Source organism: Filicampus tigris, chromosome 10 (genome assembly GCF_054856515.1).
Source record: "Filicampus tigris isolate MCC_2025a chromosome 10, RoL_Ftig_1.0, whole genome shotgun sequence".
Lineage (NCBI taxonomy): Eukaryota > Metazoa > Chordata > Actinopteri > Syngnathiformes > Syngnathidae > Filicampus > Filicampus tigris.
The window spans coordinates 9,655,078-9,726,635 of record NC_141226.1 but is presented as its reverse complement, the minus strand read 5'-3'; the positions used below and the strand labels follow the sequence as shown (position 1 = coordinate 9,726,635).

Genomic DNA, 71,558 nt, shown 5'->3' with positions numbered 1-71,558 from the left:
GTCATTTGCCTACATTGTACTAAGGGACTTACATTCTACACTGAGTGTCAAGGCAGGAGAACAGAATAAGTTTGTTCTCATCTCTCACTTTCTTTTCAACCAGTCAGCATTTGATGGGCCACCAGCCATACCAAAATCTTGAAAAATCATGGCTTTGCTTTACTACCAAGCTGTTTCCCGCCCAACTATATAGTATATATATAAATCAATATTTTAGCTTCACATATCTTTACCTACAGTGATGAATCACTTTTTGATTAACTTTACTATCAATTTCTCACAGGGTTATTTTTAGCCAGTATTAATATCAAACTTATTAACTTGAATTTATTAACATTTATAGACATATTTTATTGTTTAACTCACCCACATATGAAAATGAAGTTCAGCGAGCTGAAGGCCTTGGCTCGGAGCAAGAGGAAGCACCAAGCTTGTCAATTCTTAAACGTATTCTTAAACTTCTTAAAACGTATCCACATAGCTAGCCTGCAATGTTTTCAAACGAGTGTATTACTGTATACCATCTACACCTATCAAATTATGGCATTGTGTATTTTTAGCTTAGCTTACGCATAACCAGTGGTAAATTATGACAAGTTAAAATATCTTAAGGAAAATAACAACTGAAGCAACTGACATGCTTTTATGTTCTCTGCCAAAATAAATTATTTATGGTTTAAAACTATAGTGTATTGTATATTGTACAATATTGTATATCATCACTCATGGAATAACGGTTGTCCAATCAAATTGCTAACTAGCTGGAGTATTATGTCAGCAGGGTTCAAAATCAGCACCTGATAGATTTTTTGGGGGAGTGGCTAAAACGGTGCCACGTGATGAGTCGCCCTTCCCCCACTTTATATTTTCTCGTGTGCCATTGTTTGTGTCAACGGTTATTCGGTGCAATTGTGATGTGCGCTAACTATGCCTACATGCTGAAAATGCATCTTCTCTTTCCAATAGTCTGTTGGCGTGGCTGCTTTAGAACGCCTCTTTGTCATCCTTGAGAGCGTGTATGTCACACAGAGGAATACAGAAGGGAGAAGATGGGAATTTTTGGGGAAAGAAGTCTGACTCGACAGCCAGCGTGTGGTCAGGAGCTTCACATGGCATGGTCGCTTTGGAGTGCCTCATTGTTGCGGCATGGAAAAGCCCCGTGAGTACCTGCTGGGGTACAATTCAGCCACTGGATGTAGATATATTTTCACAGTATAAACATGTTGTTATGTGTTAAGAAAGTGCTAGCTGAAGAAGCACTCATTTTTCCAAATAGTATTAGCCTAAAGGCCAGCTCGTCTATCATTTTCAACTGCCTTCTGTTAGCGTTTAGCGCCTACAAAATGGGCGTCGGATAGACGGACCGGTTCGTCACAATGCCCAGCTCTGGTACAGACTGACGGTTAGCTGTTGAGAAGGCTGTGGTTTCATTCAGCAGACACTTGTGAGCGAAGACAAATTTGTAAGTCTCCTTCTATATACTTCACAATTTTTTAATTAATTCAAATTTTGCAGGGTTATTAGTAGGGCTGGGGCGATACACTTTTGTCCCAATCCGATATGGATCCTGATACTTGGTTTGCGATGTTATGTATTGCGATACTTAAATATATAAAAAAAGAACTGGAGCATGTGTTTCCAAAGTTTTAACTCAAGTGCCATTTGACATTTATTCAAGTGTCACGATTGAAAAGTGCATAAACTGTTCCAGGAACTGTTCCTGGTATACGGGAGTGCAATACTGTAAATAAAATTCCATTCACAAAGCTCAACTTTAAGGACCTCAAAAGTTCCAAAAGTATGTTATAGAGCATGCAAAACATAACATAACATACAAGATATCCAAGTATCGATACTTCATCAACATATCGATACTTGGTATCAGCATAAAAAGTATCACGATACATCGTGATACGATATATTTTCCCAGCCCTAGTTGTTAGCAACACTTCCCTGTGGTGTGTCAATTTCACGCCCAAAAATATTTTTGATTTACAGGGAATTTTGAAAACTTGCTGTATCATAGCTTTCCGTTAAAGGTGATACAAGAAATATATTCAAATTTTTCAGAATTGTGCAGTAGTGTAGTTGTACATACTCTTGCTTTTCATGCCGGTGGTTTATTACCAAACATGTCACAGTGGACCAACGAAACTGTCAGAGTCCGCCCTCATACTGAATATTCATCAGCCCTTTGCAGTTGGAGTACGCACATGTGAGGGAGAGCGAAATAGGGAAGGAGCAAATCTTGAGTCGAGTTTGATGAGCATAGGGAACAAGTGCCATAAGTACAGCCATCTCTGCAGTGCAACCCCCTTCCTTGTTGCCTCTCTGTTGCCTGTTTGGCTATACTGACTCGCACGAGCCCTGGAGGACAGCACATTCACCCATGGAGTGATATCCCCTCACAGACTTATTATATAAGTTCCTGAATCCCCGGCATCTCCCAGAAGACACGTAAGAAATGGGTTTCCAAAGGCTGCACTGCTGCGTGATGAAGCTCATTGGCGAATTTGCCACGTGACAAGAAGCTGAGAAATGTTCTATAGCGTATCTAGCTGCATTCAGCATTGCTTTATCTACTGGTGTTTAAGGTAAATAAAAGTGTTTTTTGTTTTTTAATTCATCTATGTGACCTCTTTCTTTGCCGATATCCCACACTCTAAAAACAGTTGGGTCAAAAATAACTATTTTTGGGTTGAATTTGACCCAATTGTTGTGTTATAAAAAGACCGACCCAGCCTTGGGTCAATTTGAACCCATAAATTGGGTTATTCAGTTTTGACTCAACTTTAAGGGTTAAATGAAAACAACAAATTGGGTCAAAATAATGCAAATAGTTGGGTTATTCCACTATTTATTTATTCATTCATTTTATTTATAATGCTAAGGATACTGCCCCTTCCCTAAAAAACGTATTAAGTGAAAGTTTTAAAAAATGGGTACCGGTATTTATCTTCAGATACATCACTCCTGATATTGACATAATTTCAGCAACAATAACAGTAGTGGATGATGCACATTTGGTCAGAGGTGGGGCACTCCCTCCCGGGGCCAGACTGGTCAGACTCCCATTTTCAGGGATGCCACATTTGAAAAAAAAGGGCTCAATTAAGCAAGGACGGAAGCAGATTCTAGTCCGGTCCACTAATGGGTCCTCATGCGTGTAACATGGTCACGAGGCGGCCAAATTTCATCTCAACCTACTCAGTGATATGCTAATGCTAACATGGCAGGGAGGTCATTGTTTATTGTGCGGTCCTCAGTTATGGTTTCATAAAGTAGAATGCATACATGTCCAGAATTTTGTTCAGCACATTCATGGTGGAAGTGAGAACAAATCCGTATGAAAAAGTAGTGTTTAGAATTACGGCAAAGCAATATATTTTGTGTCATGGTGCTATATAAATTGAATGAATAAGACACCAACGGCAGTCTGCAAAGTGGTGTCAGTGACAATCACTCCAATTGGCTGTCAGCCAGGAAATGCAAATCACTGCATGAGATAGATACATTTGTAAAATGGTATACAATTTATTTCAGTTCTTTAAACCAAGCATTGCTTCCTTGCGGTCATCACCAGAGAACTGTCTCACACTTTCACACGGGCTATGATGAGTTGTGGGTCCATCTTGAAAAGTGTGTTGAGATATATTGACCTCTTGAGGAGAGTTGCGCTCAACAGTTTTCAATCTCCGAGCAAAGTAACCAGAACCACTCTGGTAATCATAGAAATTTTCCTGTGGATTACAGTAAACACATAAAGTTAATATGGAACATTATTTGGAGAACGCACAGTTCTTGTGAAGTCACATCCTACAATGGCAGCAGACTAATGCCTTTTTTTTTTCTTTTTTTACGATTCCAGCACTCGTCCTGTCCAACACACATGCTCAGTTACAAGCAACTTGTTTTCAAAAGATTACAATGTGTGAAGTACTGACCAAAACAGTGTGAAAAATGAAGAAATCCAAATGTCAAAAGTGTCGTTGTCTTGACCACGATGCTGCGTGTGTCGACATGAGCAGTATGTCGGTGGCTGTCATGGCCGGCAGTCATACTTAATTCAAGTGTACATCTGGCACTTGTGTATGGGCCTGTAAGGTTGATTTTTGACCCAACATAAAACATTACTGGCATATAGCCGCATATATAGTTAATTTCAACCAACAATTGGGTTAATTTATAAGAAATAACCCAGAATTTTGACCCAACTCAAACAATCCAAAAATTGGGTTAATGAAATAACCCAACTGTTTTTAGAGTGTATAATGCGGAGACCCACGGCTGTTAATACGAAGCAGCTAATGTATCTGCAAGTTTGTTTTTATGACTACATTTAGCTGTTTCTAGTCAGGAAATGATGGTACTATTCTTTATGTTAATAAGTCTTTATGCGAGACTACTTGCCTATAAATGAATAATCTCCATCTCCATTTAGCTACACTTGTGTCAATCAGCATCACTGGTGTAGTTTTGAAATGCAGATGTGAAAGTGTCCCTTCTGTATGTGTCCTGTGATTCTGTCTCCGGTCCGAAGTCATCTATAATAGGCTGCAGCTCACCGAGTGAGGATAACCATAGGAAATGTATGGGTAAATAGTTTTTAGACTTGGATGATATCGATGTGGAAATGCATAAGTTTAAATTCAGAACGGATTAATTCAATTTCCATGATATCCGATTGGAAGAATTGACTACAGGCAGCTCGGTGAATAAATGGTTTGCACGTCTGCTTCACCGTTTGGAGGTTTGGGTTTTTAATCATAGCTTTGGACTTCTTTTATGAAGTTCTCATGATTTCCCTGTGTTTGCGTGGGCTTTCTCTGGGTACTCTGGCTTCTGGCCACCCACACTCCAAAAACACATATATAAGGTTCAGAGTGCTAAAGACTGGTCATTGCAATTTGAATGAAGTTCAATTTCCCTGAGGTTTTGCTGTTGAAAGTTTTCCTTTAATTTCTAATGAAATCGAAGTGCCTCATTCCAATAAAAGACAAATGAGATGTCCCGCATATCCACATTTCAGTACGTTCTACATAAGATTGACGTTTTTTTTCTCACAAATGTTTTTTCCAGTAGAAATAAAATTCTCTTACCTTTCTGACAGTTTAGGTTTGTGATTCAGCCTTCCTCAGAGCTGTCATCACTTCCTTCCTCAGTACTACATAGCTCTCAATGTTTGCACAGCAATTAATTTCAATCATGTATAATGTATTTAGAAACAAATCTCTGAATTCGCTTTACAGGGTCTTTAATAAATTAAAATTGAAGAATTTCAGTGTCTCTTTGCATCCTTGCATTTTTATGTCTGATAGCCTTGAAGGAAAAACTTTGAACACCTAGTCCTAGACCTTAGAACTGTGTCAGTGTGGCAGGCAGACCACCAGGGCACCGTGCTGCCCTGAATATACTTGTACGTACACATCTATTTTCACACAGACAAAGCCATGTTTATACTGAAACTATAACGGTGTCATTTTCAAGAATTTAACCCCCAAATGTTTGTGTTATCTCTGAAACCGAAATAAATGGCCACTTCTTTGAAGTATTTCTTCCCCCATCCACAGTCCCCTTTGGCCTTTCTCTTGCATCACTGAGTAAACCTGCAGCAAACACGACAGCCGGCTACCTTCCAGCACCTTCCAGAGCCACTGTTTACATTTCAGTGACATTAAACAACAGTCAACCTCACTTTGTGTGGAGTTTCTACAGAGTGTCTGGGAACAGAGGGGCAAACCAAACAGCTTTACACCGTGGCAGTGACTGCAAAGGCCATGGCAAAAATGATAGAGGTGGGTCAATATCACTATGAATTACCTTTGCGATCTACATCACAATTACTCTGTCATCATGAAAATGTCACAGAATAATGAAATGCTCAGGTTTTATTATAAATGACCAAATATTTGCACACATATCAGTGCAATGAGAAGTCTCTTCTAATGTGTTTCCTTCATTTTATTCAATTATTTTTCTTTGGATGTGCCATATTTTTGAATGTTCCGTACGCTCCTCTGCTAACTACGCTGTGTGCAATTAAAAAAAAAAAAAGTGTATTATCATTGTCCTTTGAATCATGCACATTCTATTTTCATGATCATATTGAACATTTTTCATGCGTCCACCCTGTCATTATGGGGTGGCAGTTAGTTACCCCATCACGGCAGGCTGGACACATGTGAAATGCGCTTTAAGGAAACCCACTGATGTTTTCAGTGACATCTAACAACCAGCATTTTGTCTTTCGTCAATGGAAGCAAAATATATAGTTGTAGAATAGATATTTACACTTTAATTTCAGAATATTTCATCAATATGTGTTTCGTAATGCTTAACATGTCCACTCTGTCATAGTGAAATATCAATAGATATTAAAACCTTGCAGACATTTCAAATAGATTTCTAGTGTACTGTCAGTTTTCTAACTGAATCATGTTGCTAAGTGAAGGTCCAACATGTGCTCATAAAATGTTAAAATTAGCCAAAATGTCCACTCTGTCATTTTCCATCCTGACACATATTTTCATGTTTGTGTGTACATTGTCTCGTTGCGGTTAATTTGTAAAAAGAAATACTGAAGCTACTGTTGGAGCTTGACCAATATACATTTCTAACAGCATAACATCTACGTAATTCATTGAATATGATATTAAAGAAACATTTATAATATGTATTGGGTGAAAGGGAAGTCGCAATGGCACTTTATGGTGATATTGACTCAGATGGCAGAAGTTGTCACGTAGTAGCGCTCAAGTAGAAGTACAGATACTTGTGTAAAAAAAAAAAAAAAAAGGACATTACAACGTTTGTACTTGAGTAAAAAATTACACACACTAAAATATACATAGCTACAAAGGTAAACATTAAATTAAATGCAATAGCCATTACGATACCCATTGTGACAATGATGCAACAATGCAGTATGAACACTCATCCGTAAACATCCAACGTATACGTCATCAAAAGAAGAGAGTGATCGGGAGGGAGAATCTGTAGAGTCGTTTGAGTAACGGTGTTGTCTTTATATTTGACTTAAATTTGGACCCATTTGAAACATGAAGCATAAATTGACATATGTGGTGATAGTAGTAATTCAGCCACACACACGGTTCATGTATTACATGCGGCAGTGATGTGACGTCATTTTTAGTCGGCGTCTCCATAAAATAATTGGATCGAGAAGCGTCGCATCATTTCCAGTCCAAAATTTCTACCTCCTCCCAGTTGGCTACTTTGGTGATATGAGATGACAAAAAGATTAGCCCTTACACCGGACCATACTTACTTCAGGTAAACACTGTGCAATGTGACGTTTTTTTAGTGCATGTCACTCGACGTCGTGCTTTGTGCGCATGCGTGTCACATCATGGACGTCTAGTGTTCATATTCGAAGTCACTTTTGTTTTCGGAATGTCAACGAATACATAAAAAGATTGGATTTAACAAAAAAATCCGCATTAGGCATCACGCCCTGCTGTGTGAACGTAGCCTAAATTTACTACGTCTTTTTTACGTCGTGATTGCATGCACGGACGGTGAAAAGAGCAGCCTAATGTTGACAAAGTAACTAGTAGAAAGTACAGATGCCAGTTTTCAAATGTAGGGAGTTCAAGTAAAAAAGTTGTCACAGAAATAAATTGCACATACTTGAACGATCTACTTAGGTCCAGTAATGGAGAATTTGTACTTTCTTTCTTCCCACAAATTGAAAATCCAGGACAATTCAAAAGACGAATTCAGAATTTTTCAATTGTGGATGTCCTCATGTCGTCGAATGAGCTTGTCGAGGCAAAATATGTTGCATCAATTACTTTACCCTCCCTCCAAAAATGTTCCCAGCTTCTCTATTACGGCGCTACACGTCCAAACCTCTGCTACTGGAGAGGTGCCCAGGAAAACATCAATAACATTCCTCTGCCTCTCACATGCATGAACACATACACACATGCACACGCGCACACACATGCGTACACACACCACACACCCCTGTTTATGCACAGGCAGCCCCCCCCAACATCGACCAATCCATGGGCTCTGCTGTAAAACAACAGGGGAATCTGCCATGTCGACATGGTGGTACTTTTCCACAGTGAATGGGGGGGGGGGGGGGGGTGGCTGCTGTTGTAATGTGTTTTGTTTGTTTTGTGCATTTATTGCTTAACATTCCATATAGGCAAGGTACACTATGATCAATTCTTCACAGTGAAAATGTCTTAATTCTTTTATTAAGCATGCACTGGCTGGGGCTCAACATCTGATCTGTTTTACTCTTTGGTAGCCAGACATTCATTCGTTACAAAGAGGCACGTAAAGGACAAACAATTGCGAAAAAGGACAAAGTGTTACTGTTGTCTCTCTACTGTAAAATCTCAGATCATTCACTAATTGTGTGTATCCTCCGACTAAACCTTTCCACTCCAAACTTAATCCATTTAGCCGGCGACGATTGAGCATGCATTCTTTACTTTAGTACAACAAGGCCACCATTCTTGTGAGCACCCTGAGGATGCTAATACACTTAGCACATGGCTGACTTTGAGCAGACAGACAAAAGAGACACAAAATATGTTCAGTTCTACAGTTAAGTGGGGAGAGTATGTTAGAAATGGGATGATTTCTTGACCATTGACTTGTTGTTGAAACAGTTATGAATGGAACTAGTTGTTCTACAGTTGTCCCTTGTAAACACTCACGGTTAACAACTTTGGTTGTCTGGAGCAGTTTAATTCTCAATCAAAATTGTCATTTTAAAGTGATTGTTAATTTATTTGTATTTTATTCTTTCATTTATTTTTATTTTTCTGTATTATTTTGTATATATTTTTTTCATTTTACGTATTTCTTCATGCATGCACGTTTTATCCAAATGTTTATATTCTTCATTTAATTCTATATTGAAATTATTTTCATGTGATTGATTTTATTTGATTATTAAATGCAATGTTTTAATTAATTTGTTTATTCATGTATTTTTGGTATACAGTATATATAATGTATTTTCAGTCATTATTTTATGTTTTTGTTTATGCATTTTCATTTTGATGTAAATTTGCCTGTAATTAATTTCATTTGAAATTAAAATGGTTATTTCTGATGATGTTTTAAAGATAATTTAATGTAATTTATTTTTTAAATTTCATTTTCTTTCATTTTTATGATTTGTATTGATTTTATGTTTCATTTAATTGTTTAAGTCTTCATTCAATGAAATAAAAATAAAAAATAAAATACATATTTTTATTCAATTGTATTCAATTTGTAATTTATGTTTGGTTTAATTTTAAATTCAGTTTGTATGTAATTAGTAATTTCATATCTACTTTCATTTTTAATTCAATTTTTCAATTAAACTTTAATCAATACCATCAATCATGTATTTTCCTAATTCAAATCTCTCGTGAGGAAATTCAACTTACATGGTGGTGCTGTACATTTCGCTTGAGCATTTCCAATCAGTATATCATAGACATGCTATAAATCATGGTGTCAAACTGAAGGCCCGGGGGCCAGGTCCGGCCCGCGGCATCATTTTGTGTGGCCCGCGAAGGAAAATCATGTGTGTTGACCTGACATGTTTCTTTGAAATTGTCTTCACTGTTAACACAACATGAGACATTGCAATTATTTGTTACCAATCCCTCCTTTAGGGAGAGTACATTAAAAAAACAGTTGAAGAAACTATTTATTGCCTTCTGATTTCAAAACTAGTTATCCATCAATTTGTTGTGTATATGTGATTATATAAGGCGATCATACATTCATATGGGCTCACAGTCGTAACCGCCCTCCAAGGGACTTTATAACTATGATGTGGCCCGTAACAGAAATGAGTTTGACACCCCTGCTATAAATGAATAATAAAACACAACAGATGTGAATTTAGAACAAAATACAGGAATCAAAATCTCTTTCATTTTAATTTGGTCTTTAATTGTAAAAACTCTGTAAATGTTAATAGCATTTTGAAAGTCTGTTTGAAGGCAACAGTAGCACTTACTTGATGCATGAGGGTCATGTGAATAATGATGCAAAGGCTGCATACCACCTGCAAGTCAAGGCCCTGTAAGCCTCGGACATACGTAATTAAGCGGCTCATAGTTCAAAACGCACAGCTCGCATGGACTTTCCATACTCACTGGAGTGTTTCAACACTATGAACAACATTCACCTCGGCAACAGCTGCTAAAAAAGACACTGGGTCACTATGCTATAAATAAAAAAGGCAGGTATTTGTAGGATTTGTTTATTCAAATCACAGCGCATTGTTTTTTTTCCCCACTTAATTGCAGTTTTAAGGTATGGTGAACATTTAGAAAATCTTGCAGACAGATAAAGTCATGTTGGAGGATTTTTTTTGTTGATGTCATTGCTGTAATTCTGCTCTCAAGTGCAAGGTTGCTTGAAGAGGAATGAATACCTGGCCCCTTCCCCCTCTGGCTATATGTGTGTGAAGACCAAACTAGTTTCAGAGTCATATTTTACTGACATGACCTTTGATCCCTGTCAGGCAACCATGTGCCTGGGTCATGTTTTGGGACAGGCACGTTGATATGCGTCTGCGTCTAAGCCCTGGGTCAGCTGAGTTCATTCGAGGGGGTCGGGTGCGCTTGTTAACACAGACAAATCACTATATTTTTTTTCTTCCTCCAAAAACACACATACCTTTCATATATATATATAATTGCTGAATGTACATATATTTATCAAATAAAATACAGTATATTGTGTATGTATTTCTATGTATACATAAAACAGCACCAATATAATGTATCAGTGTGCACACATTTGACGCGGGGAAAGGCAGACGAGTGAGGTCTGGGACTCTTTTTTTTTTTTTCTAATAGGTATGCTAAAAATTTGTTGATAGCCATTGCGTGGACCAGGACTTCAAGCTAGATTTTTTTTAATGTCTCACTAAACAGCCAGCTTGTCAACCGGGACTTTGGTCATTGCCGCTTTAGATGACGAATTTGAAGGCTCACTTTTTGTAATGACACTCTTTTCTGTGGTATGTCAAATTTAGAAGACACACGCACTTTAGAGGCACAAAATACAAAAAATGTGCAATGCTGTATTTATTTCTGTGATTCTACTCTGTGAAACCAATAAAAGTGGTTAAATGTGTTGCCTACTGAACAACTTAGGCATATAGGATAAAAGAACATTAGTCCTTTAGTGTAGATTAATGCCTTTTGCAAAATCCCTTAAATTGTCCTTTTTAAATTTCGATCATAGAAAAGATTTTTTTCTTCAACTGAAGAGGGGGGGAAAGCTCTCAGGTTTCTGAAGGTAACTGCAGGGTATACGCATCTAAATTGAAAACATTAACCAGCTGTAGACTTTTAGTTGCCATAGTGATGTGAAGAGCAATAGTTTAAACCTGTCGATCTGTGAGCACTTTGTGAAGGAGACACATTTGATTAGAACAGGTGTGTTTGCTAAATAATTCTTTGTGATACATACAAATTAATGATCAAAGGAAATCTCTAATTTCATATTGAACTTCATATTCATTGTATGAAGTAGATGCTATGCTGTTAGAAATGTGTATTGTTCAAGCTCCCACACCTATTTTTTCCATTTGTTTTATTGAATTAACTGCAAGCAAACCAGCATACACTACTCACAAAATGTTAGGGATATTTGCCTTTCAGGTGAAATTCATGGTAAATGTAAAAAGTTCACACTACAGTGATATATCATGAAAGTAGGACATTTAAGAAGAATGATGCACTGGGTATTTCCTCATCTCAAACAATTCACTGAAACAAAAGTTAACAACAATGGTGGGTACACCCCACCAAAAAATGTCAATGTCTCAGTAACCCGTCATGTGCCCTTGAGCATCAATTACAGCTTGACAATGACATCTCGTGCTGTTCACAAGTCGACTTATTGTCTGCTGAGGCATAGCATGCCACTCTTCTTGAAGGGCAGCCTTCAGGTCATTGAGGTTCTAGGGTGCAGAGTTTTGAGTCTGTACGCGGCGACTCAGCTGATCACACAGGTTTTCAAAAGGATTGAGGTCTGGAGAAAGTGCAGGCCATTCCATTTGAGGTACACCCGTCTCCAACAGCCGCTCCCTGATGATGCCACGTCGATGAGCTGGAGCATTGTCGTCCATGAAGATCAAATTAGGCCTGTGTTGTTCATGTAGTGGCACAATCACTGGATTCATTATGTTATTCAGGTAGTATGAGCTTGTCACAAAAGTGTCGGGCATTTCCGGAGCTGGGCAGTTTAGCAGAGCTGACTGTTTAGCACTTAATATCTTTGGCAAAAGTTCAACGTGTCTGTCAACACAGGATCGGCTTCCATATTCATTCAAAGCGGCCTCGCGACAATATCTTGAACAAGTCGAAAATCAGATCACTTGTATCTCAAAGCACCACTCTACACACATAATATGATGAAAATGACTAAAATTAAATGTAAATATTTAGTCTGTGACTGATTCACTGTTTCATCCTCCTTTGAAACACATTTTAAGAGACATCATATATCATATTATTGTGTGCAGATGTTTGACCACTTCCAATAAGTAAGGAATAGTTTCATTGTGTTGCTACATTTTCATGATGGCTGAGTGATTCTGATGAGGACACCATAGGCACTTTATACAGTAGTGATATTGACCCAGTAGCCTCTGACCGTGCCAATCAAATGTGCCGCACTATAGCGGCTGGGGAGTGCATGTGAAAAGTTGCACGGCATCACGATCAGTCCTTTATGACAAACAGAGGAAGTGGTATTTCCCTTATGCACTTGTTTATGAATGTACAGCTGCCAATTCCAAATCCTATTACTGTGCTATTATCATTTTATTGAACTTATTTGTTGTGATATGAATAGTACAAAGTAGTTGATTCCCCGTTAAAGGTCATTCGGTCCAAGCTTTACTAACAAATGTATTGTGAAATAGTGGGACTTGCACCTTGTAATACTTAGATATGCAGCAGCGCGGTTGTGAGACAGGAAGTGGTGGGAACAGATAAGCGAAGGCAAGCGCAGGTGGAAGGTTGAGCACTTGGTATACGCATGAGAACGCATGTTGAAGAGTCGGAAAGTTTATTGACAAGTGCATGGTACAAAAAAATAGTTTAAATATGTGCAAAATTTAATTCTTACTCCCTTCACAATAAATAATTCCAGACACTGTGCTATAATGTTATACATAGTACAATATGTTACAATATGTACATGTATGTATATGTACAATAAATATTATGCTTATTAAGGTATGTACTATGCACCGCTTATACTACAATTCATATTTATTATTTATCATATTTATCTTAATTTGCACTCATTGTGCAAATATGACTGCAGAATGTGACAGTTTTATACACAGCGTGTTTTGGGTGTATAAAAATTGCAGCATCAGATCTGATCTATCTATCTATCTATCTATCTATCTATCTATCTATCTATCTATCTATCTATCTATCTATCTATCTATCTATCTATCTATCAAGACATTGTGAATTTGAGTTGATGCATAGTGTACTATGCATGAGCTCTTACTGCTAACATTGTCAAGTTTAACACCTAAAAAAAATGTTTCAAGACTTATACATCCCTTACAGAAAGAAATCGGGGTGACCATTTCGCGGTGAGTTGTAATACGTGTATTACATGATGAAAATTCAAAAATGAGACTTGACTTGTGCAATTGTGAACGAGTGCGCGGCCACAAGTTCAACATGTTCTCATTTTCCTCTCAGTATTTATAACTTGGTCAGCTGACCGCTCACTTGGAATCTTCCACGCTCGGGAACGTCGATGAAGCACTAGAAAACGCGACGCTAACTGTAGCGAGTGGGGTAAAAATGAAAAATAGAAGTCGATCCAATTGTAAAATACTACGTTTATGTTACGTTGTGCAGACTTTAGGAATAGGGTATTAGAAAGAGTCCAGTGTTTTTTTTTATTGGGACCACCCCGCTGCCCAGAAAATGGTACGGTCCGATGTTGAAATTCCGAGAATTGAGCTGCTCAGTTTCTTAGAACTGGATTCACAGAAGTGGAGTGGCTCGGATTTTCGAGGAAACTTTTTACAAGGTTAGTTTTTCCCCCCACTCTCCGCCCTTCCTTGCCTTCACTTTTCCCCACACAGAAGCACAGCTTTAGGCTTTTGCCTTGCTCGCTGTTTCATATTTCCACTATTAGACATTAACAACAGTGCCGCTTTTACAGCTACAACCTTATAACAATTTGTCAATTTGTGACTTTTTATATGTAGAACTGTGGAAGGGGATTTTGTTTGTTGACATTTTTAATGGGTTTATGCGTGGCTGAGAAAGTTGGGCTGTTGACTATGAATTGTAGCCACATTGGCTTGCCTTTCTTTTATGTAAGCACTCATGCTTGGTAAACTTTTTACGACCCTGCTGTCACTAAACGTGGCGCAATCTGACCGGTCTGTCTGGTTTGAGCGTCGTTTTTACTGTCAAGTAAACGTAACAGAAGGTACCCGGAGATGTGTTTTGCTCCTGCAAACACAATTTCTAGACAAACGAATCATGGCGGAGTCTGAACTTGAACGCACCGTTGTTGTGTTCAGCGCCTGACTGGCTTGGTGTGGCCCCCAACTTACTGCGCAGCCAAAGCGAGTGTCCTCGAACGCAACATGATTATTTATTTTCCACCACTTTGAGAATTTGGTTGATTTCTGATCAGGTTGGGGAAAGGGAGCGGGTGGGGGGTCGGTATGGTGATTATAAGATTTAGCAAAAAAAAAAAAAAAGAAATGTTAGGATTCATATGTTTATAAATAATTATTATTTATGTATTTATTCTAGCTAAACATTAAATAAATACATATATATTATCTTTTTTGAAGTTCTAATTTAGACAGCTGAGTCACTGTAATATCTTTTATAAGTAGAGCAATAACACTGTCCCTGTAATTAAGAGAGCGTGTTAAATGAGATCAAGGCAGTACTTTTCTTCTCACCAAAATTTCACCGTCTCCCGGTGAGAGACTAAGTGTCAACTGACTAACATCTTTTTTGCCTCAAGTTGCACAGAGAGAAAGAAATTCATCACAGCATATCGTCCCAATCGACAGAAATTATGCAAATGTGCATCCTAATAGTTGTGAGTAGTAATCAAGATGAGTGCCATGAGTTCTGATTACATTTTTCTGACGGAAAAATATGTCAGAACTGTGTTGAGGGGAAGAAGAAACGGCCTAAAACAACAAAACTATTTGATTATTACAAATCCCCAACACTCTTTTTTTTAGTCCACCAATCATGTTTTGATGTCTTCAAGGAGTAAAATATGTTGTTATTTTATGGTTGTATGTAGTTTATTATTTTTTAGATACAAAGTAATAGAATAGATACCCTACGACTAGCTAGCGACCAGTCCAGGGTGTAGCCTTCTTGCCCAAATTCTGCTGGGGTAGGCTCCAGCTCACCCATGACCATAATGAAGACAAGCTATGAAAAAAGGGTTGGATAAAAACATGTTTTTATTGTCATTACTACATAGCTATATATACACACACTGCTGTTCAAACGTTTGAGGTCACTAAGATCCTTGTGTTTGAAAAGAAATAAGATTTTTTTTTAACTGATGAAACCATTACAGTAATCAGAATTACAGTCTAGACATTTTAATATGGTTACAAAAAAAAGTCTAGACTTTAGAGCAATAGTTGCATTCGTGGGGGCTGCAGCTATCCCATTATCGACTAATTGGATAAAAGTAAATTTTACATAAAAAAACAAATGTGTGTGTACCATTTGAGGTGCTGGTATTGTTATTGTCCACTTGGTGTCGCTATCCTTGTTTTTTACCCTATAACATACGGCATGTGAATGGCATTGGTGGGTGACGTAGGTGCCAGCAAATAAAGTAGAGTTGGCTGTCGTGAGCTCAGGTTAGGATGGCTGTTAACCGGTTAATTATTCAAAAATATTTGATTTGTTGTTGCAGTCCCATCAACATTGTGTTTCTATGGAAAACATACAATAGTCTGGGGGACCCCAAACATTAGGAGCCTTAAACCCCTTAAACATCCTTAAAATGTGATGAACATGAAGAAAAACATGCTTTTGACACATTTCTTCCTATTACTTAGTTTTCACAGCACGGCGATGACTGCAAATGGGTGTGTTCAATTTACGCGCCATGCAGGTGACGTCCTGCTCAACTTCAACCGCCTCCGCAGCAGGAATATCCTGACCGACGTTACCATTCAAGTGGACGGACAGCTTTTTTATGCCCACAAGGCCATCTTGGTAGCATGCAGGTAATGCAGAAAAGTGACTGGGCCACAGGGAGCAATAAGGACAATGAATCTGACTCCTGTGCTTTCCTTCCAGTGGCTTCTTTTATTCGGTCTTCATGAACCCTGAGAACACAAACCTCACTGTCATCAGTTTGGACCCCAAAATAGATCCCAAGAGTTTCTCAAACCTCCTGGACTTCATGTACACGTCTTGCCTGAACCTGACAGACAGCATGCTGGTGGGCACCATGAACGCGGCCCTGTACCTCCAGATGGAGCATGTGGCTGACACCTGTCACAGGTTCATCAAGTCCAGGTAACCATAGCAGCACACATGGTATGCAGTAATCCCCTTGCATATTTAACTGAAATGCCTTAAGATGCTGCTAAAGCCCTGTCTAAATAGGAATTAGTGTCAAGGAAGTATGCTGAAGTGATACATCTCGACTGAAAGACCAGCTTCGCATGTTGGCGAGAGGAGCTAACTTTAGCCTGGGTTGTTAGTGGAAGATGTGGAGAGTCTTTGCCGCATTCGCACTGTATTTTTTTCAAAATCAGATTGTAATGTAAACACACAGCACAAACAGCTCTGAAATATCTAAAAATCTAGTTTGAACTGTTAAAGATTCCACTCTGGCGCCATATTGTGGCATTTTAGGGCATGTCACAGAGCACAAAAACAGGAAATAGGTGAGAGTTTATTTTTAGCAAATCATTTAAGGTAGGTTAAAAAAATGTACGAATAGGTGAATTGGCAAGTAGTAAATGACATTTGTGGGGGCCACGGTCTTTAGACATGATACATCTCGACTTAGAGACGGTATTTGCATTTTGGGAGAAAGTTAGGTTTAGCCTGGGTTGTTATGAAGAGTCTTTGCAGCATAAGAATGTACACCTGTAAGCAATTTATTTTGTAAGCGCAGTGTTGTAAAACGAGTTTTAAATTCAACTGTTTGGTTGATCATAGTTTGTGGTATATTTTAGTTATAAATATTTTTTTTTTCCCTATTGACCCGAATAGTGGTAATCACTGTTAAGTGTAATCAGTGACTTATGATGGATTATGTTTCTCCAGGCCATCTTTAAATGTGCACGTTGAAGAGGTGCAGACCAGCATTTTACCCCTGGCTGACCAACTCTCCACACTGAGGCCCATACACGTGACAGAGTTAGATGTTAAAAACAGATACACGGCGGCATCGTCCCCTCTACAGGAGTGCAAGGGTTACAGTGTTTTTCGGGGTATCAACACCTCCGGCTCCTCTCATGTGTATGGTGATTACCACCTCCCGGCTGGCAAGCCCGAAGATTCGCAACCGACGGGCACCCCTCCCAGAGCATCCTCCTTGTCCCAGAAACCGTTTTTGCAAGTTCCCAGCACCAATGTGCCTCACAAGGAGTCCTCAACCATTATCGGTTTCCACCCCACTATTATTCGACCTGCCGCCCACATGGAGGAAGACGGTGTTCATCACCCTCTTACTAACTGCCGCAGATCGTCTCTAAGTTTTGCCAAAGGCGTGATTTGCAGCCCGCAGAGCCCCCTCAGATCCGACTGCCAGCCCAACTCACCCACTGAGTCGAGTAGCAGTAGAAACGCAACCCTGAGCCTCAAACAGCCCCCAGATTGCCCCGAAGAAGCCAAGGTCCGAAACTGGAAGAAATACAAATTCATCGTGATGAACCAACACCCTGTGAACAAGGAAACGGAAGTTCTGAGAGGCAGCTCTGAAAGCGGATCGCCTTCGCGCAGTCCCTGCAGGAGTGGCGGAGACCAAAGGGAATCCCAAATGGAAGAAGCAGCCAGTGAGCACAGAGAAGAAAACCCCATGACTGTTGATAGGTAAGATTACATCCCAAGTTACACTTAAGTACACTTGTTGAAGTGACTCAAAGTTTAACATTACTATAATGTAATGCAGATAACAGATGAATACAAATTGTACCTAAATAAATATTTCAAAACACTAGTTCTTAAGAATCTTTGCACTATAACATTCCCTATACTGTATATCGGTTATTCCCTATATCAGTGGTCCTCAAAGTGGTCAAATTAATGTGAAGGAATAAAAATGGAGAACAGGGAATGAGTAAATGATTTTGAAAACAGCCAGTGCCATGTTTAATTCGTGAACGGCTGTCCTTCCCTTCCAGCCACCACAAATGCTCCTCCTGCGGTTGCGATGGCCCTCAACAGGCGGAGGCCACTCACCTCTTTCCCAACTCTTACTGCAGAGAATCAAAGTTCTCTCTGTCGAGCTGTGGTAATTAGAACCCCGCCCTGTTTATATTCTACAGTATTTACGTGCTAAAACAAGACGTACTGACGACACGTTTGTTACTGGCAGAGGGCTTCCCGGAAGAAGATTGCCTTAAAGACCACACGGCCCAGGTCCACAGAAAGAAGCCGTACAAGTGTGACTGCTGCCAGGCGGCCTTCCGCTACAAAGGCAACCTGGCCAGCCACAAAACTGTTCACACAGGTGAGGTTACTGCTTACAATTGAGGTCACAATCACCCACTTTGCATGTTTGGTGTAGCACGACGAAAAGCACTTACAAAAGTGAAGTGTAAAAACAGCGACTATAAAATGTCTACACACCCCCAAAAACGTTTTCCACCATTAAGACAAGTGTTAAATGAGTCACCACACACCTGCCACCATTTAAAGTGCCTCTGATTAGTCCCAAATGAATTTCAGATGTTCAAGTAGGCTTTTGTAAAGAGTGTCTTTTGCTTTGTAGCAGAAACACAAAGGCTTTCCTGCCAACACTGATTACTGTTTTGAACTTGTCATAATTCATCCCACCAGATTTCTCACGTGTTTGACACCACCAATCATATCTACAGTGAAACATGGTGGTGACAGCATCATGCTTTGGAGCTGTTTTCTTCATCTGAAACTGGTGCCTTAGACAAGCTGGAAGGAATTATGAACAGTATAAAATAGCACTCAGTGCTAGCACAGAATCTTCAGGCAAAAAAAAAAAAAAAAAAATCAAAACATCAAGGAAAGCCTTCTGCGACATATGAAATGTGTTTGTGGTTAATCAGGGGCACTTCAAATGGTGGCAGGTGTGTGCTGACTGTCATTTAACATAAATTTGAAAGTGATGGTTCATTCTGAACACAGTCACGTTACCAGTTGTGCAACCACATTATTGCAGCAGTTTGTTTTAACTTCCCTTCTGTAAAAGTTTTTTTTTAAAAATGCATCCGAGTTGTACAGGTTACAAGGCCTCAAGGTTAAGTTTGTGGTCTTTTGTGAACAAAAATTGGGCATTCAAACAGGGGTGTGCAGACTTTTTATATCCACCGTGTACAGGTGCGATAACTGCTTACATTTATCTATCACATATAGTTTATCCATACACTGAAGTTGTTTTTATTTTTATTGCAGGTGCAAAGCCGTACTGCTGCAACATCTGCGGTGCTCAGTTCAACCGGCCAGCTAATCTGAAGACCCACACCCGCATCCATTCTGGGGAGAAGCCATACAAGTGCGACACATGTGGTTCCAGATTTGTCCAGGTGAGAAGACTCTTCGAGACCTTTTTTGCAAGCCTTTCTTGCATACCATTGAAGTTACAATTGTCTGACGACCAGTCAGCAGAGACAATAAAAACGGTATTTTATTTATTGGTGTTAGTTTTACCCCTCTCACACCTAACAAAATAGGAGAATTCAAATTTGTACTTTATATTTATTCAAACAAAATGTTCAACCAAACTATGTATACTTTGTCTAACAAAAGTTCACCTTTATGCAAATGTATAATGCAAAACGCCACAGACGGACTAATGAAAGTTAGCATCAATGTTGCGGTAATTTTAAACCTTTAAAGAAACTTCCTGTTATTTACAAATTATGATAACTTTGTTTGAAATATGAGCCTCTTAAATATAGTCTTCGGAGAAATTGGATAATTATCTGCAGCCCATTAAGTGTTGTACATTACTGCATTGTTTAAATGTTTTGTTGTTGTTGTTGTTTTTGGCAGGTTGCCCACCTTCGCGCCCACGTGTTAATTCACACAGGAGAGAAGCCATACCCTTGTGAAATCTGCGGAACACACTTTCGCCACCTACAGACGCTCAAGAGTCACATGCGCATTCATACCGGAGAGAAGCCTTACCATGTAAGTGTTTCCATCACATCTGTTCTCCTCATCTACTCTGTCCCACTGGGAACAAGAGTATCTATACGAGTGGTAATCCAAATGGGTAAAGGGAAGGATCTGAGCAGGCATGCAATTTAAATATAAGATGGCTTGCAAAGGGGTGAAAAATATCAGGTAATTTTCTAGAAAGCTTCCAGTAAATTTCCATGGAAAGCACAGCGTGGACGTAGAACAAAAAAAAAAAATCATATGAAATTGAAGCTATTTGCCATAGTGTTTCAAAAAAACTTTAACAAGTTATTTCAAATTTGTTAAAATGCTAACGCACCTTCAACGAAAAAAATTGAAGTGGGGCACCACTGATGAAACACAGACACAGTCTACTCTGACAAATGTATTTTTTATATATATAGTCATGTAGAGTATCTATCTATCCACAGACATATATATATATATATATATATATATATATATATATATATATATATATATATATATATATATATATATATATAAATATATATATATATAAATGTTTCTTTACAAGTAGACAATAATACAATTAATAACCATCACATTTGACAGGCTCGTTTGTGACAAGTACGTTTCAAATATTCTATAAGAGAATAAATTTTTCCTAGCCTCTGCACTTGCATGAAATCTCCCTGTTTTTAGTCCAACCTTCAATTGTGTAAGTTCCAATGTTAAGTTTCCAACTTTGAACATTTTCGGAATTTGGCAACCCTCAGCAACAATTTGAGTTTGAATTGTGTCCTTTGTTCCTCAGTGTGAAAAGTGTGACCTCCACTTCAGACATAAGAGTCAGCTGAGGCTTCACCTCCGACAGAAGCATGGCGCCATTACTAACACCAAGGCGCAGTACCGCCCCACGTCCGGCAGCCTAGCCTGCTGATTGCACCGCCCGCCCAACCTTTTTCTGCCCTTTTTTTTTTCTCCATCGGCCAATGTATTGTAAAAGAAAAAAATAATAATAATGACTTTTGTAATCCAAAGAACCATATTTTGTCAATGTTTGACTATATTAAGAATTTTAGAGTTTATTCTTGACCACCTCAAACAACTGAATGTACATTAGGACTGTGAATTTGAACACATTGTTTTTCTCGTCAACATATTTCTTTCCAACACAAAATTACTGTTAGTTTTCTCCAGTATTGGTACAAGTTTGCCCATCAACGTCACCATTTTTGTTGTAAATAAGATTGCCATCTGCTGGCAGAGCGAGGATATGTTGACTCTTGGTTTTCATGCCCAAAGTGAGCTTTACTGAAGGACAGTGACATGTTTGTTATTGTCACATTTGGTACGTATTTTTCGTGTACAGATTGACATCCATTTGTATTTTGCTTTGTATGTACAGTATAATCTTTTCATAAGCCATTATTGGTATTTTTGCACACATATTTCTGTTATTCAGAAAGTCTTCAGACTTCTCCGATATTTTTTTTTTCCTGTTACTAACTTGTTGAAATATTCTCGAAAGCATGTACCCTGCCCTTGATGCATAATTAAGAATGAATTATTTATATTCAAATTTACCTTGCCATACTGTCCCAATTTTGGTGCTGCAATATTTTCTGAACAAACAGTACACCTTTGACCGTACTATGTGTATTACAGTGCCTTAATATTCTAATGTTTTATTGGCTACTGTGTCGGTTTTTAATGTAAATATTATGTACATTCATGCTTTTTGTTAGTTGTTCACTGTATGCCGCTCGTTAAATGCAGACAAGCTAAAACATGCTCAGGAATATTGCCTATATTTAATCACATCTTTGTAACTGCAGAATACGTAATATATATTTATATTTATGAAATAGAAATAAATATGCATAACGCAACAGTTGTCTTTCACACCTACTCTTATGTACAACCACTGTTTTGGAGATAGTAAAACCATTTACTATTATTGACGCAATATTTACAGTTACACAAGTGCTGTAATTAAGGTATTTAATAACTTGATACTGCGTAACAAACATACCTTTCATGTAGTTAAGCCAGATACTGCCATTATATTCATGAAAATTATTAGAAAATTATATATATATATATATATATATACATACACACACACACACATATATATATATATATATATATATATATATATATATATATATATATATATATATATATATATATATATATATATATATATATATATATATATATATATATATATATATATATATATATATATATATATATATATATATATATATATATATATATATATATACACACACACACACACACACACACACACACACACACACCCCCACACACACACACGCACCCACCCCCACACACTGTCCGGAAAGCTTCACACAGGGTTATGGAGTTGGACAGTGTGCTGCTGCCCTCTTGTGTGTAAATAGTAAATTGCATATAGAGTGTATTTTATACGCTTGACAGCGGGGCCACGGGCCAGACATTATTAACGATATGACAGAGGTTGCGGCCGGATAAAATTTGGCCGTATTTGGCCCCCGGGCCGGACTTTGGACATGTTTGGACTACAGTATTACCGAAATATGTAAGGGTATGATATACAGATACCTCACAATAAACTGTATACACATTTTGTTAATGTGAGACGATCACCAAGGCCCGTTAGTGAATTATGAAAGAAACAGGTCTGTGCTCATAATTCATTTTATTGAGACGACATGCGTTTTTTTTTCATCATAGCCATTAGCTTGGCGTGTGTTGGAAATCATACCTTTTCAAAAATAAGTAGTTTTGACACAATACTAATCATTATTAATCTGATTAACGTGATGCTAGATTTGGTTCAATATTTGCTTAATCTATTCATATTGTCCAGGATGAGTGGAACAGTCTAAAGCCACCCAACAAACCATTTTGGCAAAGAAACACTTAACGAATAAATAAAGACCAAAAATTGACTAAGGATAGCACATCCATAAACGACGTGACTTGATTTAACCAATGAGAGAGCAGTCTGGTGAGTTGAAAGTGTCAAGATTTGTTTTCGATGGCTTCGTTACGAGGTGCCATTCATTTTTCAAGCATTCGCGGGCAGACCTTCGCGGCTTCACAAAAAATGTTTAACTTCAAACCGATAACACTCTCTAATGAAAAAACGTTTCTTTCCTGGGGTAACAACATATGTAACTGATTGGTGCATGACTGCGGGGCTGTGCCCACAATGAGTGCAACCGTGCTTTTTAAATCCGCCTTCAGTATGATTGGTTGTTTTTCCTCAGGTGTGGCAGTTTCTTGCATATCATATTTGAGGAACAAATGAATGAATGATTATTTTCCAAAGGTCATCATGTGTGATGTCAAGTCATGACTGTTTTAACAAATGTAACCCAGGATAGAAAACTCATTATTTAACAGAGACCAATATTTTTATTTTTGCAGCCTGTTTGAAAGTAGTGTAGAACCAGTGTCAAACAAATTATGAATACATTCACTAAAAATTTGGGCAAAGGTACAATTTGGGGAATTAACTATTCGTGATTAATGCTTATGTATCATCTACTTATGTATCATTGTTCACGATACTCAGATGCAAATAAATACAACACGGAATGTTTTCATAACTGTTTTATCTTCTGCAGATACAATCTGTATGATCTCAGGAGGTGTGGGTATGATGAAGGGCATTGAGTGGTTCTGATCGTTGCTCATTTGAGTCACAGCTCACAGAACTTCTAAGTGCAGTACTCAGCGTGAAAAGCGCTACTTGGTCAGGCCCGTCCGGCCATGGTCTTGGCAGCATGGTCGTCAAATCTAAAGCGGGACAATTATGCATTTCAATTGCAAACTATTCCAGCGGTCTTTGACTTCTCTCGTCAATACGTTTGATGATTTGGTCTGAAAAGCACGGCAGCTGCTGCCAACAACTATAAGATCATGTAAAGACATCAGTAATAGATTTCTGAAGCAAAGCACATCTCCTCATTGGTAACAGTACATTTTGTCCCTATAGACAGCGCTCCAAACTAGGATGGCAGGTAATGCAGATGGACCATCACTCCCGGTGAGCTTTTCATTACTAATTCCAACCCGAAACATTGTACACAATGACCCAAAAAAATAAACAGTGCAGATTTTACAAGAGAAAGAAAACACATGGTAACCGAAAGAATAACGTCATATGAGTGCACATATAAATATTACGGTTAGCAGTATGAATTGGCAGGTGGTAAAAAGAAAAACTAAAAAGGGTAAAAATGAGTGCCGCTGACAGCAGGGGAGAAGTCAACCCTCTTTGTCTAAGATGAGTTTCACATCAGCAAAGACCTGGAAGAGACAAACAAACATGTGAGGAGTGTTCATTGGCGGCAATTGAATAACAGTAGCGCCGACGTCAGAGATTTTCAAGATATGAGCCATTGTTTGGCTCATTTTTTTTTGCATTTACTTCCAAGTGTGCTGTGACTGTCACTATTGAATATTTTCAAAATCAATTATTTTATCGTATTAAAAGAATATTTCTCCACGAGTACTGTTTATCATCAATTATGTTGTTTATTTGATATTGTTCAGCGATAACAAAAACAACAACTGAAAACAACAATAGAGCAATATCAAAAGAGGGATTGGTGTACTCGCCAACCTTTTTTGAAACTGATTCAGTTACTAGTTTGGTCTTTGTTTTCCAAAGTAAAAGCAGATGTCTGTCTGAATTTGATTGAACACAAAAGATAATCAATGTGCTTTCATAAAGGAATACATAAGTCAAGAGAATAATTATTGTTGTTAAGAGGCTGATATCAAAGGATTTGGACCATGTTAAGATAAACAATGGCTCTAAGGAGCATAATATCAAACCTCAATTTGTTCTATGCTTGGTATGCTTAGCAAAGGTTTATCAAATAGCTTTACAAAACATAAACGAGTGCAGAAGCGCCACGATTCCACATCAAAAGTGTGCAAACGCAACCGTTGGACGTCAACACGAAACAAACTGGACTTGTTAAAAGGAAGGGCACAGTTATCATTCAAGCTTGCCATTTTTTCCTTGGGCAAAACAATGAGAAAACTGAATTTATGTGTAAAACCCTGGACAAGCATTATTCTCACCGTAGAAGCTGCCAACATTCATGAGGAGTTGACAACCGACTGCAGTGCTGCTTTTCTACACAGAAACCACAGTGAAAGCATAAGACTAAGATACACTTTATGAGGCCCACTGTGAGGAAAATTAACATGGAGTGACAAAAAGTAGATGAGAAAGACCTATTATCCCCCCCAAAAAAACAAAAACGGGGGGAAATGGAAAATGGAAAAATGCACACCTTCAAGTCCAGCTGACTTTCGTCTCAAAAAGCAGACTGCACCCCAGACTAGTCACCAGTCATTTGTAGGCCACCTATTCTATTAACAGTGAACCCCCGCTATTGGAAGGGGATCGGAAAGGAGCCCTGCTGCAAATTGCGGAAATATATAAATTAGTGACGCCCACTCAAAAAGATTTAAACTATGCCTATGTGTGTATTTTCAGTCTTTCCTTATTGTCATTTTGGACCTGAGAAGTTCGTGTCTCTGCTTCAACTCGGAGTCGAGCTATTGACGTGTCTCTTACAGTTTAGGAGTACACTAACCTCATCCACGGAGTGAGAGGCATCCACACAGCGCACTTTGCCTTGTTTCTCGTACAGCGCAATGATCGGTCGTGTTGACTGCAGGTATGTTTGGATTCTGTATGGGGAAAACCATTATCGGAGTCAGACGACACAAAGGATGACAAGTATAGTTAGCCAGGTCAAATACACTAAGGTGTCAAAGTTTTCTTTACTGATATTGCTAATGTTTAGGCAACAGTTATATGAAATATTGAACAATAGATACTCTGTTTTAATCTGGAGCAAGAGCCAGGTTTTTTGTCATTCTGATTGAAATCATTCCAGATGAAGATCTTTCGTCACATGTCCACACGTGATGCGATCTCTTCCAATGTGCTGTTGACATGCTCCACTAGGTTAATCAGAACCGTCTGACATGCGGCGATGGATGTAAACACCATGTGATTTATCAAGATCATCAACATTTTGGTTGAGTGGTGTGCTGTGAGATTCTTCTCATGTAAAATACTACTTCTCCCCGAGTTTGGGATATTGGGTTAAATTTGGGAATGAACCTTAAGTGCACAAAAATCTTTACAGGGGAACTTCATTTGACCTTCTCTTAACTTCTGAGTGCACATGTCCAACTGTCAATGTTTCAGTATTTTTGTCCAACTTGGGAAGGTCATATGACGTTCAGCAGGAAAGGTTAAAGTGCATTTTATGCATGGATGCACTCAGACCTTTTAGCGTATCGGTGCCGAAACTGTACATAACATTTTCTGATATTGAATGAGCCGATACCACATCAGCAGACTGATACACCTTCCGGGTAGGAGCCATGTCAGCTGGGCGTGTACTTTAACGACGCGGACGACAACACTTATTTCTTTCTGTGCTATTGTAAAAAAGATTATTAGGGGAATTAACATTAGCAATGGAAGGGTATTTAGATAGCACACATTAAACAATCATAGTTGGAATGATTGTTGTTTTTTTTTGTTTATTACTGTATGTTTGGTAAGATGGGATGTCAAGTTAGCGCACCGTTTCTCCAAGCTTTCTCTGTTGTCATCTGTACGCCCACTGCTTTTTCCTCGTTCTAAACATCTTTTGATGCAAACCTGTGCACGGATAACATAAGAGATGAGAGGTCATCAGTGTTATCTTTGTTGTTCCTTTATGTTTCTCAACTTCTCTGCCGCATTTCCATGACATACCTCGTTGCTGCAGTCGAAGAAAAGCACAAACTTGACATCTGCTTCTCCATCCATGACATTGTTCCAACCCTGAAGGTTGTCCTCATTGCGGGGGAAGCCATCTATGAGGAAGCGAAACTTTTGTTCATCTTTTTTCATGGTCTCTTCCATTGCCTTCAGAGGGATGAAAAAACATTTGCTTAAATGACAGGACATGCTTCTTGATGGAAAAACAACACAAAATGATGTTTTGTTCTTTGGTCTATGAAAAATCCATCTGGCTTGTCACAGTGGAAGCTAGAACAAAACAAGGAATTGCACTGGTTGGCAGGCTTTTGGTAGAGATTTTTTTCCTTACCGAAATGGAAAACATTTGCTATTCAAAACGGTGGTTGTCATAAATTAGAACACTGCTGCCCCCTTGTGGAATTAAAGGCTCCATGCACAACAGTAAAAAGAGCAGGAACATTTGGGAGATTTACTTCTCATCTATGTGCTGTGCGTGTGTGTGTGTGTGTGTGTGTGTGTTGGAACTCTGTATTCTGTTAGTCCAATGCAAATATGTGATATTACTAAAATGGTTATTGGTTATTATGGACATGATATGTTTATGATCACTGCATCAACCCGAGTAGCACACTTAAACGTTTGGAATAAGGTTAGGGTGAAGTAGACTGCTACACAGGTACATTGTAGCCAACCGAAGAAAACATCTCAGCCATTTTCATTAAATTTCATCAAGCAAAAAATGGGTGTCACTTCCTAAAGCAGAACATGTGCTGATAATATAGATGGCGATATAGATTTGACCATTGTCAATTTATGCCAGAGTTTCAATAACCAAAGGCCAATAAACTTTGAAAGTTTATGACAAAACACTATTAGATGCAGTGGATATAAAGAGTGTACAAACTCCTGTTCAAATAACAGGTTTTTGTTATTAAAAAAACAACAACTATATATTAAATATCATTATATTTAAACATATATGTACATATCAATTCAGCGGTATTAATAATTGATGTTTCCTGTGTGGAGTTTGCATGTTCTCCCCGTGCCTGGGTGGGTTTTCTCCGGGTACTCCGGTTTCTTCCCTCATTCCAAAACCATGTATGGTTGGTTAATTGGACACTCTAAATTGGCCCTAGGTGTGATTGTGAGTGCAAATGTTTGTTTGTCTCTGTGTGCCCTGCGATTGGCTGGCAACCATTTCAGGGTGTATCCCGCTTACTGCCCGAAGTCAGCTGGGATAGGCTCCAGCTTGCCCACGACCCTTGTGAGGAAAAGCGGTTTGGATGATGGATGGATGGATGGATAATTTGTCATCTGTGTTCTATCTGCTAAAGGAAAAGTAGCGTATTTTTTGCATTGATTTTTTTCTTCGTTTTGATTCTAACTCCGGTTAGAGCGCCCCTAGCGGTGGAAGAAAAATCTGCAGAATAGTCGCACCTTTATATAAACCGCATGGTTCAAAACCTAAGAAAAAAATAGCGGCTTATCATCTACAAAAAAGCAGCAGTACTGCTTAGAAAAACAGAGATCGAAAAAAATTCTACTTTAACCAAGGAAGTTGAAGAAATTTCAAATAATTTCTGATAATACATATTTTACATGTCAGTTGATTTCAATTAAATGACTTGCAGCAGCTCTTAAGGAACTTAACATGTGGTGTATCAATCGGTCTCTTATCAGTTTCTTACCATTTTAAGTAAGTTGATGGTGATCTCAACAGGGACAATTTTGCCTTCCTTGATGAAGTTGGCGATGAGAACTCCAAACTCCGATCCCTCTCTGGCCCGTTCTGCCCTCAGCAGGTCTCCAGCTGACAGATGAGTGTAGTTGTAGTTCTGAAGTACAAAGCAACACAGCCAGTTCAATATGCACATTGCATATTCCATCCAATCCTGAACCTTATCCATGAGTACACCCAGGACTGGTCACCAGTCAATCGCAGGACATGGAGACAACCATTCAAACTCACATACATAATGGGCAATTCAACCTAATGTTTCAATCCAAAAACCTCTCGCCTGTGAGACAGTTGTGCGAACCACTATGTCACTGTGCTGCCTTGTATTTTCCACATTTAAATACAACACTAATTATACACCCAGGGGACAGAGTTATGAATCTTTTTTTTTTGAAGCGGCTTCATCCCTTGCACACCCTGAACTTGGAGCTACATCCGGGAAAGTGCTCTTTGGACTGAATGAATAGAGTGTCTGTGTACAACTGTCATTCAGGCCTGAAAACCATCCATGAAGACCAACAGCCAACACCCAGCAATACAAACATACACACATGCGGACATGCAACCACTCCAAAATAGCAAAGACAGACATGAGGACTGAAACAGAGCTTGAATAAACAGAAAGTACCGGTATGTGTTTCGAAAGAGGATTCCGAAATTGAAATACCTGGTAATAAGTGAATGTTAGGCAGCACGGGGGAGAGTGATTAGAACAATCACTTTCCTGTGAGGAGCGCCCATGTTCTCCTTGTGCTTGCGTGGGTTTTAACTAGCTTCCTCCCACTCAAAAAACATTCGTGTTAGAGCACTGAAGACACATAAGGCAATTGACCCTCGCACACACAAACCAATGCATTGCAACGGAAAAACGGCATTCTCTGGACACCTTATGAGATGCAACATAAAGAACGTCACAATTTTTTTTATTGAACCACAGACAACATGCCGCGTTTGTCAAGGAAGAAATGGATTGCCACAGCCACTGTACAAAATGAGGAAACAGTGAGGAATAAAGACAATAGTGTGGATATTTGAGAGGATCTTTGCTCCATTCATTTACTGCATGAGTGCATTTCAATGACAGAGACACGCCACACTTTGCTTTTTCAGCCACACGTACATAGGAAATAAATATAGTTACGTGTTTTTTGTAAAACACAATACAGTGGGATCACGCTAGTTGCGGGGGATGGAGACAGGCCTGATCACAAATAGCAAAATCTGCAACAAATTATTCTAATTGCCATTAAAAAAAACATTTTTGAAGCAGGGGATCAGTTGAAAAAAATATATAGAAAATTGAAGAAGCAAGGATCTGGAAAAAATACAGGGTTCCATGAAAAAATGGGGGACAGGTTCCAAAAGTCTGCAAATTGTTGAGTCTGTAAATGCCAGCAAGGGTTCACTGCATAACAGTATACTAGTGTATACACTCTATTGGTACGGCTTGATGGTGGATGGCTGGATGTTGATTCAAACCCGGAAACGTAATTTTTCTTGTGAATGCATTTTACCAACAGACTCTCCACGCTTTGTTTTTTTTTTTGCCACAGGTATATACAGGAAGTCCTCGAAATACGACGTGAGCGGCCTACGACGTTTCGACTTTACGTCACCCGTGCCTCTTCCGCCATTTTGTCTCCAGCACCATAGTGACTACGTTTACATGAAGTTAATATTCGGGTTAAGGTCAAAACTCAGATTTCTGAAACATTTGAAATAACCCGTTTACATGAATGAGCGGACAGAGTTGCTCCGGCAATTGAATAACCCACAGTGAACGGCGACTCACGGGGTTGTGACTCAAATGGACGTCATTTCCGCTTGTTACTTTCAACTGTCAATAAAACACTTGATATTCATGTCACTCGCCACAGGAATGAAGCAGCCGGTTTCCTTCTCGCTCCAAAAGTGTGCTTTTGTGCCCAATCTCTGAGCTTGTTTACCTCTACTTGTGTATTTGTTAGGGGTGTAACGGTACACGTGGGTGTATTAATACGTTTCGGTATGGCATGATCGGTTCGGTCCACTTGCGTTCGGTTCGGTTATTTATTTTTTCAAAAAAGTGTACCAATTACTTGTCATCTTTTCCAAATAAACATATATTTTTTTTAAAAATCGGGGTTTTTTGTACCGAAAATATAGCGAACCGAAGTTTCCCAAAAACCGAACAGAAATGTGATTTAGCGTACTGTTACACCCCTAGTATTTGTGGTGGGTTGTGCGCCAAACACCGCACTTACGCATACAAGCACAAGACCAGGATTCTGAAATTGAGCATGCGCGGAGTGTCCCTATCGTATTTGTTTTTACGCTGACAGTATCTTTGCTTTTTTGCCCTCCCCTCCTTCTTCTCCATCTACCTCTCAGCAATAATGGTAAATACAGCATCTTTTGTTTTTATTTTAATGTATTTTTGTTTTTTATACTAAATATTTTGACGTAAATATAAACTTTAAAGGTGAAATCCAACATACGGGGAATTTGGGTTACATTGACAGTGTGGGAACGGAACTCGTTCATAAATCGAGGACTCCCTGTATTACATTAAAAATATATTTAGCATTGCAAAACCCCATATATACTGTATATGTATTGTTTTGGTTTGGCGGTGGTCAGCTGGATCTGGCTTCATACCTGGGAATGTCAGTTCCCGTGGGAGCTCGTGATTCAATGTGGCATATTTGATTGGCCATTATACTTGTGACGTCATGTCACCATTAGCCTCCGTTTCAAATCTCAAATCGTAGCAAAACCACCCCACCAATTGTGCAAAAGTTTATCCGCATTCAACCACGTTGCTCAGTATGCAAGAGGACCAATGCGGTTAAGCGGTATAGAAAATGGGCTTAAGTATGGAACTGTGTATTAGTGGGACTTCACACAATCAGTCATAGATGAGCTAATGGATATACAATTGCACAAGTTAGAAAACGTCTGGCATACTAGTAACAGATAGCATCTTCATAGGCAAGTTAGACCAACTTGTTTCTACCACTGTTCCTTTGTGACCCTCATATGTGTGGGTGACTGAAAAAGCAAGTGCCTTGTGACTGACTGGCGACCAGTCCAGGGTTTTTTGCCTAAAGGCCCTGATACAACAAACCGACGTCGGAGATCGTGAAGCGTCGTGAAGCGTCTTTAAGCGCCATCTGATTGGTGTAGTGGCCACCGCCGTAGTGTCGTAACCCGTCTGTAAGCGTCTTGGGGTCGTTTACGTATGTTGAATCGGCGTCGCCAGTCGTGACATTTGGTCACTCTGATTGGCTGTTAGCTAGCAAATCAGTGCGCGAAGCACCAACGGAAAGTGACAAAGGCGGAAAAACAGTGAGCATGCCTCCGCTGCCTTAATCTTCTTACAAGTACAAGAGCGAGGGTTGACAATGTAAGTATTTCACAATACCGTGTCAAGAAGGTGATGGTTTACTTTGCGTGGAAGTTCATCGTGAGCGAAGAATATAGCTGAATGCATTGTATACGTTTTTATAATCCGCCCCCGGCCAACAGCTTTCCGGTTGGAGTTTTCTGACCATGAGAAATGGTGACTACCAGCGGCGATGGTACCAAAGGGTATTACATCTTATGCATGCGCAGAATGTACTTTAATGGTCAGCGTCGCTGTCTGTCGTTGCGGTGTATTCCTCAAGCGTGAGGTGCCGACAGCCTGCCGGACTGTAGGCCGGGATAAGCGTCTGTCACTGTTGGCCAGCATCTTTTTGGTGTATCGGGGCCTTAAAGCAGCTCCGGTCCACAAGGGCCGCCTTCCTGCCTGTTTTCCAGCTCTCCTTGCTGCAATGCTCCTGATCCAAATGATAAGTTAATCAGAATGCTCTAAAGAAGCTTGATAACGATCCTGATCTTTTGAATCAGGTGCGTTGCAGCAGGAATAGATGGAAAACAGGCAGAACACCGGCCCTTGAGGACCGAGTTTGGACACCCCTGGCCTAAAGTCAGGTGCAACAGGCAAGGTTACATTGGAAAGTGCACCCCACTTAAACACATTGACACCTACACAACGTCTGCTATCAGAAGATACTGATAAGGTTACAAATACGGCAACTACTGCTTGGTTTGTTTTTACCATATATGGATTCTAATTCAAAACGTGATTTTAGCGAGTTTGAGTTCAGCATAAAAGCTCAGCTATTCATAAAACTTGGTTATTCTCATGTACCCTGTATAAAGCAAAGTGTCCCACTTACATTACTCAAGTACAGGGTGTAATTACGTTTGCCAACTCAGATAACTAGCTGACTAGCTAGCGAGCACTAGTTCATTTTAGAGGACGACCGGAAGTCAAGGAAGCGGCGATAATAGCTATTCCTTACTCGTGTTGCTGTTATTGTTGTTGTTTTTTGACTGTCCGTGATAAGACGTCATATAAAAGGTGTTTGAATCACTCTCGCAATCTCTTGTAGCTTACCTCGACGATTTTGGCGCATTGGGTCCCTTTACCGGCACCAGGCCCGCCCAGCACGAACACAACCTGCGGCTTCTTCATCGCACACACCCGGTACAACAAGCTCGGCACCCTCTGCGCGACGTTATTCACCAAACGGCCTATCATAAACCAGCCACACTGGCTCCTAAAGTGTCAAACAGCACGTCTCGGGGAAGGGAGGACGAACAGAAGCCCGGCTCGTCGTCTGTTGAATGCGTGTCAGGCAGTACAAGTGAGAGCGGCCGAAGGACACCACTTCCGCATTCGGGCTTGACGTCCAATGAGACCATCAGGTTCTTGTGACGTAAAAAGCGCCCCCCCCCCACAAGGAAGAGGTCGGGTGACGCCACTCCCCTGGCTTTCCAGCATCAGCACCTCCAAAAACCGAGCGAGGGGATCCGCACCGAGAAGAAAAGAGATGTATCCGCATCGAGAGACGGCGGTTGTTTTTTTCCACATTTACCTCGCCTCCGTTCATGATGCACCATTCATGATTTCTAAGAATGGAATCACAGCACAGACAGCCGGGCTTTAAAATAGCGGCAGCCTCGCCTTCACAAGCCGCTTCGCCGGCCTCCATTTGACGGAGCTTTCTGCTCGTTTAGTGATGCAGAGCAGGTGTTTTATCTTTTCGGGGCACCGTGTGAATGTAGGCAAACGGAAGCAATCCAACCCCCCCACCCTGTTTCCTTTTGACGCACCTGTCAGCCCGGTCGCCGCTTGACATGACAGCAGCGCGAAGCCGGGAGCCGAGCAGCAGTAGCAGGATCGAGGAGCCTCCGAAGAAAGGCGTCTCCGGACGCACGGCGGAGAATCTGCATCAGCAGCAGCAGCCCCGGAGAGGCCGGATTGCAGTTTGTGGGGACGAGCGCCAAGGGCAGTGCGGCAGTCAGGAGGCACACCAAGGGGAGGAGGCTGCAGAGATCTGTGATACTTCCTCCCCAGCCCCTACTGCACTCTCACCTCCATATCACCCCCAATATTTGCTCATGCAGGCTGCTTTTACATTTGATGAATGGTGACTGGTTCTCCAGACAAGGGTGGAACCTGGATGGGACTGATGTGCATGCTGGTCAGGTGTCATTTGCTCCCTTGTTTATTGCTCGCTCTGCTGGTCACCTGCACTATGGGATGTATTCAAAGCATCGCGTGCAAGCCCCGCATCAGACGGGAGAATATTGTGGTGTATGAGGTGTCAGCCTCAATTGACCAGTGTCCCACCATCATCGAGGAGAATTCGCCCATCGTACTTCGCTACAAGACGCCGTACTTCAGGGCCTCGGCGGGAGTTGTGATGCCACCGGTACCCCGGAATGAAACTTGGGTGGTGGGCTGGATCCAAGCTTGCACCCAGATGGAGTTCTACAACACGTATGGTGATATTGGCATGTGAGTATACAGTAATTCCTTTTCGCCATTCACCGTTTGCTTTTTCACGTTTTTTTTTCTTCTGGGAAACCTATCCGCAGGTATTTGCTGAAAAAAAATAATTTCTGCAGTTTTTGTGTTCTTTTTGAAGTTCCACAAGATGGCGTCAAAGCCGTGACTAAATAGGAAAGTAGTACGGTGGTACCTTGACTTATGAGTGCACTGAAAAATCAGCGACACAGAAAGGTTTGTGACCAGAAGGTGATCCAGGGGATGATATTGGCAATGGCCCACATTGTGCCTTGTGACTGTCGACTGACAAACTTTCATATGAGTTTGACAGCAAAAGAAAACCAGAATACTAACGTGTAAACTAGGTTTCGTCTGAACTTTTTGAACCCAGTAATGACATTGTTCTTACTTTGAGCTGTTAAAAGGCTGCGTGATTCAATTCCATGTTCAGCACAGTAAAGTGGTGTCTTGAGACCCAATTAACATTTTTTTTCGGGATTCAAGCCGCTGATCATACAGTTGTTTTACTTTGGCTTGAGATATGACCACTGTGAAGTCCAGGTGACTCGACTCAACTCACTTCACAACAAGTGGCAGTTTCGCAGATAGAATGAGTGAAAATTCTTCAAAAAAGATTCCTCAGCCTTTTTATTGCCACTCTCTGCTGCAGGCTACTGTCTAACTAGAATTACACCTTGTCTTGTGCATTTAAAACTGCTTATCTCTGCCAGCTGACTGCTAACATACTAACTCCATATGCAAATGGTCTAACAATTAGCATCTGTGTAGTGGTGTTGTTACTCTATAAGCAACGGAAAACTGAACACAAAAAGTGATGAAAAACATGTAGATGGACCTTATTACCAGAGCTGGGCATTCCGTCTTTGTGACGGACCCGTCCGCCTATCTGTCACTGACGGATGCCCGTTGTGCTGATGGTTGACGAATGATGGGAACATCTTTAAAATAGACGGATTAAGCAGAGACGGAAACCCCTTTATCTAGTCCACCATTCGTCTGCAGTCCGCCATTACTCCATTTTTTTGCAGCGAGACTTCTACGGCCAACTTGTGAGGAACCAGGCTGTCAAAGCAAGCAGGTAGGCTTCCAAAAGGGAGTGAAAGTTTAGTTGGACTCGCTGACGGACGGCCGTTGAAAATTAGAGGAGGACCAGGCCTATAGACGGGTACTTTGTTTTCCCGTACTTTGAGGGACGATGGAATGGTACCCACACTGCAGACAGATGACAAATAACAAATACTCAATTTTTAGTAAAATGCCCAGCTTTGCTTATTACAATACTCAGGCTTATATTCTTTATTTCTCTGCAAAGAACAACTAACATTACTGCCATATTGAGATGTCGAGAGAAGAGCTCAGCCCTCAGGACAGTACGTCTGACTTAAACTGTCCCCTGGTCAGAGAATATACTGTATATTATAAATATTTAATTATGTCATTTCTGTATGTTTTTATAAATGATAATATTATAGAGTGCGATTTTTGTCATTAACAAACACATTACAAATGTTGTTGTTGTTTGGGGGGAGGTTGGAATGTTTTAACAGCATTACAATTTATTTCAATGGGGAAAATGGATTTGATACGTGAGTAAATTGAGGAACGCGCTTGGTCACAGAACAAATTCAACTCGTATGTCATATTACCTCTGTAAATGGTGTCAATGAAGTATTTTGAAGTGATATCTCCACTGAGAGACAAGATTTGTATGTCGGGAAGAAGCTAAGTTGAGCCTGGATTGTTCAAGGGGTACTCGCCCCATTACCAGAATCGTGCATCACCCCTCACTAAAACTCTTATAACTCAAAGGGGGCATTGGCTTGGGGGCGGGCAGAGGGTTGGGTGTTTTCTGGCTGAACTGTGACCTAAATAATTTGTATACTACGACAAGCTATGCTAAATAAACTAATCAAGTGCTAAGCTAATAAATCACTAACCTGAAAAATTGTTATAAAGATGTTTGAAAATGCTACTATTCCAAAGCCAACTCACTACGGAGGCGTGTACGACACTGAACCGCTTATATACCCAATGCTGGCAGAGTGACTACGTCAAGATTCCGGAAGTGATGTCAGGATGGCCTGCTAGTCCAATCAGAGGACAGCAAGCCAAGTTTACATGCAGTGCAGTTTTTAACCTGAAGATGGCTCCACACAGACGGCTTTTGCCCCAAATTCAAGATGTCAACAAACATGCACTAAAATGTCAAAATAATGACCAGATGTACAGACGGCATTAGTAGACACTCATTTATAGAGTTTATCAGCAAAAAAAAAAGTTAATTTGGGGGTGACTACCCCTATAATGCTTCACCACATGTGTATGTGCAGTACATGCACACTTCCAATGTATTTTTTGTAGGCAAATTTTCTGTAAGCCATTTATTTTTAAAGAGAAAGTCAACCCAGAAAATGCCTTTACAATAAAATGTGCTATGCGCCTCCAATAGTCTAAATACAGGATTCTGATTACTTTTGCATTTGTGGAATACGAGTTAAGCAGCCAAATCCACCCGTTTTTTGCCATCTCAGAGGGCAGCCACCTGCTGTCGATTGAAAACGATCACAGTTGCTCAAGGCTCAGGTAACAACCAATCACGGCTCACCTTTTTTCTGATGATGAGCCATGATTGACTGAGCCCTGAGCAAATGAGATGTCATTTTCAGTTGACAGAAAGTGACAAAATGGCCGCCCCTTGAGATGGACAAAAGCGGGTGGATTTTACTACTTAACTCTTATTCCACAAACACAATATCAATCAGAATGTTGTGTTTAGACTAGTGGGGCTGCATTAAACACATTATTGTAAAGATACATTTTGGGTAGACTTCCACTTTAAGGCTAATGTTGTAAAATGAGTTTGAAATGTTATAAAAAAGTATTGTGGGGTAATAGTTTCTGGTATGTTTATGGTTTGAACCATAGGCAATTACAAATGGTGTCACGATAATCTCATCGCTGAACGTTCGGTCCTTATAACTGATTATTGTATCGCAAGGAGAATTTGTTTTTGAAATGAACGGCACCCAATTTGTGTCCTTTGCTCCTTTTCCTGCCATAAGGTCCAGCTGGGAACTACCAGAGCTGCGGGAGGGTCGGGTGAAGGCTATCAGCGACTCCGATGGAGTCAGCTACCCGTGGTATGGCAACACCACCGAGACAGTCACACTTACCGGTCCCACCTCCAAACCATCCCGTCTGACAGTCAGCATGAACGACAACTTCTACCCGAGTGTGACCTGGGCCGTTCCCATCAGCAACAGCAACACGCCCATGCTAACCCACATCACCAGGGATCAGAGCTTCATCACGTGGCTGGTGGCCATGAACTCCATCACCAAGGTGCGACAAATGAATAGTAAATTGGCTGGTGTTCAACTTCATCCATCCATCCACCCATCCATTTTCTATAGCGCTTGTCATTATGGTTGCAGGTGAGCTGGAGCCTTTCCCAGCTGACAAAGGGTGAGAGGCAGGGTACACCCAGGATTGGTAACATATAGACAATAGGGGTTGAACTGATTAGTTAGAGATAGTAAAGGAATTGACTGTACCACACCGCATTATAGCAAGCCTTCCTACCTTTTAATACAATTGGCATTGAGAATGTGCAACCCCAGTTCCATTGAAGTTGGGACATTGTGTAAAATGTAAATAAAAACAGAATACGATAATTTACAAATCATGTTCAACCTACAGTTAATTGAATACACTACAAAGACAAGATATTTAATGTTCAAACTGGTAAACTTGATTGTTTTTAGCAAATAATCATGAATTTGGAATTTTATGGCTGCAACACATTCGAAACAAGGTGGGACATTGTCATGTTTACCACTGTTATACATCACCTTTTCTTTGAACAACATTCACTAAACGTTTGGGGAGTGAGGACACTAATCGTTGAAGCTTTGTAGGTGGAATTCTTTCCCATTGTTGCTTGATGTACAGCTTCAGCTGTTCAACAGTTCAGTGTCTCTGTTGTCCTATTTTATGCTTCATAATGCGCCACACATTTTCAAAGGGAGACAGATTTGGACTGCAGGCAGGCCAGTCTACTACCCGCACTCTTTTACTACAAAGCCACACTGTTGAAATACTTGCAGAATGTAGTTTGGCAGGGAGGCACAGTGGACAACTGGTTAGCACATCCGCCTCACAGTGCAGAGGTCGTGGGTTTGAATCCGGCCCCGGCCTTCCTGTGTGGAGTTTGCATGTTCTACCTGTGCCTGCGTGGGTTTTCTCCGGGTACTCCGGTTTCCTCCCACATTCCAAAAACATACATGGTAGGTTGATTGGACACTCCAAATTGCAATTGATTGTGAGTGTGAATGTTTGTTTGGCTGCCAACCAATTCGGGGTGACCCCGCCCGGCCTGCTGCCCATTGACAGCTGGGATAGGCCCCAGCACTCCCGCGACCCTTGTGAGGATAAGCGCCGGTATAGATAATGGATGGATGAATGTGGTTTGGCATTGTCTTGCTGAACTAAGCAGGGCATGAAAAAGACAAAAGACATGAATGGTGCCTTCACAGATGTGTGAGTTACCAATGCCATTGGCACTAACACAGCCCCATACCATCACAGACGCTAGCTTTTCAACTTTATGTCCGCAACGGATGGTTCTTTTCCTCTTTGGCCCGGAGGACACGACGTCTACAATTTCCCAAAACAATTTGAAATGTGGACTCGTTAGACCACAGAACACTTTTCTACTTTACATCAGTCCATCTTAGATGAGCTCGCGCACCGAGAAGCCGGCGGCGTTTCTGGGTGTGGTTGATAAATGGCTTTTGCTTTGTATAGTAGAGTTTTAAGTTGTACTTACGAATGTAGCGTTGAACTGCATTTACTGATAATGGTTTTCTGAAGTGTCCTTGAGCCCATGTGCTGATATCCTTTACACTTTAATGTCGGTTTTGAATGCAGTGCTGGCTGAGGGATTGAAGGTCACGGGCATCTAATGCCTTGCTGCTTACATACATTGATTTCTCCAGATTCTCTAAACCTTTTGATGATATTATGCACTGTAACCGTAGATGATGAAATCCCTAAATTTCTTGCAATTGTACTTTGAGGAAAATTGTCCTGAGACTGTTCAACTATTTTCTCATGCAGTTGTTCACAAAGATGAAGCTCGCCCCATCTTTGCTTGTGAATATTTGCGCAATTCAGCAAAGCTCCTTTTATATCCAATCATGGCACCCACCAGGCTCCAGTTAGCATGTTCACCTGTGGGATGTTCCAAACAGGTGTTTCATGAGCATTCCTCTACATTCTCAGTCTTTTTTCCACCTGGCCCAGCATTTTTGGAATGTGTTGCAGCCATAAAATTATAAGTTAATGATTATTTGCTAAAAACAATAAATTTTATCAGTTTGAACATTAAATATCTTGTCTTTGTAGTGTATTCAATTAAATATAGGTTGAACATGATTTGCAAATCATTGTGTTATGTTTTTATTATTTTACGCCACGTCCCAACTTCAATGGAATACATCATTACATCACACGCAAGCACAGCACAAGCAAACCTGAGTTAAAAAAACTAAATAGGACGTGTTGACTTTGTCCCATGTTGTTTTTATTTCACCAATCACCACACTATGTGTGTGTGTGAGTGTGTGTGGGGGAGGGTGAGGGGGGCGCGTGTGTGTGTCCGTTGTTGCATTTTTTGTGTGGGTGTGCATGTGGTGTGGTGTAGTAAGTAAGTTCTCGACGCCAACTAGCACAGACTCGACCGGCCTGAAATAATGACAGAAGGATGACAGACGGACAGACATGCCCTCCTCTGGCTATTAACAATGAGGACAAGCAGCTCACAGAAAACTTAATGTCATATCCCATTCACTATATAGTGGTAGTACTGTAAACTGCCTCTTGGCTGCAGCAGTGGTGACGTTTGACAACAATTGAATAAGAACCTCATATTTTTCAATCCCAGTTTTTCCTCACGCCTGACGTGGAACAAAATTAATAATTAACAAATAATAAAATACAGGAGGAGACCCCATTCCTGGATAAAGACACACAGCAAACTACATTATAGAACATTTAAAGGGGAAGTCAACCCAAACATATTTTTGAAAAACCCAAAGATATTTTTTTCAAAAATATGTTCTATGCAAGCCCACTAGTTGACACAAGGCATTCTGATAAATATTGCGTTTGTGGAATAAGAGTTACTCCACCCGTTTTCAGCCATCTCTGTGGGTGGCCATTTTGTCACTTCTGTCAACTGAAAATGACATCACAACTACTCAGGGCTCAGTTAACGACCAATCACGGCTGTTTTCTGAAGCTGAATCGTGATTATTCGTTACTTGAGCCCTGAGCAGTTGTGATATCATTTTCAGTCGACAGAAGTGACAAAATTGCTGCCCCCTGAGATGGCTACAAAAGGGTGGATTTTGCTGCTTAACTTATATTCCACAAATGCAATATTAATCAGAATGCCATATTTAGACTAGTGGGGCTGCATTGAACATTTTCTTGTAAATAGTTTTTTGGGGGGTGAATTTCCCTTTAAGGTAACTGTAAATTAATTGACTACAACTCTTCGTCAAAATATAGTCAACAACAGCAAATCTTTAGTTGTTGAACCCTTAATAGACAAAGAACCATTCACACCTCCTCCCATGGACAATTTAGCGTCTTCAATTAACTTACAATGCATATTTTTGCAATTTGAGAGGAACACCCAAGAGAAAACCTACACGAGCTCAGAACATGCAAACTCCAAGTGAAAAGTGAACAAAGATAAAAACCAAGAACTATATTGAGGCAGCATCATGTCATCATCTTCCAAACCGCTTATCCTATATAGGGTCGCGGGGAGTTGCTGGAGCCTATCCCAGCCGTCAATGGGCCAAGGCAGACTACACCCCTGAACTGGTCGCCAGCCAGTCGCAGGGCACACATAGACACCGTCACTGAGCGGGAATCGATCCCACGCTGCCCGCACACAACTCAGGCGTGTGTACCACTACACTATCAGCGGACATTATTGAGGCAGCAGCACTAACCAATTTACAAGGTTAAACCATGCCTTTGAAGAAATCTTAGCATTGCTATTTCATAACTCAACCACGCATTAAAGTATTTAGTTTGAAGGCAAAATATCTTAACAGTGTTGTATTCAGATGTAATCCTACACTACCTTCCCAAGACCAATCATGACTCAGCTTCAGAAAAGAGGTGAGCTGTGATTGGTTGTTATCTGACCGCGGAGCAACTATGATGTCATTTTCAAGTGACAAAATGGCCGCCCCCTGAGATGGCCAAAAACTGGTGGTTTTTGCTGCTTCACTCATATTCCGTAAATGCAATATTAGTCACAATGCCGTGTTTATGTTTAGACTAGTGGAGGTGCATAGAACATTTTCTTGTCAAGAAAACGTTTGGATTTACTTTACTACTCTTTAACAAGCGCTGTTGTGATTATTGTTATACTCTAACCAATCATGTGTATCACAGGCTGCACAGAGGATTTTGGGATTACTATATGCAATTTGCATATGGACATGCTTTTTTTTTGCATACATACATTTATACTTGGTTGTCATGTTCCCTCAGTGCAATTACTGACGGACAAATTGGCCGCTCGCCAAAATTTTTACCTTGCCACTCCCCGTTTCAACTCGTCATTGACGAGGTGACGAACGGGGAGTGCAAAACCTGAGACTGGTGGGAATAAATTGATTCAATTTCAATTGCATCTCATTGTTAAAACTTCCTCTGCTCTTTCAGGAACGGATTGTACTGCAGACGGTGCGGTGGCGTATGCGGGTAGACATTGCCGTCGACCCCGACATGCCACTGGGCTCACGTGCCTCCCTGGTAGGTCGGCCTTATCAGGAGCAGCCGCATATCCTCAACTATCAGGAGCCCATCCCTCCCAACGCCTTGGGGAGGCCGAACGCCAATGACGCCCAAGTGCTAATGTGGAGGCCACGGCGAGGAGCACCACTAGTCGTCATACCGCCAAAATGAGAGACTCCCCCAAAAAAGTTATTGTTTATTCTTGCCAAAACAGAAGATGGGGGTGATGAAGCCAACAAAGGAACTGATGCGTGAAGCGTCAGAGTCCGAATGGACATCTACAGAAATCTGGTATTGCTTTAAGTGTTGTTTGGCCAAGAGCTGCAGTTAGAAAGCTTTGCCAGCATTTTTACAAGTGAACTCTTTTTAGATGCACCGCCAGAGGAATTTGACCCCCGACGAGAACTGCATCCTGCATCCAATATGTAGATCTTATTGCATGTGATGAGAGTGAGCAAAACTGTCATTGAAAAGATTTAAGACTCGTATTTGTTTTGTATTCCTTAAAGCGTTTGTGATAGAGACGTCACATCAGCCAAAAACAAACCGCAGGCTGATGATACCTCTTTCGTGCCATTAAAGGCCTTCATCAGCACACTCGTTACCTGAGTTAAAGAATGTATTCAGATTATTTAAGACACTTAAGTATTATATTAATCTTTTCTGTTAATATCACTGTTATTGTAACAAGTCAGTATGAAAATTACAAACAAAAAGACATCTGCTGGAGTTTATAGCACAATGAATTCATAGAGAAAACATTTCATTTCCAATTGTAACTGTATCTGCTACCGTGTTGAGGATATTATTCATGAGGCTTCAAACAGGAGCGATGGGAATTACCCAGAACAGTGGCAGAGGACAAATTTAAAACAAAAGTGTAATTGCACATCATATCTATTACATCTGAAATGAGACTAAATTACTGAAATAGTCGAGTGAATGTGGGTCTAATCAGGCCATCTTATTCTACGTTGCTACATTGTACATATACTATATTTATAGACAATCAGGGAATCTGACAAACCTGTTATTTCAGAGTGGAATTAATATAAACCAGAACATATTTTGACAATGCTAAAATCATTGTTAACATATGGTACACTGGCTGCGTAGCAGTGGTTTTTGTGTGGATAATCGCCAACGAGAGCCTTCCCGTGTCGCGGTTCTGGTCCGGTTCATGCTGAGCTCCGTCCACAGCTCTGCCTGCCACTCCACAAACAAGTCACATGGCTTATCCTCCATCTGTGCTTCTCTCCAGGTTCATGTCTCATCCTCCCATCTGCCTCCTTTCAAGCTTGTCTGTCCATCTCAGCACACGCGCACACACTACCTCCATTCCAAACTGCTCATTTGCTCTGAAGGCCACAACTATGCAAAGGTTGTCTGAGTGTATAAACAAAAAAAAAACAAGTCTGAAAAATATCAGTTTCATTTCTGTTATCATCTTCGGTTATTTGTAAGGGTGTTTGTTGAATAAAAAGGCCATTACAATCATGTAAATACCCAAAAGATGCTCTGGCACATTTTTATTGATTCAACATGTATCTTGTCAGCAACATTTGTCCGTTGCTATAGTGACTGATTTGGTTTCTTAGCGTGCAGTGGAACAACCTAAAAAAATTCAAAGTAGTCAATGATGTGTGTGCGCCTCAGCGAGTGTGCATGCATGCGTGTGTGCGTGCGTTGATGTGGACGTGTGTGTGTGTGTGTGTGTGAAAGAGACCGTGCACACAAGTGAAATAGATCTCACGTCACATCGGTTTCTATCAGGGCAAAGCTCAGTAATTGCATATAAAGTGAAAATAAAAATGTCTTAGAAATTTGACACCCCGTAGAGAAGTGTTGTAAACAAGCCTGCCAAATGAAGAATATGAAATGAGGCTTCACAATCACGAAGAATCAAGCCATCCTCTCAGCTCTCAGACACTGTGGGCATGTCAACTGTCAATGACATACGTTCGTACATCTAGCATCGTTCTTAGACCTACACATCTCCATATGTTTGAGCCGAGAAAAAATGCTTTTAAAGCTTATTCCATGACTGGAAAATATTCTACCAAGTCGTCGCAAGGCTTTTCCACATCGCAAAGACATCTTAGTGCTAGCCACTAGCTCGGTGACACCGCAGCTGTGCACGCTTGTTTTTGATGCTGTGTCGTGTGTAGGACCACATGACACTTTTGGTAAACGTAACCTTTTCTTAAACCGGTACATGTTATTCAGCCTGCAGCTCACACTACATGACCGTAATTTGAGCACATGCTGCCTCCTAATTACAGTACTGTATAGAAGGGGTGGAGCCAGAACATGGCTAATAGGTGTGCCTAGAAAAATCAGGGTGGGCCTGAATATTTCTCTCACTGAGCACAATCCTCCTGTCCCGATACATGGCATATTCAAATAAAATGACAAACTGAATAATATGAAGTTCAGATCTTTCTTAGACAACCGCAATTATGCCATTCTTAATATTCAATACAATTGAATTCAATAAAGTAAAAACAAACACAAATAAAAAAACACAACAAAAGACAAATTCAAAAATAACTTCATTATAATAAATAATACAAATATTATACAATTTCTAGTAAATAAAAATTCAAAAGTATGTATTTTTCCATGAATCTCACTGGGTGGGCAGTCAGTCTGTCTGGCTCCGTCCCTGCTGTATACTATGTTCACACCACTTTACCTTTCAACATATGGGCCCCAATTTTCATCTAGTGTGTTTGGGACCGCGACGCACCTCACTGCGTTCCAGTGGTGCAATTGGATTGCACTCGGTGTAAAAACTGATGCATCTCCATTTTCGTGCCAGGGGAAGTCTAATTTTTGTGTTGTGTTTGTGAATTCCCCCGAGGCACCTGACAATTTGGTGGGACAAAGTAGCCGTAGACTAAATTTCAGACTACCTAAAAGCAGGTCTAAATGGTAGCGTAGGTGGGGTAATGCGATTTCAGTGTATTTGATTGAGGCGCAGGCAGACAGATTCGGCGCTCCGCAGACGTGTGGTGGTTGTCATCATGTTTCATTCATAAATATGAAAACAACAAGGTACAATGCCTCTGAATCATTGTAGGAATCAATTCATTGAACCAATTATAATCATTATTAAGACCACACAGTGCAACTATTGATGGGGTGGGGTCATATATGGACGCATTTGTTTTTTGCGGCTAGGCGTCGAAGGCCACGACGAGCAAGGCGAGGGAAAATAGTTGTTCTTGCTTGGGGGACAGATTTGAATGATGGTCTAGGCTGTGAACAAGCTTTCATGGCGCAGTGAGTCACTCTTTCTGTTCAAATATCGGCAGTGAGTCACTTTTTCTGTTCAAATTCAATGAGCGTTCCACTTCTCTGACTGAAATCTGGAAATATTGTGTGCTTTTGATGAGCCGCTTGTCTGACTGGGAGCACTTTAAGCCGACACGCTGCTTATATAGAGCTCTCACCACCTTTCAAAAATAGTACCCGCCTATAGGCCGATCCGCCTCTGATTTTAAAAGGGCTTCTGTCAGCGTTTCTAAACTATATAAAAAAAATAATTAAACAATTAAAAATTAGCCCCACCCCCACACTGATTGGATGGTTGAATCGTGCGGGATGTGCGCTGTGTGCGGGAGCCCTCCCATCAGGGGTGTGTGTGGATACTACTTTTAATTAAGAATCACTCTGAGTGCCTCAGTTTCTTGTTTTTTGAAGGTATCGCATAGAAGCTGTTCTGTAGATTATGGCATGCAGGTAAGGGGCATTTTTCAGAAATGGATGAATGGATAGTTTGCATTTGTAATTAAGCCCTCACTTATGCAAACAAATGCTCTCAGTTCTTATACAGTGGGGTAACAAAAATCAGAATTGACTTTAATTCATTTGTTCCAATAAAATTACATTACATTGGAAATTAATAACACCAGAATATGTGATGTCTTTGTCTCAAATCTCTCTTCTTTTCATCAACATCTTTTAAAAGGTATTTTCATTCATCATCCCTCCACTAGATGGAAGCTCAGTCAAGATCTTTTTCTGAGGTTGGCACACTCACCAGTACAACATCAGCTTTTAAGACAAACAATTATTCGTATCCATTAAGCGACCCTTTAAAAAAAATACAAATATCTACTAAAGCCCTGCTGTCTCTAGTAAGATACCACAATACTTTATTATATTATTGTGTGTGGACATAAAACAACAGTTTTCTCATTCTTTGAGCAAAGTTGCAGTGATGCAGGGGCATATCTGTTCAGAGTCATTTCAGATTGTCAGTAACAGTTTTCTTTCCAACATGTATCCAGCTAGCTCCCGCACTTCACAGAGTCCTGCTCCGTTTGTGTTTTGCTGGCGGGAGGTCTTCTCTCCTTTATACTTTTATGGCACTGCCACTGGCAATTTTGCGCTCATAGCCATACAGAAATGTGGCTGCAATAACCAGTGCTGCCCCTGAGAAAAACACACTGACAAGTACAGAGGGAATAGAAAAGTGATAGATATGTTAAAAACATATGTGTACAGATGGAACTAGAAGCAGATTAAAAAAACAAAACAAAACAAAACAAAACAAAGCAAAACAAAACAAAACAAAACAAAACAAAACAAAACAAAACAAAACAAAACAAAACAAAACAAAACAAAACAAAACAAAACAAAACAAAACAAAACAAAACAAAACAACAACAACAACATCCTCAACAGTCATCTGCAATTCAAATCGCTTATGTGTGTCACTCATTAACATGCGTGCATTTACCCGGTAGGGTTGAAGTCTTCCAACAGGAAATATGAGATTAGCGTGGACACGATGATGGACAAAGAGGTAGCAAACCCTTTCAGAATGTTGTCGGCATATTTAATGACCACAGCTATGACCAAGCCTCCTAAAGCCTGCAAGGCACACAGTGTTTCAAAGCAACTTGTGGGAGCAAAAATGTCAAACACATGCACTTCTGTACAGCAATCTGTGCAAATGAACAGCAAAGTACCATGTTACAATCAGTGGACCCTAAATAAGAGTTTAGATCGATTTTTTTTTTTAAACAAATATTTCTCCCTCTACATAATATGACCACACTACCTCCTTTGTAACCCCCCCCACAAAAAAAAAAAAACCCTCATCCACACCAACCCACATAAGTCTCTCTCCTTTATGCACACAGGACGCATGTACCTAGAAAAACCAAATGATAATGTGACACAAAACAAAAGATCTCATACCTGTAAGACAACAACAGTGCAAGTGATCTTGTTGTAGCCTTGAAACATTCCAGACTGTGTCACACGCTCTCCGTCGTACACCATCATTCCTAGTGTACCAAACACAAACCCGAAAAAACCTGCAGGAAACAAATGATGATGTACATTTTTCTGTCCTTCTTCGTTTCAGTGAGATCAACTCAGTTTAAAATTAGAATCTTAATAGCTAATAATGGCAGTAGCCTTTAGACTTGTCGAAATCCTATACCACAGTTGTGCAGTGAAGAACACACAATGACTTACTCATTTTCAACTACACACAGGCTATTTAGTCAAAGTTCACTGCATTATTATATCATCTGCAGTTCAAAACCATAATGCATCTTATTTCCTGAATTAATTAAACCCCTTGAATGAGAAAACCATCTACGGTTCATGATTAAAAATTACATGAGAAAAGTGTGCTCACCCAGCTGTATGTTCCGAACCCACAAACTCTGTTTAGTCTCCTTGAGAATTTTCTCAAAGTACACCCCAGCAAAGCCACTGGAAAGGCATGCCATCAGCACAGCCATCAGCCCCACAAACTGGACGCTGGCAGAGAGGACTTTCTGCTCTGAATCTCCGACAGACGTCGTGGGCCACTGCGGGGGTTTTAGCAAAAACAAAATCGGATATATTTGTGTCTACAGTGACGAGTGAATATTTAAAGCTACTTTCGTAAGAATGAAGCAGCCACACCTGTGTGTTTCTACAGTTTTAGTGGCTACCTGCACTAAAGTGACTCCAGCCATAAGGAGGAGAAGGGACAGCCATTGATAGAAAGCCAGCCTCCTGCCCAACATGGAGACGGAGAACAGCGCTGTGGTCAAAATCTTCAACTGGTACGTGACCTAAATAAAACAAAAATCATGCTCCTTATGCTATCTTGGATCTAGTTAGTAGTTGTGATTTGGACAAGCTTGGTTTTATCTTTGGACTGAGTTTGGTCAGCAGCCTTATATGCTAAGAATGAACCATTTGATAAATGATTGTACAGTATACAGCAGTGATTCTCAACGATTGGTATGAGTACCACTGGAATTACCTTCAGTTCATTACATTTGCATTTATTTTTTAAACTGCTTGTTTTTAAACATTTATATACCGGGTAGGTACATTGTATTTGTTTCATTGACTTTTTTTTTTACATTGAACTACAAGAGACTGACAAACCATTTATAACCAAACATTTGTACACAAGCAATTAAAAAGTCAATTTTCCATAATATGTCCCCTTTAAAATATCTACGCCCCCGCAAGGCACAAAACACTGCAAGTGCATTGCAGGGTAACCACACACAAACCCCCTCGACTGTGGCAGTGAACTGGCATGTGTGTAACCTGATAGGTGGCTGCGTCCAGGTTGGATAAAGCAACATAGAGTAGATTGTTCTGCAGTGTGTAGATTCCTGCAGGAATGGCCAGTTTCATGGTCTCCAGAGGCTTGCTCACAATCTCCTCCTTCAACAGCTGGTTCATGGCCCTCACACTGAAATCTACCCGACAAAGAGACAGTTTGGATATACATATATGTGTATATATACAGTATATATGTATATATATATATATATATATATATATATATATATATATATATATATATATATATATATATATATATATATATATATATATATATATATATATATATATATATAATGTATAATATATATATATATATATATATATATATATATATATATATATATATATATATATATATATTAGTACACATTGAACTTTATCTTTTATCTATTGTAAAATGATCCCAAACTTTAGACTCCTTCCTTCTGACTTGCGCTGATAGCTTCCTGAGTCTACAGTAACATTAGTCCATTTGGAAAAATGATCTCCGCAAGATCCCCCATTCTGCGATACATTTGATTGAGTCAAGTAAAAAGTTAACCGTAATATGGTGAAGGACAACTGTACTCACTGTTCTCCATGAAGACCAGAAGGGTGCAGATGATGATCTTGATCACCTCAGCGGACACTACAGCAGATGAAGCGAGGTAGCGTGGGCCATCTTCTTTCAGTGTGCGGGAGTAGCGCATGGCGAGTACCAGTGAGGTGGTCTGAAACACGAGAACCCCCAGAGACAGATACTTCAGCCTCCTGGAGGATGCCATGGTGGAGGACTCTTCCTGGGGAGATTTTGAAGAGTCCTTTGGGAAAAGACAATCAACCAGGTAGATCTCCAAACATGATATTGGTTTGACAAAGCTTGTGTACCTGAGTCTACATCACTCCAATTTGTGTAGAACCAAAACATTTGTTTGTTATTGAATGGTAGTTACCCGGAACCTCGTATGTCACAAATTTGTTAAATTTCCTATTTTTTGCCCACACGTCTATCCTATTGGTCAGCCAACATGTGGGGGTCTTATTTTTACAAATTATCGATCCATCTGTTGAAAAAGGTTTGCTCTCTTTGACGATATAACGTTAATATTTGGACAAATGTTTTGGGGGTCGTTTTTGGGGTCTCCTGAAAAGTGATGATTTTGGAGGTCAAATGACTCCACCTGACGCCTGCGACATACTGTTCAGGTTATATTTGACCTGTTTTGATATCTGATAGGCTACCTGAATGTCATCCTTTCATTCTTAAATTCAGGTGGGCTAAATTTTGCTGGTTCGTCGGCCAAGGTACCCGTCCGTTATCCGTCAGTTTGTCACTTTTCATGACAAACTGAATTGTGATCGTCAATCCGTCAGTCAGTCCGTCATATATGTCATGGTTTTGGCTCTGTTGATCCACCACGCCCCTGTCCGTTTTGCACGGACGTGTCAATATAAGTCCAACAGTTAGTCCGTCAGAAGTCTGTTGGTCCGTCAGTCGGTCCCCACGAAAAAACATCAGAAAATCAGACAGACCATCACAACAGGGCGGGCTAACTGACAGACCATCACTGACGGACGCGGTTAGTAACGATTACACTGACAGATGAAAACCCACTTCCGTCATTCATCAGTCCATCTGTTTTAAAGGTCCTCCTATCAATCGTCAGCAAAATGGGCGTCCGTCAGCGACCTCTCCTTAAATTATGACTAAAGTGACCCAAAATATACACAAATGAAATTATTTTAAAATGAAATTCTTTTGAAGTTTGTATTTGACCCATGTCTACTAAAATGGATTTTACATTTACTAGTGTCTATTAACTCATTCCATCCCAATGACGTATTTATATGTCATTTCACAGAGGGTCTGAAAAAGTCTGGTACTGAATGAGTTAAATCCAGGAAAATGTGGTAATGGTGGTAATCTGAAACTGTACACAGTTGACAACTGTCTGTGTTTCCATGACTTTTTCACAGGTTGCAGCAGAAACGTCAACCTGCTGGTGTTTGAAGATGGGGTCACACACGGACACGTACTACTGGAGTGGAAAGTGATTTAAAGTGCCCACATCACAGCAGCGATCTGTGATTCTTCTTTTGAGTCATCACTGGAAATGAAGCAAAACGTGGAATATGATGTTTTGCCTTCGAGAGGTGCTAGACATTAGTACAGCTTCCGAGTGCAGAAGCCAAAAGACACTTACGTCACCAGGAGAATGACTGAAAAATGACCTGAGGCTGCGGGAAGGTGCGTCGGGGTGGAGGAGCTCAGAGAGGTACGCCGGGGCCAGGCCATTTAATGACTTATAAACGAATAAGAGAATCTTAAATTGAACCCTAAAATGCACTGGGAGCCAGTGAAGGGAGGCCAGAATTGATGTTATGTGCTCCATCCTCCGAGCTCCAGTTAGTAGACGGGCAGCAGAATTTCGGACCAACTGGAGACGTTTGAGGGAGGACTAGCTGACTCCGAAATAAAGTGCATTGCAGTAATCTAGCCGAGATGTAACAAAGGCATGGATGACTGTTTCTAAGTGCTGCTGGGAAAGGAGGGGCTTTACCTTAGCCAGCTGTCTAAGGTGAAAGAAGCTCAACTTTACAACAGCGCTGATTTGCTGGTCCAATTTAAGATCAGTGTCCATTTTAAAACCCAAGTTTGAGACTGTTGGCTTTAGATATGAAGCCAGGGGGCCCAGGACAACAGGGTAGGATGGAGACGAGCCGCTGGGACCGAACACCATAACTTCTGTTTTCTTTCCGATGAAATTTAGGAAATTTAGTGACATCCAATCTTTGATGTCCTCGAGGCAGGACAAAAGTGGTCTTAAGGAGGAAGCCCCTTTTTTGCTTTGCGGGATATAGATTTGACAGTCGTCCGCATAGCAGTGCAAGGAAATGCTGTGTTTTCTAAGGATGGAATCCAGGGGCAGCAAATACAGTGGGAAACAGCAAATGCCCCAAAATAGAACCCTGTGGAACAGCATACGATAGAGGGGCAGAGCGGGAATCAGAGAAACCTAGGCTAACAGAAAAAGACCTGCCACCCAAATCGAATCTAAACCACTCTAGAGCGCATCCACTAATGCCCACTTGGTGTTGCAAGCGAGTCAAAAGAATACTGTGGTCTACCGTATCAAAAGCTGCAGTCAAATCCAACAAAACATGACTTCCGTGGTCTCCAGTGTCATTTGCCAGGAGGATGTCATTGAAAACACGTAGCAGGGCTGACTCTGTGCTATGCATCTTCTTGAAGCCTGACTGGAGAACTTCCATGACATTGTGTTTATCCAAGTATGATCTTCGCTGTGAGTGCATCACTTTTTCCAGAATTTGAGACATAAAAGGCAGCTTGGAAATGGGTCTAAAATTTGATAGCACAGCTTGATCAAGGCCAGTTTTTTTCAGCAGGGGTTACACCACAGCATGCTTAAACTGTTGGGGGACCACACCAGAAGACAGGCTGCTGTTGATAATGGCCAAAAACGATTTACCAATTGTCGGGACAATCTCCTTAAAGAAGTGTGGAGGAATGGCGTCATAAGAAGAGCCCGATGGTTTCAAATGGCAAACCAAACCACTTCCTCCAAAAATGTCAAAGAAACCGGCTCGAACGAATCGAACACTGCTGAACAAGGAACTTTGACAGAGGGGTCAAATGTGGCGTTCGAAACAAGAGCCCTAGCTGTAGCAACCTTGTCTAGAAAAACTGCAAGAATTTGTCGCACATTTCAGGGGACGAGTCCATGCAAGTCGGTTAACGGGGCTTGAGTACAGAGTCGATTGTTTTAAAAAGGGCACGTGGATTTTGGCGATTTGCCTGAATCAGACATGACAAATGGTCTCTCTTGGACTCCTTCACCTTTCTCTGGTAACGACGCCAGCAGTCCTTTAGGATTTGATAAGAGACCTGCAGCCTGTCTTTTTTCCACCTGCGTTCAGCTCTGCGGCATTCTTGTTTAACTGTGCGAGTGCTCTTATTAAAACCATGGCTCCGGTCTAATTTTTTGCCGCCTAATTTTTAATGGAGCCACGGAATCCAAAATATTAAGGCAAGCTGAATGGAACCAAGTGCTGAGCTCCTCTGTGTTTGAAGAACACAAAGCTGATCAAAGGCATCAGAGAACTGACTAGCAGTAAGGTGGTTAAAAACCAGGGCCTTGCGCTCGCTAGCATTAGCTCTGACAGCACTGGAAAAAAATTACATCAAGGAGCACAGTCTTATGATCAGAGAGCACATTATCCAAAACGTTCAAATTTGAGACCGATAGACCATAAGAAAGGACAAGGTCTAAAGTATGTCCTTGTTTGTGAGTGGAGCCAGCCACGCACTGCACCAAATTGAAAGAGTCAATGAGTCTTAAAAAGTCCTTTGCCTGTGTTTTTTCAGGACAGCACACGTGAATATTAATGTCCCCCATGAACAGGATGCGATCATATCGCAACATGATTTCGGCGAGGAGATTTGAAAAGTCATTCAGAAACTCCTTGTTGTATTTGGGAGGACGGTATATGACAGCGCAGAGCACAGGGACGGCACTGGCAACTTCAAAGAATGTGCCCTCAAAGCTGCTGAACGCTGTGGCGAATATACAAGGTTTACATTTAAATTTGTTTTTAAAAACAGTCGCCGTTCCTCCACCTCAGCCAGAAGTTCTCGGCGCATCCAAGTAAGAGCATGCAGGTGGTAATAGTACAAGCATCGCACTGCACTCACCGGCGCCAGTCCAAGTCTCTGTCAGGCAGAGGAAATCCAAGTTGTTGGAAAGAAATAGCTCCCTCGGGATAACCGATTTGTTCGTCAACGACCGGGCGTCTAAGAACGCTATCCTTGTGGGAGCATCAGCTGCAGCAGATGCGCGTGTCACCTCCGATTGACGGGCCCGGGGAAGCTCCTTGACAAGTTGGCGATTTACACCGCGTCCGATGACGTTTGGTAGGCGGCGGACAGCCGAAGACGGGTATCAGGCAGCCAGGAGCGGGATCCCGGGCGAGGCACTGCGGTGGAGTACGTCCGTGCGTCCAGGAGCGAGCAGGGGACGAAGCGTGTACATGCTCCCTTTTTTGCCTCGCTAGCTTGCCACCACGTTTGTCTCGGCGCCGTTTTCGCCGCCGTGGTAGCGCTGGGAGATGGAAGAGGTCCGCCGCGATGTCAACAGGCAACGTCTCTTTCCAGTTGTGCTCAAACGCACCCGAACTTCCAACGCCGCATCGCAAGTCCAATAAATTTGGCGCTCATACACAAGCAGAGCGTTTGGAAATGAAGCACCAATCAGCCAAAACAGGAAAATGAGCCGAATTGTCTAGAGGGTCGCCAAAGACACAGGCGCAATTTCGGCCATCAGCTGTTCTGGATTGACATTTTGAGACAGTTTCAAGTGAAGAAATTATGAGCCGTCATCATCCGCTACACAGAAGTGCAGTGTCTCCTGCGACTCAAGCATCACCAGTCCTGGTCAATTTCATTTTACAATCATTTGTAGGGCATTTAAATTATTTACTGTTTCTCATTTTGCTTTTGTATGTCAACATGTAAGCGGAGAAGGAGACCAATCAACTCTTCCTGGATCCTGGATGTGCTGCGCTTCTGTTTCTGAGGCATGAAGGTAAAATACCTGTTGTACTCACAGAAATGCTTTGTGGTCTTATTTAGTTTGTCAGCTGTTGCAGCAATTATCAGTAGCACTTTTTAGTTACTTATAGCAATAACAGGCTGATGCCAAAGGTAAGGCTCTGCCTCCTCAACATAGCTTCCACCTCTACAAACTCAAGTACAGTACTCATGAAAAAAAGAAAATATTGCATGTTAGATAAAAAAACTGCACCTGAATAAATATATTGGTATTTAAAAAAACCAACAGTTGAACATAAAATGCAAATGTCTGTATAGATTACTGACTTATATCCACTAATACTAAACTATTACATTTTTCTGCACGTTTTTTGATTTGCAGCTGTTGCACATGCTGAGGAAGTTCCCAATGCAGGGACAAATGTAAGCTCTCCATCAGGCTACCAAGAAGCATCCCTCATCCAGCGTTTGCCCGAGTCAGTAAGATGTTTCACTGACAGTAACTTGTAGGTAGGCTTGTCACGATACTAGAATTTCAACTTCGATACCGATACCCAATTCAGTATCGATACTCGAGACCATTTCGATACCTCACGGAACAAATTAAAGCACAGGCTTTTTTTTTTCTTTTACTGTAAAACTTTTTTTATCGCCCAAAGCTTAAATGATCATTAATACAATTGTTTCTTTAAGAGGTAGTGCAAAGAAATAGTACAACTTCAGTATTTAATTTCGACAACCCTCTGTACAGTCAATGCCTGGAACACATTTTAACTTGTCTGAGCCTGGGGTAGTGCAAAACAAAGGAAGAAGTAGTGCAAAGAACAAAACAAACAAAAAAAACAATTATTCATCTGTAAATTGTCTGAACTAGTGCAAAGAAATAACCATACTGTGCAACACCAATGGCACATCATTTTCAAGTTGTTTGAGGTAGTGAAAAAGAATAACACCCACCACTTACAGTAACATAAATTAACAACAAAATCTGTAAGTTGTCTGAGTATCTAGACCCACATGTTTATCTATTAAGGCAATCCAACAAGTCACAGATAATAATAACAATAGTAATAATAAAAGAAAAGAAAATACTTTCAGTTATTGGCTATCCAGAAGAGTAGCAGGTAGGGTTGGGCATCGTTTGAATTTGGATGATTCCGGTTCCGATGTTTTGATTTGATTCTGGTTCCTAACGATTCGCAATTCCGATTCATAACAAAAAAAAATAGATAATGCTATAAACTAAATATTAGCTGGATATGTACATTTGAGTTTTGAACTTGTTGGTTCAATGTTGCCATTAGACGTACTTAGCCGATTCTGACTTTGGGTCATGAGCCGCAACGCGTCATTCTATGCCTCGGCGTCGGCCGAATGAACCAGCTGGGCCGGCCCGAGCAGGATCAGCGGCCCCGCGATGGGCGACCGCTGCCACTGCGGTGGCTGCTGGGGAGATCCGTGGGAAGGGCCGGGCACACACTCAGAGAAGCCAACGCTGCGGCCCGCGGTTGCCAGCCGGTACGGAGTCGACGAGCAGTCTGCACTCGGCACAGCAGGGAGGGAGGGGCGGCCGTACGGGGCAGGCTTCGGCAGTGTGTGCGGGAGCAACAGACCATTAGGAGCAGACGTTGGCAAAACGCTGTTGGTGTCAAAGTCAGTGGTTTGGTATCGGTAATATCGATGCCACAGCAAGCTAGTATTGTATCCGTTCAAAATGTTTAGTATCGAGTCAGTACCGAAGTATCGATACTTTTGACAAGCTTACTTGTAGGACAATTCCGTTATCAAATTTGCGTTTTTATCATGTCAATAGGAAAGCGCGTAGGGGATGGGACCTTGGATTCAATCACAGAAATGGAAATCGCAAGCCAGGAATTCACTGTGGCAGAAAATGATGTGTGGCAAGCCATACACTTTTCCAAGTTGCGAACTATGCCGAGTTGGTCCGGGTGCAAGACTAGAAAATTCAGCCCGGCTTCTGGCTGTGTGCATTGTGTCTTTTAATGTGCACAAATAAAAAGTCGCAATGTCTAATTTTTTTTCCAAAACTTACTTCACGCTGCTGTAATAAAAAAACTTCATAAGAGCTGTTAATGAAGCCATGTCATTATTTCATTTATTTAACTTTTACTTATCCAGGTACGGTATTTGCAATGCTGACCAGGCTACAGACAGCAGATTAAAACTTCTCAAAATAAAAACAACATGATATACTCACAAGCTATATCTTACGTACATCCATCCATCCATTATCGATACCGCTTAATCCTCACAAGGGCCGCGGGGCGTGCTGGAGCCTATCCCAGCTGTCTTTGGGCAGTAGGCGGGGGACAGCCTGAATTGGTTGCCAGCCAATCGCAGGGCACACAGAGACAAACATCCGCACTCACAATCACACCTAGGGCCAATTTAGAGAATCCAATCAATTTACCATGCATGTTTTTGGAATGTGGGAGGAAACCGGAGTACCCGGAGAAAACCCACGCAGGCACGGGGAGAACATGCAAACTCCACACAGGGAGGGATCGAACCCACAACCTCTGAACTGTGCGGCGGACGTGCTAACCAGTCGACCACCGTGCCGCTCTTACGTACATATAAATTTCAATGACAGTGGTTCAGCTTTTATATGTATTAGGGAAAATCTTTTTCATAAAAAGATATATACGTAAATATGTCTGTAAATCGGGCGGCACGGTGGTCGACTACTAAGAGTAATCTAACATATTGCCACTATCAGGTTACTACAGTAGATATTTCTGTAATTGGAATGGCTTACATGTTCTGACTGCCACATCATCTGTCTGGACATAGCTTCGTCACCACTTGCTTGTCCCTTGATCAAGTCATGTCATGTCATCTTCCAAACCGCTTATCCTATATAGGGTCGCGGGGAGTTGCTGGAGCCTATCCCAGCCGTCAATGGGCGAAGGCAGACTACACCCCGAACTGGTCGCCAGCCAGTCGCAGGGCACACATAGACACTGTCACTGAGCGGGAATCGATCCCACGCTGCCCGCACACAACTCAGGCGTGTGTACCACTACACTATCAGCGGCCTTGATCAAGTCCTCCTCATGCAATGTAGTAGCCTACTGGAATGCATGTGCACAAAAGTAGGCTATTCTCACCTCAGATCCTGCAGTCACATTTCCTCCTGGTTGTGAAACAGGTAAAACTCGACTCATGGTGGTGGTGGGGAGAAAATGGCCATCCTTCCTTTCCTTCACGAACTAAGCACATTTTAGCAGGGGAGAGCGTGCGTGATTGCTTGGGGATGAAGTTCACAGAATTTTGGTGTAAAATGAAGCGACTTCTTTTGGTGAGAGGTAGCTATCCTGCTGGTGAAAAACGACTTAAAAGGCTAAGGTAGCATTTAGACAGAATACGAGGTGTGGCTTGTATACACACTGACTCCCTTATGTGGCAGATCTGTCCAGCAGCACACAATCCACCTAGTGTAGAGAATGTTTATGTGCGAGTCCACTAACACCTCCAAACAAACTCTCCTCTCACGACCTGACCTCCCTTTCCATACATTGAAAACACTGCTCACTGTGACCGTGAATCTGAACATTGCCTCAGTCTGCATATGCTAACATGTAGCCAGATGGAAGACTCGACAGAATATTTAAGATTTACAGTTAGTATGTCACACATGAACTCATGACAAGTTCACAGATATAAACAGTGCTTTACTTTAAATTGCAGAAGTGATCCGGGAAGGAATTGGATCAAACATTTCATTTTAACGTTAAAATAAGACGAAAAACATTGTGGTTCTGCGACTGTGCTGTACCATCAAAACATTGTATTTCAAATGGAAATGCAATTAATACGTTTCAGCCTCCCCCCAAAACCCTTCACAAATTTTTGGAATATGTTTTTTAAGAAGGAGAATAGCACTTTTCTTAACATTTGGCCACCAAGGGTCAGCATAATATAGTCATGAAGACAAATGAAGAGGACTTTTCACATTTTTAGTGACACTATGAATAGTAATACTAATTTATCCCTGTGAGTATTGTTAGATTGTCTGTTTACATGAGTTGCTGCACCATTTGTGTTCAAATATTCATAGATTAAAGCGTTAATACCACTATCACCATGCAGATGCTATTCATTAACCCGTCTGTGGCATTTCCCATTATGTGTTAGTATTACCCGAGCAGACTTAGAGGCAAAGTAATGTGGTTGTTTTAAATATACAATATTTAATTTCTTTGTTTTTGTTTACTTTAACAGTCAACTTCAACTGGAAGTAGCTTTTAACTTGAAGTCTCTTAATTGAAAAAAATCATCACTAGCTGCAAAACTTTTGCTTGTTGTGAGTTAAGTTGAGTTCACTGCCATCATTCAGGTCAAAGCAAAAAAATGAAGAAAAAAAACAAAAGAAAAATCACCTGAAAACAAATCATATCGAAAAATACGTATGTCAGGTCGCGTGTATCTCAAGACACTACTGTACCAGAGAGCTGAATATTTGCTATTAGAATCCAGAGGCAAAACAAGGCAGTGATAGTGAATAACATAGTAAGTACATTCATTCATTCGTTGCATGCTTGAGTTTCAAATATGCCCTTATTTTTGCTTCTTCAGTTCACTAATAATGCAGTGCAAATTGATCCAGTGTAACACAATATATTACATAATTTAAATTCAGTGACTTCTATCATTAAATATTACATGTGTCAATGTTGTTTTGTTGAACACCCCTGTAATATAATAGAAACAGTGCCACTTGTTAAAAATAATTGCAACAATAAAATCTAGTGATTCTTCTCCAATACTTTAGCAAACATTGCTTTGGTCTGACAGAGATTAAGCTACCAGTTAAAACCTCTGTTAATTTGCATTTAAGGGAGGTGACCTAAACAAATATTGAACCTTGCAACATCACCAGGATGTAAATCCTTTAGAGCAGTGAGTTTCAACAAGTGAGCACCGGGAAAGGCAGTAAAAAGTTACAGGTGGTGCTTGGTTTAAGAGGCTAATATAATGAACTAGTTACACACAAGAAGGCAAGCTCAGTTAAAGCCGTGGTTACTGTTTTTCATTGTTGTTTCACATTTATGGCCTACAAGTGTTTTTCACAGATATAAATGTTTACTATAATTGTGAATTTGCTTTTTTGTTTGCATACTGTAAGTTAGTGATACAGCCCATTTGGACTTTTTTGGGTTAAACTTGGGATCCCCTTAAGAGAAAATATTTAAAGAAAAGTCAAGCCAAAAATATTTTTTTCCAGAATATGTTGTATGCAGGCCCATTAGTTGAAATACGGTATTCTGATTAATATTGTGTTTGTGGAATATAAGTTAATCAGCAAAATGCACCCACTTTTAGCCATCTCCGCGGGTGGCCATTTTGTCACTTCTGTTGACTAAAGATGACATTGAAGTTGCTCTGGCCTCAGATAACAACCAATCATTGCTCACCTGTTTTCTGAAGCTGAGCTATAATTGGCCGTTAACTGAGCCCTGAGCCACTTCGATTTCATCTTCAGTTGACAGAAGTGACAAAATGGCCGCCCCCGGAGCTAGCTAAAAACGGGTGGATTTCTCATATTCCACAAACGTAATATTATTCAGAATGCCGTGTTCAGACTAGTGGGCCTGCATAGAACATATTCTGGAAAAAAATACGTTTGGGTTGACTTCCTTAGTGCAAAATAACCTTATTTTGAAAGACGTGTCTGAAACATTAGAACCTGGGGTGGAATGGAACTATACATTTACAGCGAATGCCATCATATATTTTGGCATTCGCAGATTTTCCCAATCATATATAATTTGCATACATTTTAACCTATCCTCTCTTCTTCTGTGTTTTTGCACTCAGGTCAACGAAATACTAACAGTATTGCTTTGGCGTCATTTAATGGCATCTTGGTGCCAAGGAAATGTTGACGTGAGTTGAGGAGTCCATTGAGACGAAAGTAATCCTTTGCAGCCACAGTGTAAACCTTTTCAGTTGGGGCATCAATTACTCACAGTTTAAGCCAGAGCAGGGCAGTCCGTCCCTGGGCCGGACCGGTCGGACCCTCCGGCCTGGCCGGATGCCCATTTTTGGGGCGGAGGGGTGGGGGGTGACACATTTTTAAAAATGGCTGGACTAAGCACGGCTGGAAGTGGATTTTAGTCCGGCCCACTAATCAACCCTCATGCATGTGACGTGGTCGCGAGGCGGCCAAATTTCATCTCAGCCTACTCGGTGAAGGGCTTCTTTTTAGGCTTGTTTCTACTCCCGTGTCGGCGCGAGCGACAACTGCTGTTATAGGGATTGTGGTATTGCCCCCCTGCCCCCTCTTGTAATGGTATGCCTCAGTTGCAGGTGGGAGGTGCGGGTTACGTGATGTGACAATAAGGAAATACAAACACGCTTGAACGCATGTTGCTGTCTCACGTCTCTTCTTACACAAACAACTGCCGGATTGATTCACATGACCGACGCATTGTGCTGTTGGCGACAGGTCTGCAACACATGCCGCGCACCCATCAGGAATTGTTGCTGCTCTGATCGGTCCATTATGTCACATGTTGCGATGACATACAGTTTCCCACACGGAGACGGATGAACCACGCAGCTTGTTGCTGCTGCTGCAAAGTAAACAAGCTACTCACCCACGTTCCCCCATAGCCGCCACCTTCCAGATCGTTTTCACAATAAAATTAAATGCATCGTCTAGCCATCTCAGTCCCTTTGTGGTTGTAGCAGGCTTTTTTTTGAAGGTGAAGGAGTGAAGTGTGGAAAATAAATAAGTAACTTGTTGACTCAACTTCTGGCCGTCTGTTGGACCCAAATAATTATACAATACGACAAATCCAACCCCGGGGCTCGCAATGGAAGTAAGCACACGCAGTACGCAGCACACACGGGAGTAGAAAGAAGCCTAAAAAGCCCTTCACAGAGTAGGCTCAGATGAAATTTGGCCGCCTCTCGACCAGGTCACGCATGAGGGCCGATTAGTAGTAAAGCACTAGTGGCGCATTTTGAAGCGTGTCCACAGCGGGTTTGAATAGTAAATTAGGCAGATAATGATCCTTAAAAAGCCTCTGCCGTTAGCGTCAATCACAGACGCTTTTTTTTTTTTTTTTTGGTCGGAGGGCGGAACGGGACGGGGGCCGGCAATGTTTATGAATATGGCCGGAGGGTCGCGGCCCGAAGGGTAACCAAGTCAAGGGTGGAGGGTCGGGGCCGGACCGGCAAAAAAGGGTCAAGTGCCCAGCTCTGGTTTTAAATATTTGCGGCAGGGCTATGTCAGTATTCATATTCACCCTGTACCACACTGAGTTCCCACATGGGACATGTTGGGAAAGGGACATCAAGTATAAGTTCTTTCCACAAACAAACACAATGCAGCTCAGCCTCTGGCTCCAGACATCCTGGATTTTGTCGCAATGTCAATCTACTTTAAATATAGTGCAGGTTGAAGAAAAACTAGTGCTGCAAGGGCAACTTCCATGGGCATTAATATGGAATACAAATCAAGCAGTGTTGCAATTTTACTATATTCATTTTGTTCATTTTCAGTATCTTAATATGGCACTCAGAAAGGCACTTTGACCATATTAGCATGTGTAGTTGTTTAAAGAAAAAAAAGAAAAATAAATATATATATATATATATATATAGCTTTATTGTTCTTCTATAAGTGTGTCACAACATTAGATAAATGTGGTTCCCAGGTTGTTGACCAACTGCTTTAAATGATTTATTACCAGTCCTTTATGTTTAACAAACTAAGAACACTCACTGATGCTGCCGTACGTTTGATTTATGTATAAGGAGCAAAATTATATGGTTGGACGTTCAAAAAATAATCAATAGGACTAAAGAAAAATCATTTTTTGACATTCATACGGAAATTTAAACAAACATCTTTACCTGGAGGAGGAGGATGTCGAATACACTAAGGCTCCGGGGACGCTCATTCACTGGATAGTGATGTTGACTTCTTCTCTTCTACAAAATGTAGCCTAAAAAGTTAGCCTACCCAACATCCTGCATGTGTGCCAAATGAAATACTCTCACACATGCTCCTTACAGTCTTTTAGGAAGGAGGGATGGAGCCTCCCTCTCTTGAAATCCGGTATGAAAGAGCCCTCCTGTCAGCAACAAGATGAGGAGAGACGACCCCTACTGGACACATTTATATTTCAGCAATGGGGATTTAATCATGCTTTGATATCCTTAGTGTCTTGATGTCCCTTCTTAAAAATGGGAACCACCACCCCAGTCTGCCCATCCAGAGGGACTGTCTTTAATGACCACATGATGTTGCAGAGGTGTGACAACCAGGACAGCCCCACAACAGCCAAAGCCTTTCGGAACGCTCATCCACCGCTGGGGTCCTGCCACCGAGGAGCTTATTAACCACCTCGGGCACGCGCCACCTTTGCTCTTCCCTGCAATAAATGCTCAAACGGCTTTCCATAGTTGTATTCGTCACTGCATTTCGCCCTGATCTTGGAACTGATGTTGTGCTCTTTGGTACTTGCTTTGCACATTGTCTGATGATAACAATCTGCATATAAATGAAGCGGTCTCAGTATTTAAACCTTACATATTCCATCTATTCCTTCCAAAGTGAATAGACATGACACACTGAATGCAAACTTAATGATGAACACAGTGTTGACAAATCATTTACCATTTTATTGCTGCTTACATACAGTACCGGTGTTCCAACTCGGAATTGTTAGAGAGATAAACTGAAGCTCACCTGGCAGCATTACTTCACATCTCATCCAGATCAGTTTTCCCTGTCCATTTCAACATCTCATCTACCAGCTGTGGGCTCTCATCTCCACAATGGGGGATGAGTCCAAGAGAAGAAGAAATGTTTTTTGTGGGCCGGAGAGTGAAGGCATCATTGGAGATAATTGGGTGGAGAGACCCTTCACCGTGACACTGCAGGACCACGAAACCCTCAAGGAGAGGGAAACGTTCACGGTAACGTATACAGTAATTTTGCATTCTTGCCTAACTGAATATCATTGCAGCTGATCCTCAGCTCAATAAACAGACGAGACATTTTCAGGCAGGTGCTTCACTTTATTTGCAGATTGGTACCATAAAACACGGTGAAAACTATAAATGAACAACAACCCTTCCAAGGTTAGAACAAAATATGGCAAAGCATACAACAGGCTTTATAAGTGCAAACAAATGACCTTGTTTCACTTGCTGAGAGAGCTAATCTAAGATTCAAGACTTTAGCTCTGGTTTTACATTCTGTAGCTTTAAGCTGTCATGGACCATGTTTTGAAATTCAGGTAGAACTATTTTTTCCTCGAGACCCCTGTCGGCTTGAAATTGGCTTGCTAGTAAAGCATTGTAACATGAGGATGATTGCCTAAAAGTGCATGTTATTTATAGTTACAATGTATATTTATCCGACAAACACCCATTAGCATCCAGCTAACCTAACATAAGCAAACGTAATGTCTCCTGACATCTTGAAATGCTTATATAACTGTACATACGATTCAGTACAATGGACCTTTGTGCCACAGGTTTACAAGATCCTGGTACTCGGGAGTCAAGGGGAAAGCTGGATCATCTTTAGACGATACACAGACTTCTGCAAACTCCAAGACGAGGTGAAACTAAAGCTAACACATACTCGTGTGGTAGCATTCTAAAATCCAAGCCAATGTGGTACAACCCATTTTAAAGAACAAATGGTTTGTGAATGCAAGTACAGAATGTAATATTGTTCTTTTGATATGTTGATTTTTGAAGCTCAACGACTTGTTTCCGAGCATCCACTTAGTTTTGCCTCCAAAACGTTGGTTCAGAGACAACTACGACGAAGAGTTTCTGGACAAGAGGCAGACTGGTTTGCAGAGTTTTCTGCAGAATCTGACTTATCACAAAGACATCAGCAATAGGTAATGTGTGGCGAAAGAATATGGGATGACTATATAGTTCTTCCATATAAGTTTGAATTTCGAACAATTCAAAAAAAAATTCTGTGCCACATCCAGGTAAAAAAAATCATATTCAAATTTAAATTGGCATAGCGTCTGGAATTTTTGCGCCATTTTAAGTTTGAATTAAATTTATTACATTTTTGACATACATTTGATGGTAAAAAATACACTGTTAGAAATTCTAATTCAGTGTTAGACATTGACGTTCCACCTGATTTTTAAAAACATTTGTAACACTGAATCCACATGAAGTGAACATCTCAAATCTAATCACATCTCAAAAAAATAATTGTCTTAAATCATAATGTCTTACTTAAACTCAAGATGTATCTGTGCTGTCTGAGTTAGTGTTAGAAATGTGATGGTCAAAAAAAGTGTTAGGAATTCACAGTCAAACTCAGAGAGCACACATACATGTCAGATTTTTTTGGGGCTCAATGAAAAAAAGTCAATATTATTTGTGATCCAGCCGTGACTTGTGATCAATACATTACACGGTAACTCTTGACTTTTGTTTTCTCAGTGTTTCTGTCAGGAAGTTTCTATGTATGAGAGAATCTCCAGGCCCATTTGACAGTCTGGAAGAAAGCAGGGTCGGTTATATCTCATTCTTTTCAAATAGCGCTACATCAGGGGTGCTAAACTCCGGTCCTCAGGGGCCGCCCTCCTGCATGTCTTAGAGTTTTCTTCCTGCAACACACCTGATTCAAACAATCAGGTTCAGGCCCCTGCAGAAATTGCTGATGAGCTGATCATTTGAAACAGGTGTGTGGCAGCAGGGAGAGATGGAAAACAGGCAGGACAGCGGCCCTCGAGGACCGGAGTTCGATCCCTGTGCTTTGCATTCACCTGTCAATTACTTACTCTTGTCTGTACTTTTTTCCATACTGTAGAATGTGAAAGACAGGAGTTGGTTCATACTGTAGAGTGTAGCTAGTCTACAATCGTTCATACAATGGTTTTTCATGACAGTACTCTCACTAACCCTACACTTTCTCTTACAATATTTGCCACTTTATTTCCATCCATAAAACAAGACTCACCAAATAAATGAATTGAACTCAAATTTGGCCAGGGACTTATTATTATTATTGGGCTTAGTCTAGTGTATACTTCATTATTAAAATGAGTTCATGTTCTGTAGGCTTTCTGTGCCTCTCTGGAGGAGACAAACCATCACCTACAGAGGGAACTGATGGAAAAGCAGAGAGAAGTTGAACATTTGAGAAAGACTCTGAATGAGAGGACAGACTACATCAACCTTCTGATGAGGAAAGTCCAATGTGTTTCCTTTTTCACAAAATCTCAATAATCATTATAAAGTTATCAGACACATTTCGACACATTTATGTCCTTACTTAATTTGTGTTGTTAATTTATGTAAATAGGTTTGTTGACCCACGGGGATAAATAAAGTTTGCTAATCCGAGTATCTTTCACTTTTTCACCTCAATTTGGTACTGATGTCCTTTATGCTTCGCCAGAAGCCTCCACTCCACTGCAATCAGAGATCAATCCTTTAACAGGGCTTCTGAAACGTTTTGATTCCAGGGACCCCTTGCAATTGATTTTTTCCCCCCAAGGCCCCTCACAATCCTACAGCCTGTTCATAATAACTACCCGGTCTACCCCTAAATTCCACAGAGGTTTATTTATCTATTTATTTATTTATTGGTATGTACAGTATGTAGGTATGCATGGATTTACTTAATTAAATGTTTCAATCGAAATTAATTACACCAGATCCCGGAGGTATCAAGAGATTACAGAGGCTGTTACATTAATGATAGCTAAGGACCAGTGGCGGCTGCTGGTCATTCACGGAGGGTAAGCACATTTTTTTTCCATCCTACATAATAAATGTGTTTATTAGTCATGTGGCTTTTGCTCTTGAGATGAGGAAACAATTGAGCATTTGTTTTTCTCCTGTTGCAAAACAAAGCCTTTTTGGAATGATGCAACAATCTGGATGCAAATTAAAATGTCTAAAGTACCACAACTAGATTTGGACCAAATTCTTCATGGTACAATTAAACTACCAATCAAAATACTGAAACGTTGCAATATTGTAATAATGAATGAAGGTAATGAATGTAATTTTGTTTAAACAATATACCAATGTTAAAACTGAACATATAACTTTGGTTTTGTATTGTATCCCCGCGACCTTACGACTGACGCGCTGACGAGTTTAGAGCCCTGAAACATATATAAAATTTTATGGTGGATAATTTCACAGTAGACACACGTCCAGCAGAAATAAAACAAAGTTAACATTAGCATTAACATTTTGATTTGAGCATGGAAAGCTATTTACTAGTCCAGAAGGAACAGAGGCAAGGCAGCGTCAGTCGGAAATCCCCCCTCGTCTTTGAGCTCACGACAGCGAGTGAAAGCCGGGACAATGTTGATCCTTGAATGTCCTCTTATCCGGGTAGCCTCCCTCTTTCTTTTTTTTTTTTTGTCTCTTAAGACAAAACTTTTTGTTTGTTTATTTTGCAACTTCTGCCATGACACCAGTAAGATGTAGATGTTTGAATTTTTAACGAAAGGAGGAGTTGACGTATGCCGTAAATCAGTCAGCACATTTGTAGTTATGTTGTGTAGGACTGGTTTTCTCCTACAAGTTGCCTAGTGCCAGTAAAATCAATACAGACTCCCCCCTTGACATGACAAGGGGACATACAAGTAGTTGAAAGTCAATGTTTCATCAGAAGAGTTCTGAAAATATTTTATGAAGGTCAAATTCCTACAAAGTGTTGCTTTAACAAACGAAAATGGTCCTGTTTCAACAAGTGAATTTCAAAAACAGAACTTTATTCTTGTAATATTATGCTTTTTACTCTGGGGAAAAAAAGAATATAGTTGTGAAAAAATCATGTATTCTAAAAAAAGAAAAAGAAAAAGAAAAGACCATTAATGTAATAATAATAATATAGCATTCTGTTAAAAAAACAACAACTTGATTTGGGGATGTCAGATTTATGTGATGATACATCAATAAACAAATCTTTTAATTTGCCCAACACTAATTTAGGGAGAAATTGGTTTAGTATGTTTTTTATTGGTGTCAAGTGTAGATATGATCTTTTTTTTATGATACAAAGACTTATTGCAAATTATGCAGACACCAAAGTTATGGCTGGCAGCGGTTCCCAGATTCCAGTTTGATCTCACTGCTTAACGAGAGCGAGAGAAAGTAAGAGAGAGAGAGAGAGAGAGGGAAAGAGAAAGCGATACAGAGATTAAATAATATAACGTAAGTGAAAATATTTATTCTGAAATTCTCCACCGTTTCAGCCACCATTCAAGAAAAACAAAATACTAGTCTTGTTGTCACTGAAAACATCAAAGCTTTTTTTTAAAACATTTTGTGGACAACCATGTCTTTTTAAAATGTTGTGTTAATTTTTTCAGTATCATTAATCACTTACTATACACGCTTGAGCAGTGTGTCGGACAAGCCAAAATCATGTGCATCCATTAGAAAAATGGCATAAATTGAAGGAAAAACATTTTAAAAGACTTATTGGTACCGTGCAAATGTTTGACAACTTACCATATAAGATCTAATGAGTTTCCTTCTACAATTTTGTGATGATGATGTGATTCTGATGAGAAGATCTTAAGGCACTTTATTGTGATACTGACAGAGATAAGATGAACAAAGACACACATTTATTTGAAGTCAATAAAAAGAACGATTAGGCATTGATAGAGCGTACATTTGTACAATTCTCCCCGTCTCTTAGAACCAGGGGGATCAAGAAATTGTCTTGATCTAATCACAAGCATAACATCCGTCCCAGGTTTCATAAAAATGATTTTAGTAATAGGATACAGATCCTTTACAAAGTAGAAAAAACAAGAGTCATGATATGTAGCGTGATAATTGCTGTTGTTTATTTGTGGATCTGCGTTTTTTTTCACATCATAAAAACCAAGACGTTTCTCAGATAATTGATTAACCTTTGATTCTGATCTTGTGTCATGTGTTTGGTTTCATGTTTGGAAAGATTGATATAATGTTTAGAGTGGAAAAGGCAGATTTATATTGCCAGAACATCAATTACAAAGCCAGTGTTTTTATCATTGTCTTGTATTGTACTTTCCCATTTTCTGTCTTGTTGAAAGCACTCAATGTTTTTTACCACCTCTATTGAAATTGGGCAAACTCTATTGGAATTGTTGTCAAGCAGCCAGAAAAGTACCTCCAGATGCTCTTTCCCAACAGTGTCATGCGGTGTTGTTGCCAACAAGAAATACAATTCCACACTAAACTCTACTTGATGGAGATAAATTTCCCCTCTGTCATTGCTTTGAAGTGGCTGACATCCCAGTGAGGTCATCGTCTGGAAATGATCCACTTTCATTGTCCTTAAATTATTATTTTACAAATAAAACTCTGTTAATCTGTCTGTACAAGTGTCGTATGGTGAGAAACATAAGGTTCAAGGGTGAATAAAGGTCTGGAAACATTGTTTTTTAGTACAGACTGTTTGTTAGATTTACAATAATCTTCCTTCAGAAACCTTTGAACTTGAATTGGATGCATGTTCTTCCTTGGACATGTCATGCTTGTCTGTTTGACGTTTTGGTCTAAAAGAAAGATGAAGTGTTAAACTTGAAAGATTAACTGCATTTGGCCCAGAGAGATTTAGAGATTTGTTTTTTTTTAGACAATAACAGGTGAAAATAGTAAATTCGCTGGACTAAGCTGGTTTGCTTGTTTAAAGTCGATCCCTTCGATGCTTCGTTGCAGATGGACCATCATGGGTCACGGAGGTAATGGGGTTAGTTGTCTCATTGCTTTATTTATTGCATCACTCATGGCTATAGACCAGGAGTCACCAACTCCGGTCCTCGAGGGCACCTGTCCTGCAGGTTTTCAATCTCTCCCTGCTGTAACACACCTGTTAAAATGATCAGCTCATCAGCAAGCTCTTGAGAAGCCTGATAACGATCCTGATCATTTTAACAGGTGTGTTACAGCAGGGAGAGATTGAAAACCTGCAGGACAGGTGCCCTCGAGGACCGGAGTTGGTGACCACTGCTATAGACCTTTAAGAAGGCGTTTTGTGAAGGTGTTATAGCCGTTATAGGGCAGACGTTTGTGACGTTTTCAAAGGCTTTTTGCACGATGCAGGCTACACATGAGCGCAGATTTTGAAGCCTGCTACCAGCTTCGTGTTGGTACTCTTTTAATCAATGCAAGCTCTAAATTAGCGATTGAACGTATTTTTTTAGGTAGTATTATGTGGACGTGAGTGTGCAATAGCAATATAAGGTATAATACAACTTGAATGAAGTGGTACCAGGGAACTCAAACAAGCCGGTGTTTTTTGGGGGGGTCTTTTGTGTGTAAAGTTGTCATTTTGACACTACAAGGATTCCTCCAGACAGCGACGTGATATTAATGCAGCTAACAGAGGTGTTGTGATTGTCTCGTCCATCTCCAAATATATCAGAATGTCTGCCTTACTCTCCTATATTTTGACAGGATAAAAAGCGACAAGAATTACAAGAATAAAGTTGTATTACTGTAATTCACTTGTTTAAGTATGACATTCTTCCTTTGTTAAACTTTGACTTTTATATCATAATACAAATGTGATTATTCACATAAGATTACAAGATAACTGCACATGGGCAAGCTACACCATAGTTATTTTTTTATTTTTTCGCAGACACATGCAGCTCTAAGCAGTTAAAAACGGGCAGCATGCAAGATTCCCTGACATGGTGGAAGCAGAAACTTGCGTGTCTGTGTGTGAACCCCTCGCCTTACCAGACCTGTGGCGCAGCCAGGGGGTGATTTTAATGAATGCAGTATAGTAAAGTGGAAGCCAACCCAAACATTTTTTTTCATGAATATTTTCTATGCAGGCCCAGTAGTTGAACCAAGGCATTCGGACTAATATTGCGTTTGTGTAATATGAGTTAAGCAGCAAAATCCACCTCTTTTTAGCTATCTTAGGGGGTGGCCATTTTGTCACTTCTGTCGACTGAAAATGACATCACAACTGCTCAGGGCTCAGATAACGACCAATCAAAGCTCTACTACTGACACTACAAGAAGTACGAGACCCGTCAATTTGACGTAATGGTCAAATTTGTTTACACTAGCAATGACTGTGTGGCGAACTTTAGGACCATGCCTCTCACCCAGCAGGTATACAGTTCGGGGCGTTGATCTCAGCAGCAGTGGATCTCATGGCAAGACGTTGTTGTTGTTGGGCTCGGATTAGGGAGGATTAGTTTTCCCGCCTCTGGTGCGCACGGTGTTGGCTAACTCCACTTACCTGGCAACCGGAAATTATTGGGGCTTGGCGGAAGAAGCGGATCGAGTTCTGCTGGCTACGAAGCGACGCCGGGCGCGGACCCGACGGTGGTGGCCGGAGTGGTGACACGGAAGCGGCATGAGAGGGCTCTCTGTTTCTTCCACCAGTGGGTCGGCACCAAGGCTCGGCATTGTGTTCCCCCCTGCACCTGCGAGACTCCAGGAAAGTCCAACGGCGGCGTTCAGTAGCGGCTATGGGCGCCGGCAACGAAAGCAAGCTGCTCTTTATCACAGACTGGTCATCTTGAAACCGTTCCCTGGTGGACAGCGAGTCGTAAGTCAGCCTGCTTACACTCACCACCACGGACAAGGCGGCCGGTGGCTGCAGACCGTGCTTGTTTGCAGCTAACGGCTCGTTCATCATCAACTTTGGCTCCAGGTCGGTAACTGTGTGCTTCCACGGACGTGATTTCCAGTGGTACCTTATTGTTGCCTCAATCACAGTTCCAATTATCGGCGCAGATTTTCTGTGTGCACAAGGACTGCTGGTTGATATTGCTAACCGCTGTTTTATTGACGCAGTGTCTTTCGCCACTGTTGTGTAGAAATAACTCACGGACAACGACGTGACGTTGAGCACGTTTTATCAGCTA

At 40.7% G+C, this 71,558-nt stretch overlaps 4 protein-coding genes and 1 long non-coding RNA gene across 12 annotated transcripts; 3 read left to right on the top strand and 2 right to left on the bottom strand.

Moving 5' to 3' along the window:
- The first annotated feature begins 13,482 nt into the window (after nucleotides 1–13,482).
- Nucleotides 13,483–22,228, top strand: bcl6ab (BCL6A transcription repressor b). Its single transcript, XM_086043765.1, has 9 exons — nucleotides 13,483–14,064; nucleotides 16,094–16,264; nucleotides 16,338–16,559; nucleotides 17,319–18,086; nucleotides 18,398–18,507; nucleotides 18,592–18,726; nucleotides 19,644–19,774; nucleotides 20,244–20,381; nucleotides 21,151–22,228. The coding sequence occupies exons 2-9, from the start codon at nucleotides 16,110–16,112 to the stop codon at nucleotides 21,274–21,276; spliced, it is 1,785 nt and encodes a 594-aa protein (XP_085899891.1). The 5' UTR covers nucleotides 13,483–14,064; nucleotides 16,094–16,109; the 3' UTR covers nucleotides 21,277–22,228.
- Nucleotides 22,229–23,951: 1,723 nt separating this feature from the next.
- Nucleotides 23,952–33,594, bottom strand: cmpk1 (cytidine/uridine monophosphate kinase 1). Of its 3 annotated transcripts, none has more exons than XM_086043470.1 (6): nucleotides 33,303–33,591; nucleotides 28,830–28,976; nucleotides 27,151–27,303; nucleotides 26,978–27,054; nucleotides 25,970–26,066; nucleotides 23,952–24,665 (listed from the first exon to the last, which is right to left on the bottom strand). In XM_086043470.1, exons 1-6 carry the CDS (start codon nucleotides 33,444–33,446, stop codon nucleotides 24,624–24,626), a joined length of 660 nt encoding a protein of 219 aa, XP_085899596.1. In that variant the 5' UTR covers nucleotides 33,447–33,591; the 3' UTR covers nucleotides 23,952–24,623. The 3 variants fall into 3 exon arrangements, with proteins under 3 accessions (XP_085899596.1, XP_085899597.1, XP_085899598.1); XM_086043471.1 differs by lacking the exon at nucleotides 23,952–24,665 and adding an exon at nucleotides 24,691–25,792 and having other exon boundaries at nucleotides 33,303–33,593; XM_086043472.1 differs by lacking the exon at nucleotides 23,952–24,665 and adding an exon at nucleotides 24,696–25,503 and having other exon boundaries at nucleotides 33,303–33,594.
- Nucleotides 33,595–33,668: 74 nt separating this feature from the next.
- fam78ba (family with sequence similarity 78 member Ba) lies at nucleotides 33,669–43,271 on the top strand. The gene is made up of 3 exons (XM_086043469.1): nucleotides 33,669–34,709; nucleotides 37,784–38,063; nucleotides 42,471–43,271. Exons 1-3 carry the CDS (start codon nucleotides 34,336–34,338, stop codon nucleotides 42,711–42,713), a joined length of 897 nt encoding a protein of 298 aa, XP_085899595.1. The 5' UTR covers nucleotides 33,669–34,335; the 3' UTR covers nucleotides 42,714–43,271.
- A 3,104-nt stretch (nucleotides 43,272–46,375) lies between these two features.
- On the bottom strand, nucleotides 46,376–54,330 carry slc35a3b (solute carrier family 35 member A3b). 6 transcript variants are annotated; one of them, XM_086043042.1, is made up of 8 exons: nucleotides 53,833–54,330; nucleotides 49,711–49,939; nucleotides 49,116–49,270; nucleotides 48,503–48,625; nucleotides 48,202–48,376; nucleotides 47,754–47,872; nucleotides 47,290–47,423; nucleotides 46,376–46,996 (listed from the first exon to the last, which is right to left on the bottom strand). In XM_086043042.1, the coding sequence occupies exons 2-8, from the start codon at nucleotides 49,901–49,903 to the stop codon at nucleotides 46,903–46,905; spliced, it is 993 nt and encodes a 330-aa protein (XP_085899168.1). In that variant the 5' UTR covers nucleotides 49,904–49,939; nucleotides 53,833–54,330; the 3' UTR covers nucleotides 46,376–46,902. The 6 variants fall into 6 exon arrangements, with proteins under 6 accessions (XP_085899168.1, XP_085899169.1, XP_085899167.1 ...); XM_086043043.1 differs by having other exon boundaries at nucleotides 49,711–49,914; XM_086043041.1 differs by having other exon boundaries at nucleotides 49,711–49,918; nucleotides 53,833–54,329.
- LOC147140744 (uncharacterized) lies at nucleotides 53,660–56,722 on the top strand. The gene is made up of 3 exons (XR_015088378.1): nucleotides 53,660–54,721; nucleotides 55,070–55,197; nucleotides 56,501–56,722. It is a non-coding gene; the product is annotated as an uncharacterized LOC147140744 (long non-coding RNA).
- The last annotated feature ends 14,836 nt before the right edge of the window (nucleotides 56,723–71,558 follow it).

Coding starts and splice junctions, on each gene's coding strand:
- fam78ba (XM_086043469.1), top strand. CDS start 34,336: ATGGTGACTGGTTCTCCAGACAAGGGTGGAACCTGGATGGGACTGATG. Junction 34,710..37,783: donor ACGTATGGTGATATTGGCAT/GTGAGTATACAG, acceptor TCCTGCCATAAG/GTCCAGCTGGGAACTACCAG. Junction 38,064..42,470: donor CCATGAACTCCATCACCAAG/GTGCGACAAATG, acceptor CTGCTCTTTCAG/GAACGGATTGTACTGCAGAC.
- bcl6ab (XM_086043765.1), top strand. CDS start 16,110: ATGACTGCAAATGGGTGTGTTCAATTTACGCGCCATGCAGGTGACGTC. Junction 18,508..18,591: donor GTTCTCTCTGTCGAGCTGTG/GTAATTAGAACC, acceptor TGTTACTGGCAG/AGGGCTTCCCGGAAGAAGAT. Junction 19,775..20,243: donor GTGGTTCCAGATTTGTCCAG/GTGAGAAGACTC, acceptor TGTTTTTGGCAG/GTTGCCCACCTTCGCGCCCA.
- cmpk1 (XM_086043472.1), bottom strand. CDS start 33,446: ATGATAGGCCGTTTGGTGAATAACGTCGCGCAGAGGGTGCCGAGCTTG. Junction 28,977..33,302: donor AATGCGCCAAAATCGTCGAG/GTAAGCTACAAG, acceptor TTTGTACTTCAG/AACTACAACTACACTCATCT. Junction 27,055..27,150: donor TCTTCGACTGCAGCAACGAG/GTATGTCATGGA, acceptor ATCCGTGCACAG/GTTTGCATCAAAAGATGTTT.
- slc35a3b (XM_086043039.1), bottom strand. CDS start 52,361: ATGCATAGCACAGAGTCAGCCCTGCTACGTGTTTTCAATGACATCCTC. Junction 48,626..49,115: donor TGGACGCAGCCACCTATCAG/GTTACACACATG, acceptor TGTTTTATTTAG/GTCACGTACCAGTTGAAGAT. Junction 48,377..48,502: donor CTGGAGTCACTTTAGTGCAG/GTAGCCACTAAA, acceptor AAACCCCCGCAG/TGGCCCACGACGTCTGTCGG.